General features: G+C 38.0%; 1 protein-coding gene and 1 non-coding gene across 2 annotated transcripts; one reads left to right on the top strand and one right to left on the bottom strand.

The window, feature by feature from the left end:
* Positions 1–25,170: 25,170 nt before the first annotated feature.
* METTL8 (methyltransferase 8, methylcytidine) lies at positions 25,171–68,567 on the bottom strand. The gene is made up of 9 exons (XM_052652949.1): positions 68,419–68,567; positions 49,942–50,033; positions 38,853–39,223; positions 37,509–37,558; positions 32,273–32,336; positions 30,599–30,738; positions 26,312–26,418; positions 26,112–26,177; positions 25,171–25,361 (listed from the first exon to the last, which is right to left on the bottom strand). Exons 1-9 carry the CDS (start codon positions 68,559–68,561, stop codon positions 25,171–25,173), a joined length of 1,224 nt encoding a protein of 407 aa, XP_052508909.1. The 5' UTR covers positions 68,562–68,567.
* TRNAD-AUC (transfer RNA aspartic acid (anticodon AUC)) lies at positions 35,981–36,052 on the top strand. The gene has a single exon. It is a non-coding gene; the product is annotated as a tRNA-Asp (tRNA).
* Positions 68,568–72,089: the final 3,522 nt, after the last annotated feature.

Genomic DNA, 72,089 nt, shown 5'->3' with positions numbered 1-72,089 from the left:
ATTCCCTTCTCCAAGGAATCTTCCCCACCCAGGGATCAAACTTCTGAGTCACCAGGGAAGCCCAGACTCCCTCTAGGAAAGCTCAGGAAGTTCGTATTTCCTATCTGAGAGACACTGCCAGTTCTTTGCCCTTTGAATAAAGGATATAACTTAAGGGACAATAAGGAATGGCCACGTCTTTCCTGCCTCAGCATACTTTATTGGATATTTTTGTAAAAGGAGAAAGATTTACACGACCTGAAGAGAAATCAAAGTATGATCATCAGATATTTTTGGAAGACTCACCTGACTCTCCAGAATTCACCAGCTTGTTTTCTAGCATAAAAATACCTCAGGGACTTCCTTGGTCTTCCAATGGCTAAGGCTCCATGCTCCCAATACAGGGGGCCTGGGTTCGAGCCCTGGTCAGGGAACTAGATCCCACATGCCACAAATAAGACAGAGTGCAACCAAATAAATAAAAATATATTTTACACATGTAACAATAACAAAATAGAGCTGCTCACCTTTCAAGCCTAGGGCCCCGTGCAATGTTCCTCTGATCCTGTTTGGTAATAAACACCCCACAGATCTCTGGGTGATTCCACAATGCTTAATAGCTGGTGAGGATTCTTAAGGATACCCAAACAATAATGAGAGAGGAAAGGAGGATAACTATTCTTAGATACTGAAAAAGAAGTATCCACTTAACTCAGACAAACATTCTGGCGCCTTTCTGTGTGAGCAGAGCTCTGTTGTCCAAGAGGTTGGAGAGCTATGGCTGTTTATACACCCTTTGTCTGCAGCAGTCAGAGGTATATATACTGTAGCCTTATTTTCCTTGTCTCCTCCTTAAGTCAACCATAAATCATTTTCAATACCGAGCTTTCCACAAAAATTCCCTGTGGTTTCTTTCGGTCACACACTCCAGCTATCACGTTGCGATTTCCATTGGCAATAATGTCAGCATCTGTTCTCCATACTGGCGCTATTTGCAAATACTTTGAGACCAAGTCCTTGATTACTACTCAAAAGATCAACTTCTGTCTTCTCAGAGCCAAAACACATACTGTATTATCCAGTTTAAATAGTTTACAATCCTCATTTGTGCAGTGGGCTTCTTCAGTTCCTCCCACTACTCATTTTACTCATTTTAAATTTCTCGTTATCCTTTTCTCTCAATTCATTCACTGTGTAGATGATTAACTTGGGTCTTAAACATGGCTAACTTTGCTCTTCTGAGCTCCCTACATCCCTTCTGAATTCCTTCCCTAAGGATTTCTTCTATCCATGCTGTTGTGGACTGAGTTCTCATACTCCCAAAGGCGATTTATTGATGCTGCCTTTTTGTTCTTCCTCTGAGTGGTCTATTTCAGATCTCAGTGTGCCAGGAATCAGGCAATGATTGTGCACGGAGAATCAATTACTCTTAAAGAGAAATTTCCATGGCTTACATCTGGCTATTTTCTCTGGCTTAAAACCTTCACAGTTTTATTTGTAATGTGCATGTATTTACATGGCTTGTTTTTGATTTTGGTTTTATAAGTGAGTGTATGTATGCAGTTTGATTTCACTTCTGGTTTTGTTTATCTGTTATTTTTCTAAATGACTTGGTTGAACAGTTCTTCAATTGAGCTGGGTGTGCCATTCTAAGCACTGTCTGCAATCAACATTTTTATGAGCTGCCCCTTTTGCACAGACACTGTGTCTGGATTTGTGAAAAAGATTATACTCATATGCCTGTGTGTGTACACATACACATGCAAAACTAATACAGAAATTAAAACAAGAAACAGGAAACTACCAAACCCAGCAGGCCAAAAAAAGTTACATCTATATTACATAAATAGGTGTCTCATTCATTTATCAAAGATAAGTATGCATTTATACAAGGACTAGAAAAATATTTTAATTTTTGATATAAAGAAAATCACTAATATCTATGAGATAACTAATATCAATGCTAGTACTAGCTCTAATTCTAACATTTTTTTTTGAAGGTCTTCCATGTATCAGGTACTATTCTATATGCTTTATATTTAGAAACCCATTTAATTCAACATCAACTCTATCAGTTCAGTTCAGTCACTCAGTCATGGCCGACTCTTTGCGACCCCATGAATCACAGCACACCAGGCCTCCCTGTCCAGCACCAACTCTGAGTTCACTCAGACTCATGTCCATCAACTCAGTGATGCCATCCAGCCATCTCATCCTCTGTCGTCCCCTTCTCCTCCTGCCCCCAATCCCTCCCAGCATCAGAGTCTTTTCCAATGAGTCAACTCTTTGCATGAGGTGGCCAAAGTACTGGAGTTTCAGCTTTAGCATCATTCCTTCCAAAGAAATCCCAGGGCTGATCTCCTTCAGAATGGACTGGTTGGATGTCCTTGCAGTCCAAGGGACTCTCAAGAGTCTTCTCCAACACCACAGTTCAAAAGCATCAGTTCTTCGGCGCTCAGCCTTCTTCACAGTCCAACTCTCACATCCATACATGACCACAGGAAAAACCATAGCCTTGACTAGATGGACCTTAGTCGGCAAAGTAATATCTCTGCTTTTGAATATGCTATCTAGGTTGATCATAGCTTTCCTTCCAAGGAGTAAGCGTCTCTTAATTTCATGGCTGCAGTAACCATCTGCAGTGGTTTTGGAGCCCCCAAAGATAAAGTCTGACACTGTTTCCGCTGTTTCCCCACCTATTTCCCATGAAGTGATGGGACCGGATGCCATGATCTTCGTTTTCTGAATGTTGAGCTTTAAGCCAACTTTTTCACTCTTCTCTTTCACTTTCATCAAGAGGCTTTTTAGTTCCTCTTCACTTTCTGCCATAAGGGTGGTGTCCTCTGTATATCTGAGGTTATTGATATTTCTTCCTGCAATCTTGATTCCAGCTTGTGCTTCCTCCAGCCCAGCATTTCTCATGATGTACGCTGCATATAAGTTAAATAAGCAGGGTGACAATATATAGCCTTGACGTACTCCTTTTCCTATTTGGAACCAGTCTGTTGTTCCATGTCCAGTTCTAACTGTTGCATCCTGACCTGCATACAGATTTCTCAAGAGGCAGGTCAGGTGGTCTGGTATTCCCATCTCTTGAAGAATTTTCCACAGTTTCTTGTGATCCACACAGTCAAAGGCTTTGGCATAGTCAATAAAGCAGAAGTAGATGTTTTTCTGGAACTCTCTTGCTTTTTCAATGATCCAGAGTATACTGGCAATTTGATCTCTGATTCCCCTGCCTTTTCTAAAACCAGCTTGAACATCAGGAAGTTCACGGTTCACGTATTGCTGAAGCCTGGCTTGGAGAATTTTGAGCATTACTTTACTAGCATGTGAGATGAGTGCAATTATGTGGTAGTTTGAGCATTCTTTGGCATTGCCTTTCTTAGGGATTGGAATGAAAACTGACCTTTTCCAGTCGTGTGGCCACTGCTGAGTTTTCCAAATTTGCTGGCATATTGAGTGCAGCACTTCCACAGCATCATCTTTCAGGATTTGAAATAGCTCTACTGGAATTCCATCACCTCCACTAGCTTTGTTCGTAGTGATGCTTTCTAAGGCCCATGTACTATTAATTATTATTCTGTCTACCAATAAGAAAACAGAGCCACAGAGAAGTTAAGTGACTCATCTACAGTTGCACAGCCAGATAAATGGAAAAAGGTACAATTAGACACTTCACAATTAGACCAGTAACCCTGAAGAAGATGAAGTTGAACGGGTCTATGAAGACCTACAAGACTTTCTAGAACTAACACCCAAAAAAGACATCCTTTTCATTATAGGGGACTGGAATGCAAAAGTAGGAAGTCAAGAAACACCTGGAGTAACAGGCAAATTTGGCCTTGGAGTACAGAATGAAGCAGGACAAAGGCTAATAGAGTTCTGCCAAGGGAACGCACTAGTCATAGCAAACACCCTCTTCCAACAACACAAGAAAAGACTCTACACATGGACATCACCAGATGGTCAACACCAAAATCAGATTGATTATATTCTTTGCAGCCAAAGATGGAGAAGTTCTATACAGCCAGCAAAAACAAGACTGGAAGCTGACTGTGGCTCAGATCATGAATTCCTTATTGCCAAATTCAGACTTAAATCGAAGAAAGTATGGAAAACCACTAGACCATTCATGTATGATCTAAATAAAATCCCTTATGACTATACAGTGAAGTGAGAAATAGATTTAAGGGACTAGATCTGATAGACAGAGTGCCTGATGAACTATGGATGGAGGTTCGTGACACTATACAGGAGACAGGAATGAAGACCATCCCTATGGAAAAGAAATGCAAAAAAGCAAAATGGCTGTCTGAGGAGGCCTTACAAATAGCTGTGAAGAGAAGAGAAGCGAAAAGCAAAGGAGAAAAGGAAAGATATAAGCATCTGAATGCAGAGTTCTAAAGAATAGCAAGAAGAGATAAGAAAGCCTTCCTCAGGGGTCAATGCAAATAAATAGAGAAAAGCAATAGAATGGGAAAGACTAGAGATCTCTTCAAGAAAATTAGACATACCAAGGGAACATTTCATGCAAAGATGGGCACAATAAAGGACAGAAATGGTATGGACCTAACAGAAGCAGAAGATATTAAGAAGAGGTGGCAAAAATACACAGAACTGTACAAAAAAAGATCTTCATGACCCAGATAATCACGATAGTGTGATCACTCACACTCACCTAGAGCCAGACATCCTGGAATGTGAAGTCAAGTGGGCCTTAGGAAGCATCACTACAAACAAAGCTAGTGGAGGTGATGGAATTCCAGTAGAGCTATTTCAAATCCTGAATGATGATGCTGTTAAACTGCTGTTCTCAATATGTCAGCAAATTTGGAAAACTCAGCAGTGGCCACACGACTGGAAAAGGTCAGTTTTCATTCCAATCCCAAAGAAAGGCAATGCCAAAGAATGCTCAAACTATTATACAGTTGCACTCATCTCACATGCTAGTAAAATAATGCTCAAAATTTTCCAAGCCAGGCTTCAGCAGTACATGAACTGTGAACTTCCAGATGTTCAAGCTGGTTTTAAAAAAGGCAGAGGAACCAGAGATCAAATTGCCAGTATACTCTGGATCATTGAAAAAGCAAGAGAGTTCCAGAAAAACATCTACTTCTGCTTTATTGATTAGGTCAAAGCTTTTGACTGTGTGGAGAACATTAAACTGTGGAAAATTCTGAAAGAGATGGGAATACTAGACCACCTGACTTGCCTCTTGAGAAATCTGTATGCAGCTCAGGAAGCAATAGTTAGAACTGGACATGGAACAACAGACTGGTTCCAAATAGGAAAAGGAGTACGTCAAGGCTGTATATTGTCACCCTGCTTATTTAACTTATATGCAGAGTACATCATGAGAAACGCTGGACTGGAAGAAGCACAAGCTGGAATCAAGATTGCCAGGAGAAATATCAATCACCTCAGATATACAGATGACACCACCCTTATGGCAGAAAGTGAAGAACTAAAGAGCCTCTTGATGAAAGTGAAAGAGAAGAGTGAAAAAGTTGGCTTAAAGCTCAACATTCAGAAAACGAAGATCATGGCATCCGGTCCCATCACTTCATGGGAAATAGGTGGGGAAATAGTGGAAACAGTGTCAGACTTTATTTTTTGGGGCTCCAAAATCACTGCAGATGGTTACTGCAGCCATAAAATTAAGAGACGCTTACTCCTTGGAAGGAAAGTTATGATAAACCTAGACAGCAGATTAAAAAGCAGACACATTACTTTGCCAACAAAGGCCCGTCTAGTCAAGGCTATGGTAGTCATGTATGGATGTGAGAGTTGGACTGTGAAGAAGGCTGAGCGCCGAAGAATTGATGCTTTTGAACTGTGGTGTTGGAGAAGACTCTTGAGAGTCCCTTGGACTGCAAGGACATCCAACCAGTCCATCCTAAAGGAGATCAGTCCTGGGTGTTCATTGGAAGGACTAATGCTGAAGCTGAAACTCCAATCCTGAGGCCACCTGATGCGAAAAGCTGACTTGTTTGAAAAGACCCTGATGCTGGGAAAGATTGAGGGCAGGAGGAAAAGGGGACAACAGAGGATGAGATGGTTGGATGGTTCACCAACTCAATGGACATGGGTTTGGGTGGACTCTGGGAGTTGGTGATGGACAGGGAGGCCTGGCATGATGCAGTTCATGGGGTCACAGAGAGTCGGTCATGAATGAGAGACTGAACTGAAGTAAACTGAGACGCTTCACAGAAGCTAAAACACAATCACAGATGGAAAAAGGTTCAAGATTGCCTGTAATCAAAGAAATGTACATTGACATTAAGTGTCATTTCATACCACATTTTGGTGAGACTTTGGTTAAACTGTCACTCTCAGGTAAGGAGGAAATAATATAAATCATTAAGGTTTTAGGAAAGCCACTTGTCATTGCTTATAAGCAATTGTAAAGAGACTCTCCTGAACTCAGTAATCACATCTCTAGAATTTATTCTTAGAAAATTATTCAAAAGAAGACTCATATGAATACAAAGTTTGCTGCAGCATTTATCAAACATTAAAAGCAATCTAAATTTACAAATATAGAAATACTTACACTATGGTACATTAATGAAATGGAATATTACATGGCCACTTAAACTATAATTGTGAGTGATAATATAATAATGTTAGATAATGTTGAGTAAGGTAAGTCAAATATAAAATTTTACCTATTTGCAATTGTATAAAAGTATGTATCCATATATTCAAAGACCAGAATGGAACATAAAATGAAAATACTTTCAAAGGTTGGGATAGCAGAATTTTTTTTCTGATTTTTAATTGTTTTTATTTCTGTTATTTTCTACATGATGCCAAAACCAGGAGCTGGGAAAGACAGAAGATGTTGTCTTTGCCTTTTGATAATATATACTTTAACTGAGAATTTATAGAATCATTGACATGTAGAGCTGAAAGGGACCTTATTGGACTCTTGGTTCAACTTCCTGATTTTACAAATAAATACTCTGAGGCAGAAAAAGATTGACTTGCTCAATTGTTCATATTTAATTAGGAGTTAGAAATTACAACTGCAAAATGACTTATTGTCATTTAGGGTACATTTGTTGCAGAGAAATTAAGTTGTTAGGACCATATCTTAAAATATATCATATCCATAGAAAATTACTATTTTACTAATTCTATTTTCTTATCTGCAATATCAACTGCCCTCTTTCCCCACCTGAAATAAGCTGTATGCCAAAGCAAGAGCTCTAATTCTCGACTGTATGATACACATCATGCATATTTCTGGCATTTCAAAGCATGTCAAAATATTTATCAAGATGATGAGTATTTCAATAACAATGGAGAAGCTGCTAGTCATTCTCCCCTGATGGTAACAGCAGGGATTCAATTAAGATTTGATAAATCAATTAAATTGAATTTCACTTTAAAGCATTTAAAATATGTTTTCTAACACTGATTTTTAAAAAATCTATTTAAATATCTTAAAACTAATTCCTGGGATAGGAATGAAGATTATAGGTGAATATATGTTTACACAGGCCTTGCAAAGAGGCCCCCATCTACTTACCCATGACCACAAAAGAAAAGCATATCTCCAGGAAAAGTAGACCCACCTGGCAGGTGAAGTTCTGTGCTCTTAAACCCATTTAGATGATGATCAATTTGGACTGGGCTCTCTGAAAGGACAAATAAAAATCAAAACACATGGGAAGAGGCTAAAGAAATTTTGGAAGCTGTAGGTTGGTGTGGTGATACTAAAGTTGTTTGTGTGTTTGTGTTGAATGGTTATGTTGAGCCCCCACAGCTGATTTGCAAGAAGTGTATATGAGGACATTTGAGGCCACAAGGTGTTCACTGCTGGGATTCTAGCATGCCTGAGCAGTGTGTATTAGTACAGTGAGTTTCTGGAGTATTCAAATAAATAGTACCAGCAGCCAAACTGATAGTGCTGGCTGCTCCCACCAGTACTTTGTACCTGAGCCCCTGACAGCAGCACCAGCTTTGGTCCCTGGGACAGGAGCATGGGCTTGGTGGAAAGCCCTGGATGCCATTTAATGCAAGAAAGCCCTTGAGACACTCTAATGAGAAGACAATGACATTCAAATAAGGAATAAGAGTGTGTGTGTGCTTAATTGTTCAGTCATGTTCAACTCTCTGCAGCCCAGTGGCCTGTGACCCCCCAGTCTCCTCTGTCCATGGAATTCTCCAGGCAAGAATACTGGAGTGAGTTGCCATTTCCTACTCCAGGGGATCTTCCCGACCCAGGAATAGAGCCCATGTCTCTTGTGTCTCCTGCATTGGCAAGTGGATTCTTTACCACTAGTGCCACTTGGGAAGCTCAGGAATAAGAGAGGAAGACTTTAAAAGTCGCTTATACACACAATCTCTAGTTTCAAGTTAATATTCATATATTTAGATTCAAAACCTATTTACACTTTACAGTCTGACTCTACTCTTTTGCATCTCCAAATCAGTTCAAAAGCATGGAATTCTCTGTGGTATTTTAAGTCATACTCTCAATGGTTCTCCACCCTGGCTAGGCATCAAAATCTCTGAGAATCGAAAATAAACACCAACGCTCATGGTCCCCATGGATAGAAAAATCAGAATAAAGTTGTAGGACCGAACGATCAATATGTTTTAAGAGCGCCCCAGGTGTTTCTAAGGCACAGCCAATGTGGAGATCCATTGCTCCAGTAGGAGCAAAGCCTCTAGAGGCTTTCTAGAACAGTTTTGGTTCTAATATCCATATGAATTACCTGGAGATCTTATTAAAATATAGATCCTGATTCAAAGCATCTGGGGTGGGGTCAGATTCTGTATTTCCAACAGACTCCTCTGGTGGGCAGATAGTAACAAAATAATATACATTTTTAATAAAAAAGGGCAAAACAGAAAGTGTATATGGCTTCATTTTATACGACCAAAACTTTTAACTTAGTCACCTAAATATTCTTTAAAGTCAAGAAGATACTGAATTTGATAGCATGTACATTCTATATTGCTTCCTACCTCCCAGGTGTGCCAGACACTCATTAGGACCAAGCCTTAGGGAGCACAGTTGAAAGAGATCTTTGGACTGAAATAGCAGGGAAGCCAAGGTAGCAGGTAAGAAGGTGAACATGAACTCTGGAGGGAGATGTAAGATCAGGAAAAGGGAAATGAACATTTTTGTCTGAAGGCAGGTGATGGAGAGCTGGAGTAGAGGCAGTGCCTAAAATTCTCATTAAGACCCTAAATGCTAGGGTGGCTCTTTCCTGTTGTGCTGGCACACAGGCAAAGTCAGTGCAACACCAGCACACAGGCAAAGTCAGTGCAACACCAGCACACAGGCAAAGTCAGTGCAACACCAGCACACAGGCAAAGTCAGTGCAACACCAGCACACAGGCAAAGTCAGTGCAACACCAGCACACAGGCAAAGTCAGTGCAACACCAGCACACAGGCAAAGTCAGTGCAACACCAGCACACAGGCAAAGTCAGTGCAACACCAGCACACAGGCAAAGTCAGTGCAACACCAGCACACAGGCAAAGTCAGTGCAACACCAGCACACAGGCAAAGTCAGTGCAACACCAGCACACAGGCAAAGTCAGTGCAACACCAGCACACAGGCAAAGTCAGTGCAACACCAGCACACAGGCAAAGTCAGTGCAACACCAGCACACAGGCAAAGTCAGTGCAACACCAGCACACAGGCAAAGTCAGTGCAACACCAGCACACAGGCAAAGTCAGTGCAACACCAGCACACAGGCAAAGTCAGTGCAACACCAGCACACAGGCAAAGTCAGTGCAACACCAGCACACAGGGAAAGTCAATGCAACACCTTTGCTTTAAGCACTCTCTATTTACCCATCACTTCCAGCCACAAGGGTTGGTGGAAGGTCTGAGATTTTTCCAGGTTTGCTTGGTGAAGGGTTTGATGATTCTAGAATATTCTTAGTGGTGGGCATTATGAGAAGGTTCTGTGGTGGTGGGAGCCCAGGATCTCTTGTACTTAACTCTTCTCTCCATGGAGTGGACGATGAGAGTGTGTGCAAGGTGCCAGGCTGAGTCCAAGTGGGCTGGGAATAGTGAACAACAGTGGTAGACAGGGTGATCTGTATGGAAACTGGGTGGGAAGAACAGAGCTAGCAACAAAAGACCGCCAATTCATGATTTGAGAAGACCAGGCTCAACACAAAGGCTGGTTTGTGTTTTTAACTGTGGTAAAAATACACATAAAATTTACCATCAACCATTTTTAGTGTACAGCTCAGTAGCATTATGTACATTCACACTGTATTACCATCAGCACCATCCATCTACACAACACTTGCATCTTGCAAAACTGAAGCCTTGGCAACTCTAGCCTACTTACTGTCTCTGTAAATTTGAATATGGTGTCATAGTCTAAGAAATCATTGCTGTATCCAGTCATGAAGCTTTTCTGTCTCTATGAATTACATGTATCTTTAAGTGGAATCATACCTTGTCCTCTTGTGACTGGCTTATTTCAGCTAGCATAATGTCCTCAAGGTTTATGTGGTAGCATGTGTCAGAATTTTCTTCCTTTTCAGTACTGAATAACATCCCTTTGTATGTATATACCATGTTTTGTTTACCCAGTCATTGCTGATGAATGCTTGGGTTGCTTCCACCTTTCGGTTATTATGAATAATGCTTCTATGAATATATACCACTTTGGGTCCCCACTTCTAATTCTTTTGGATATATACCCAGAAGTGGGGCTGCTGGCTTACACGGTAATTCTACCTTTAACTTTTTGAGGAACCACCATACTGTTTTCCATAGGTGGCTGCACTGTTTTTCTTTCCTACTAACAGGGCACAAGTGTTCCAATTTCTCCACATTCTTGCCAACACTTGTCATCTTCTGTTTTTTAATAGTGCCATCCTAATGGGAGTCAGTGAAAGAGGAGAGTGAAAAAGTTGGCTTAAAGCTCAACATTCAGAAAACGAAGATCATGGCATTTGGTCCCTTCAGTTCATGGGAAACAGATGGGGAAACAGTAGAAACAGTGTCAGACTTTATTTTTCGGGGCTCCAAAATCACTGCAGATGGTGATTGCAGCCATGAAATTAAAAGATGCTTACTCCTTGGAAGAAAAGTTATGACCAGCCTAGACAGCATATTGAAAAGCAGAGAGACATTACTTTGCCAACAAAGGTCCGTCTAGTCAAGGCTATGGTTTTTCAAGTGGTCATGTATGGATGTGAGAGTTGGACTGTGAAGAAAGCTGAGCACCGAAGGATTGGTGCTTTTGAACTGTGGTGTTGGAGAAGACTCTTGAGAGTCCCTTGGACTGCAAGGAGATCCAACCAGTCCATTCTAAAGGAGATCAGTCCTGGCTGTTCTTTGGAAGGAATGAGGCTAAAGCTGAAACTCCAATACTTTGGCCACCTCATGCGAAGAGTTTCTCATTGGAAAAGACTCTGATGCTGGGAGGGATTGGGGGCAGGAGGAGAAGGGGACGACAGAGGATGAGATGGCTGGATGGCATCACCGACTCAATGGACATGAGTCTGAGTGAACTCCAGGAGTTGGTGATGGACAGGGAGGCCTGGCATGCTGTGATTCATGGGGTCCAAAGCGTCGGACACGATTGAGCGACTGAACCGAACTGAATGGGTGTCAGGTGCTGTGCCATTGTGGTTTTGATTAGTAATGTTGAACACCTTTTCATATGCTAACTGGCCATTTTTCATACCTTCTATGGAGAAACGTCTATTTAATTCCTTTGTTCATTTTTTAAATTGATTTGGTGCTGTTGAGTTGTAGGAGTTCTTTCTATATTCTGGATATTAACCCCTTGTTAAATATAAGGTTTGCAGATACTTTCTCCTGTTCTGTGGGTTGCCTTTTCACTCTGTTGTGTCTTTTGATGTACAAAAGTCTTAAATTTTGATGTGTTCCACTTGAGCATTTTTCTATTATTGTTGCCTGTGATTTTTGGTGTCATATTACAAGAAATTATTACTAAATCCAACGTCTTGAAACTTTTCCCATATGTTTTCTTCTAAGAGTTTTATAGTTTTATGTTTTACATTTGGGGGTTTTTAAAAATTCATCTTGAATTAATTTTTCTATGTGATCTAAAGTTAGGGTCTAACAATTCTTTTGAGTGTGGAAATCCAGTCTTTCCAACATAATTTATTGGAAAGACTGTCCTTTCCCCACTGAATGATCATAACACCCTTTGGAAAAATCACTTAAGCATGTATGCAAGGGTTTATTTCTGGCCTCTGCAGAGGCTAGTTTTTGTTTTTTTTTTAATTTATGTGATCAGGTGATGACTATAGAGAGATGAGCCAAATGAGGTTCTTTGGTTGGATGATCAGCTCAGATGAATCATTTTTTATAGGGTGGGGTTTTGTAGCACTAACAGAGGCATACAGTTCTCTTGAAGGCAGCCTAGACCTCATCCAATTGTGACAGGTTGGATGGATTGAAGTAATGCAGGAATGGTACTGAGAGGTATTTAAGGGGAAGCCCTAAATGCTGTGGCAGGAGGAGATCTGTGTAGAGGTATAGGTAGCATTATTAAAAATGATTTGGAACTTCTCTAGAGATCTAGTTGCTAAGACTCCACTCTCCCAGTGCAGGGGGCCTGGGTTCAATCCATGGTCAGGGAACTAGATCCCACATGCTGCAGTTAAAAGATCCTGTATGCTGCAACGAAGATCGAAGGTCCCACGAGCTGCAATGGGAGACCTGACTTAGCCAAATAAATAAATAAATATTAAAAAATGTTTGTTTTAAAGGACTTGAACACCAGAGGGTATATGACACAGGGGCTACATCTTGAGGACTTGTTCTACATGCTGTTTGGTTTTTGCTGGGTAGCACATGACTAGATTTATTCATGGAGGGCTTTGAAAAGCGTCTGAAAAATTAGGATGCCAATTGATATTTGACTATGGTGGTCCAATGGTAGTGGCCAGCTAAAGCCAAGAGATTTTAAGTAGGAGACACCACATCTCAAACAGATGGGCATCCATCCTAAGTTGTGGGCATCTAAAGAGCAAGGGCCAAGTCTTATTCATTCCAGTATGCTGTGTCCACCAGTTTCTGGCACATGGTGGACAGATGCTTAATACATGCTTGAAATGAACTGAATGTAAGCCAAGGAGACAGCAATAATTTGAAGTAAGAAAACTCAACTCTTTACAGTTAGGAAAAGTTTCTTATGCCTAACTTACAATATTTATATTACACGAAGAGGACATTTCTCCTCCTTTCAAAAAGATAAAGATTTGATCACCATCCTTTGTTTTAAAAAAGTCTATTAATTGCCACTTACTAAGGAGCAACCTGACCTGCCTCTTGAGAAATCTGTATGCAGGTCAGGAAGCAACAGTTAGAACTTGACATGGAACAACAGACTGGTTCCAAATAGGAAAAGGAATATGTCAAGGCTGTATATTGTCACCCTGCTTATTTAACTTATATGCAGAGTACATCATGAGAAACGCTGGGCTGGAAGAGGCACAAGCTGGAATCAAGATTGCCAGGAGAAATATCAATCACCTCAGATATGTAGAGGACACCACCCTTATGGCAGAAAGTGAAGAGGAACTAAAAAGCCTCTTGATGAAAGTGAAAGAGAAGAGTGAAAAAGTTGGCTTAAAGCTCAACATTCAGAAAATGAAGATCATGACATCTGATCCCATCACTTCATGGGAAATAGATGGGGAAACAATGGAAACAGTGTCAGACTTTATTTTGGGGGGCTCCAAAATCACTGCAGATGGTGACTGCAGCCATGAAATTAAAAAACGTTTACTCCTTGGAAGGAAAGTTATGACCAACCTAGATAGCATATTCAAAAGCAGAGACATTACTTTGCCAACAAAGGTCCATCTAGTCAAGGCTATGGTTTTTCCAGTAGTCATGTATGGATGTGAGCGTTGACTGTGAAGAAAGCTGAGCGCCGAAGAACTGATGCTTTTGAACTGTGGTGTTGGAGAAGACTCTTGAAGAGTCCCTTGGACTGCAAGGAAATCCAACCAGTCCATTCTAAAGGAGATCAGTCCTGGGTGTTCATTGGAAGGACTGATGCTAAAGCTGAAACTCCAATACTTTGGCCACCTCATACGAAGAGCTGACTCATTGGAAAAGACCCTGATGCTGGGAGGGGTTGGGGGCAGGAGGAGAAGGGGCCGACAGAGGATGAGATGGTTGGATGGCATCACTGACTCGATGGACATGAGTTTGAGTGAACCCCGAGAGTTGGGGCCGGACAGGGAGGCCTGGCGTGCTGCGATTCATGGGGTCGCAGAGCCGGACACAACTGAGCGACTGAACTGAACTGAAGGGCCGATTATCTCCAGGCATCATGCCTTTACTTGATGTGCATTATATTTAGTCCTTGCAAGTCTTCAGGTATGCAATATGATCTCCGATTACTGAGGCTCAGAGTTGTTAAGTATCTTGTTTAAGGTTACACAACCAGCAGGAGCACAGCTAGCATTTATATCTAAACAGGTCCCATGTTTCTTCTCTGAGAACTCTTCTTTCTGTTTCTACCTGGGAGCTATCATTCTCATCTTCTAATGTGATATTCTTCCAGGGTTAATAAACACATTTTCTTTGGCCTCTCTAATCATGGCTCCTATTTAAAAAACTATTAATAATATTTTATCTGTCACTGGCCTTCCCCCAAGTTCTCCATGTTGAGTTTGGCATCAACCCAGCATTTAAATACGATTGAGTGGGGGGAAAATATCAGGTTTTGATTTCAACAAAAGAACTGAATCATCTCTCTTTCCATTTTACATCAGCATAGAAAGTACTTTGGACCGATTCACATAGTCACAAAAAAGTCAAGAGTTTAAAAAGTGAACCAATAAAAACCATATGTAAAATAGATAGCCAACAGGAATTTGCTGTATGGCTCAGGAAACTCAAACAGGGGCTCTGTATCAACCTAGAGGGGTGGGATGGGGAGGGAGATGGGAGGGAGGTTCAAAAGGGAGGAGATATATGTATACCTAGGGCTGATTCATGTCGAGGTTCGACAGAAAACAGCAAAATTCTGTAAAGCAATTATCCTTCAATAAAGAATAATAATAAAAAAAGAACCCTGGTGACAGCAGGGTGGTGAGGTGTGGTTTTGTTTACTTCACACAGACAACTTGATGAGAAGGATAGCAGCAAAAACACTGAGCATTGGACCAAACATTTCTAGGTGCAGGAGCCTAGGTCCTGGCACAGTACACTCTGAGGGAAAGAGAGACAACAGGGTTCAGGAGGCAAAGTCAGACAAATACTCTGACGTAGGTTTTTAGTCCCCCTGTGGCTTATTTATTTTTTTGGCCATGCCACACGGCATGTGGGATCTTAGTTCCCTGACTAGGGACTGAACCTGTGCCCCCTGCAGAGGAACCGTGGAGTCTTAACCGCTGGACCTCCAGGGAAGTCCCCTCGCTATGGTTTACAGCAGAGCAGGTCAAGGTGGGCGACTGTGACCTGGTGCTGGTGTTCCATTCCCGGTTCCTGATGGGGTCGGCAGAGAGACTGAGTAAATTTGTATCTGTGGTAGCTAATGAAAATCTTGGGCTTTCCTAACTTTACCTTTTCCTGTTCATCCCTTCATTCCCCATACCAAGAGGAATGCCTGACATATAACTGGTGCACATTGGCGGTAGTTGTTCTTGGTCATTCAGTCGCTAAGTCATGTCCAAGTCTTTGAGACCCTATGGAGTGCAGCCGGCCAGGCTCCTCTGTCCATGGGACTTTCCAGGCAAGAATACTGGAGTGGGCTGCCACTTCCTTCTCCAGGGGATCTTCCTGACCCAGAGATTGAACCTGCATCTCCTACATTGGCAGGTGGATTCTTCACCTAAGCTGGGAAGCCCCACACACTGACTGAATGGGCAGTAACAAGGAGATTGTGAGGAGAGGGCAGGAACCAGGAGACAATGCCAGGAACTGGAGTAATTTTTTTTTTTTCCTGTTAATTTACCGTTATTGTGTTTTATGAAACTATTAATCTGGGACATGTGGAAACTGGTAAAATAAAACAAAAAGCAACCAGTGGTTCTTCACCGCGAATAGTTTGAGAAGTGCTGGTATACAGTGAGTCAGTGTAGAAGTGCTGCTTGGCAGAGTTGCGAGACCTCCTGGCCATTTATTTAGTGACGTCTAGTAAAGATTTAAGTGTAGTGGGATTCCCAGAATAAGTCACTGGTTGTAACTTTGGAAATTCATTTTGTTTGCAGTTCCTAGTATTCTAACCATGTACAAGTGTCAGAGCATACTGTGCAGATTCTACCCATCACTAAGGCAGATGCTTACAGACCAGGTAAGCTGCCACAGGCTTACAGGTAATGCTGAGCAGATGACTCAGCAAGTGACAAAACAACGAAGTGGAGTCCACTCCACACTGTTCTTCTAGTCTCAGTAGATGTGGGCTATGTTTTAACCCTGTACTTATAAGACATTGGGGTAATTTCCACTCCTGTTGTTTCTTGCTATGTGGAGGGATAGCAAATGGTCTCTTGAGTCCTGTCTTCCTCATTCCTGGGAGAGGTGAAGTGACTTAGATGAAAAGTGAATCTGGGAAGTGAATTAGTCATGTTTAACCTAGTCCTTTTTCACTGTCTCTTGGACGCCAGGTACTCTGTAAAAGGTTGGGGGCATTCACTCATGGGTAGATTCTCCCAGCCCGGCTATCCAGCTGCAGGTTTTGATTCTAGGGTTCAGTACTAGGGGGACAACTGTTTTCATGCACCCTGAGCCTTTCTCTCCAATATCAGCTTCACGTTTTATTTTCATCTTTTGGCACCTTGGTCTTTCTCAGTTGGTTTAAAATGTGGGCAAGCAACACAGGGATACTCTGGGGGCCTCTTGAACTTCACCAGATGGGGGTGACTACATATTGTGGTATTGTATCACAGGCTATTCTGGCCTGTATTTACTTGCCCTCATTTCCTTGCAGAAGGCCAGCACATCTTAATCATTTGGTGACTCTATTATACTGATACCTAATATGTTCCCTTCTGCAAAGTAGGAGCTAGACTTTCCTATGTCACACTGGGAAATGAGGACAATCTGCTGGCTTGGCCAACATCCCCTTCTGCCTGCACCTTTCTGGGTATGTTTATCCTAAAACTGCACCCCATCTTTCCAGATTTATGGATATCAATAAACTCATACTTTGTGAAAACAAACACAAGGCTCTGAAATCAAAAGGAAGAATCAGATAAAAGCAAGTCTTTGCTCTTCTAAAACGTATTAAGAACAAAATGTCTTAATGGCCATTTCTGTGATATGATTCAGGTAAACAAAAACACAGCTCATGGCCTCTGAAGCCTTTGGTTCTTCCTGGGCCAGGCTAGGAGGCATTTAAGCTTGCATTCTAGTTCTCCGAATTTCAATTACAAGTCACTCTTGCCACAGTCTTCCCTGACCTTGCATTTTTCTTTGGGTCACTGGGACAGCATTTGGCCACTCTGCCTGTGAACACTGCCTACTTTCTCTAGGCCAGAGTGCCAGCTGCTTCTACTGGTAGCCTTCCACAGTGGTGACTGTCTGTATGTGCCTGACCCTACATTCCTTGTCACCATACTGACATGGTATGCTTCCTTAACTGGACCTTGTCTGTGCCAATAACTTTGTCTGTAACTCCCTCCCCATATGGTATTTTATTTGCCATATTATTTTCTATTATAGATTAAGTCCTTAAAGACAACACCCACCCAATGTAGTGAAGACCTTTATCAGTCAAGGTTTTCTATTTTTATCATTCAACTATCCTAGTTTAAACATCTTTTAATTTAAAAATGCATCAGTATATTTAAAGTATAGGCTACAGGTTTAGAAAGTTATTGACACCTCATAACAAACTATGGATAAATTCCCCATGGTAGAATGAATGAAGAGTAACTTATATTCATATATAACCATAACTCTAGTACAGATAAAGATGCACAACTAGAATCAAACTTAATGTAAATGTGCCAGGAGAAGAAAGCATGAGATTTGCAAAGCTTACATGAAACAAGGAAACGCAACTGGGTGATAACCAAGCCTTCGTTGACTCGGCAGTCTTGCGGACTGAGAAAGGGAGGTGGCTCAAGCCAGATTCTTTGGGTGTCCCAGCTTCTTCTTTCCCAGGCCAGGCAGCTGGGTATGGAACTGCATGCAGAAGGGGTAAACACTGCATGTGTTGTACATCATTTTCATTGTAGGTAAAAAACAGCAAACGGGGATTCTTCCTTCTTGAGAGTTTCCTTGTACCCATGATCAGCTTCTGAATGCACTTGGAGGAGAAACAATCCTATTAAAATGTCTCTCAAAAGCCAAAGCTAAATGACTAAACATCAAAACTTTGAGGAATGGAAAAAAAATGACCCACAGAGATGTTATGGGGAGGGAGGTGGGAGGGGGGTTCATGTTTGGGAACACATGTAAGAATTAAAGATTTTAAAATTAGAAAAATAAAATAAAAAAAAAAATAAATAAATAAAATTAAAAAAAAAAAAAAAAAAAAAAGTCTATGAGGAAAGCATCAGCTTGCTTATCCAGGGAATGAGTAGAATTTTAATTCTCATTCCAGCATGGGGCCGTTGGGCACCAAGCTCCTTTCACTCTGGGTAGAAAACAAATCCCCAGGTTGCTACTGAGCCAAACTTTAAAGGCCAGTCAGGAAATGAGCAGCACTGCCCCAAATGGGAAATCCTAGATCAGTGTTTTTTCTAAAGTAAACAAAAGATCTGCAGAAGTATTTCCTTGCACTATTTGGCAAGAGAAAGAAGCACCTGGAGAGTGAGTTAGGAAGAGAAAGCCTGTAAGACATGGAAGTAGAACAAGGATGGTTATAATGAAGCTTTGTCTCATTAATCTCCAGAGCCTGAGTGTTCTACTACGAAACAAAGCAGCAAATGAAGAGACGCTCAGAAAGACTGGTTGATTAAGAATACATTCATGACAAGATAAATAGAATAGATGCCTTTCTGGATCCTGAATTTCATCTTTCATTTGGATTTTTTAAAAACCTTTAAAAAATATCTTCCAGAGAGTCAAAGTGGAATATATACATTAAAATAAATGAGGGCTGTGAAGGAAGATGTATGAGCAAGGAGAAAAGCTATTATCCTCAGAGGCAGAAATTTCCTTGCTTCAATGCAGCATGAGACGCTGGCAATTTCAGCCATTCTCTTTCAGGCAATTTTCAGTGCAAGTTCCAATGCTGCTTAGGGGACACTGTCTCAGCTCACCTGAAGGAGGGGAGCATAACTAAAGATGTATGGAGAGCTATTACGTTCTGTTCAGCAGGACAGACTCAGGAGAAAGACAAGTTTCTCTCAAGAGGCTGGAGGTGAGAGAAATGAGGCAGCAACCATAGTTGCTTTTGTTAAGTACACAGCATTAAAACAAAACAAAACACAACTGAGTGACTGAACAGCAAACTAATGCAAGAGACGCAACAATATCTCATTAATGTCAGGAAGCTACACAGTTTTAGAGCTTTTTACCAATGATAAAGTCTTAAAAGACTTGAAAGGGTAATTGTCCTTCCCTAAAGTGTTCTGAAACAACCAACAATTGATATCTAAAGATTATTCAAGAAAAAAAAAAATTAACTTCTGCCTTTCCTGCAAAGAACTAGAAGTCTCATGTAAAGGAGCAATGGGTTGAAAACATTGCCAAAGAATCTGTGTTAAGGATACTAAAACTCATAGTTCTCTTGAGTAGGCCCAAGTAGGAAAGATGTTTGGGCCTTTTGTAGGAGGCAATCAAGAGCTCATCTAATTTGGCAGGTAACACCTGATAGAAAAGCATGTATTTTCTGGAGTCCAGGCTCTACTTAGTGCCTATCTGCTGAAAGAAAATCAAAGATAGGCACACAAATCACAGGGATGCCAAGGACACTGCTAACCAAACACTATGTATGACTATTTGACATCTATGTGCTCTTAAATATCCTTTTTTGCTCCTTATGTATCATTAACCTTATTTATCTCTTCACCCGCCTCTAGCTCTTCCTGACTGAAGGTTAAGTGATTGTGAAACCACATGCACCGTAGAATCCAAAGCACCTGTTTTAAACCGTTGGCTAGTGGTGGTGCCTTGTAGTGTGCTTTGACAAGCTCTGGGAGCAGCTTGATGGTGGGCTGCTTTGAGCCATCTGGAGGTTTTAATGTGCCCCATGCAGCTCATGCCAACCTGGCTTGCCAGAGTCAGGGTCACTGTGCCCTGAGACACTTCAGAATGGTGCTCAAGGGAGCTGTGCTCTGCCGCCACCTGGGCCCTCTTGCAGATGAACTTGCACTTTCAATTTGATGCTGTTTTTCTTACCCTCTGCAGACACTCACACGCAGAACTATTATTACTTGCTTGTTACTGCATGTTGCTGATTCATACGCAGAGGAAAATGTAATTTTGTCTTAACACCTCTTCCCTGTCATTTAAGGCATATGTTAATGAAAGACAGATTTTGGCATCCACTCTCTGCAGCTTTGAGGCCACAGTATATATTCATTATAAATGAAGATGCAACTGTGATTTTATTTCTATTTATATTTATAACTACACCAAAGCCATCTTGCAGGTACCTTTGTGCCTCTCAAATCCCAAACCATATTCCAAGAAATGCTCAACATTTCATGCTTGAATTGGCATTAATGTGGCATTCATGTACATACAATGTTTTAAATAAAGATGTTTTCACTCATATTTTATTATTGACACTCTCTGATCACGTATTTTAGATTATGCTGGAGCTGAGCCCTTGAGGACACTTTAAGAGTTTTTCTTTCCACTTGCAGTACAGACTGATTTTTTTTTTTTTTAAGTGAGGCGTATGCAAGTGATGGGTGCTCTGCTTGTTTGGAGGGGAGCCAAATAGAAGTCTGAAGCCCCAAGGGGGCGGGGCCAGAGCAGAAGTAAACATATGCAGAATGCTGAAAAGAGCTGACTGCAAGCTTCTGCTTTGTCATTCCTCTCCCTTCCCTTCCTTCCCCTCCTTCCCAGTGTGTAATGTGGATAAATGCTGCCTACTTATTTCATAGAATCACTGGATCTAGAAGGAGCTGTCTCCTTGAAGATCGTCTGATCCACACTCCCACCCACTGCAGTAATTCTCCACTTGATTCAGGAGCTCTTTTTCTTCTCCAGCAGCTTTCCCGAGCAGCACTGTAGCCTATCAGTTAAAAGTGGACTGGTGAGAGGCAGAGTTTTTGGAATCAAGACAGTTCTGGGTCCACACTGTGTTTCTGCCACTGACTCGTGGTGATGATATCCTAGGCAAATTACCCAATACCTCAGAGTTCTAGTCTTATCTGTTAAAAGGTTACAATAAAAACTAATTTGTAGGAGTTTGAGGATTAAATGAAGGAATAATGTGGTATATAAAAGTGTAGTATATAAAAGACTTAGCACTCAGAACTAAATTAAGAGCAGCTAAATAGTTCAATAGGAACCAGGACCCATGCTTCCTGTCTGACAGGCAATACTTTCCCACACATTTTACTGTCTTTCTCACAAGGTCTCATAAAACCATTGAAACGTTTCTGTAGCTGGAGTACTCTGTATGCTGCCTTGTAGACTGTAGATGCTGTTATTAGTAACAACATCTCACACATATTCAGCACTTTAGATTTTACAGTGCACTTTCACAAGCGGGGAGGTGAATAACCACGCCAACATGTCTACTGATGACTAATAGAGGCAGGAAGCAGAAGGAGCAGAGGCTCTGAAAGAAGTCTATTAATGATGCAAATGTGAAGTTATCTGCACTTGTGAGAAGCATAATAAACATTAACACCAACTGGAAGTAACAGTGCATGATATATTCTGGCTTCAGAACTTGGCTTTGACGAGTTAGAAAACCAGAGGAACACAGCATAGGAGTTTGAGGGCAAGAATTCAAGTTACCTGAAATTTAATGGTCTAAATGCTTCAGATGTCCAGGAGGGCAGCTCTTCACACATGGGTGAATAATTTTCACGTACAAATGAGTATAGCAATGATTTAGACTGCATAATGGTAGAAACCTCGATGTGTTCATAATTTAGAGACAAAGCATATGGAACTGAGACAAGCAAAACAAATAAGTTCTCAGAAGTCAGCATTAACTGGGTGTTTCAATACTACAAATGTGTCATACTGAAATGCAAAACTTTTAATAATAGAAACTGTTACCTTGGCTTTCTCACAACCTTCTGAAACAGTACTTCATATGCGTGAGAATTTTTACATTTGGAAAATGCTCAAAAGTGAATTTTTAGAAATGGAGGGTGCATTTTTAATATAGCATATTTCATTGTTTCTGTATTATAAAATGAATGGATACATCTTTTTGTTAGAAAGAAAATGGTCTTTTCGAAATTCAGCTCTCTCAGCAGATGAATTTTTAAATATCAAACTCTGCCTAACTAGTCCTACCTCTATGGATGAGGAAAAATGAGAATTTCATGCAGCTATCAATTATTTTTAAACTAATACCCAAGCAGATACATTTGTAACATTTCATGATTTCTTAATATCTATAGGCAATATTCCAAATCAGGTCTTTCTGTTTTTTTTTTTTCCTCTGCCAAAAATCTATATTTTGTCTGGTAGCAAATTCTAGATAGGGGGTTGATTCAGGTAGGCAAAGGGAGAGAAAGCAGAAGACACTGATAGAAATGGCCCGATGAACAGCCATGTGGAATAGGAGGTCTATGCTAGACAGAGCCCAAAAGAGCCCAGTTTGTGTCTCACAGTCCAAATTTGGTTTGATGTATTTTTGAAGTTTCTAAAGGTTAACTACATGCTGTAATACATTATAGAAAGACACGAAGCAGAATTTTACTGTGCCAGTCAAGAAGCTGGCTTGAATCTGCTATTTAGGACTGAGAGAGACAGTACAATTTACATGTGTGAGAATGTGGGAATAATTTTACCTTCTGTTGTTTTTAAAACCACCTTGGGCCATGATTTTTAAATTGAGACACAAGATCTGCAGGCGGGGAGGGGGGGTTCCCATAGCAACATTAACTTATCTAAGTGCCCTTGTTGTATGTAATACTTTCAATACTAGTTTGGCTTTAAAATACACACTTTAATTAGGAAAAACAACTGAGTTAAGAGTCTCAGGCAAATTTTTACTTTTACATTTACTGCATGTTTAAACGGAAACCTTGATATTGTACTTCTGAGGATTTGCTACCAAGGCAAATGTATGCAGATACCTTTCATGATTTTCCTTGCCCCCATCTCTGACCTCACTGCATTCCATTCTATTGACGACTCCTTGATCAATCTCTCTAAATATATTTAAAGCACCCTGTGGCTAGGATAAAACAGAAACAAACCAATCTTGAGTGGCTCCAGTCCAGAGGTGAGAACCCAACGCACCCTCTTATTTAAGGCTGTCTACAAGCTGATGCCCTCCCCATCTTTCCTCCACTATTCTGAACCATGAACAGCCCTATCAAACATACTTGTCTTCTCATCATCTTCTGAGAGCATACGTTCTAGGACTAGTCTGAGACCTACCTCCTCCCACAGCCCTAATTCTTTCCTTCCATCCCATAGCTAATCTTTCTCTCTCTTCAGAACATTATTACTATACCACGCAATGTCTGACTGGGCAGCATCCCTCTCCTCTTTTTTGATCACAGTGTCCTCATTTTCCTTTGAGGAACTTCCTCCATTCACTATGGTCTGGTGGAAGCATCGAATAACTCAGTCTGTCAATAGCAGAATCCATGACCCAGCTTGGATTAATCACATTCTGCCAGGAAGCTGAATTTTAAGTGAGTTCAAAAAGGAAAAATAGTTGGAATGATCATTCTAGGTCCTTTCAAGAGATTGTCCATGTCTTTCAGATTTCTGTGGCTCATAATCAAAGTCTGTTAGCTGAAAATCTCCCTATTTGAGTACTTGCTCACATATTATCTCGGTCATGATTTAGAGGCTTCGGATGCACACATTTTGCTTTGCCAGCTAGAGCCTACTTACGCTTTCAAAAGACAGGGCTGGGACTTTACTTATTTATTGTATTATTCCATATAATTCAGCACAAAGTAAGTACTCAGCATACATTGTGTAACAAATGAAAGACCAGTCTTAGAAACTCCATTTTTACTAAATGCAAGTTGCAAGCCAATTTATATCTTTTTTGAGGCAAAATGGTAAATACATTTTAATTTTTTTGGATGCACTGGGTCTTTGACGCAGCGCATGGGCACTTCATTGCTGTGCGAAGGCTTTCTCTTGCACTGAGCTGGGGCTGCTCTCTAGTTGTGGTGCCCGAGCTCACTGCAGTGGCTTCTTCTTGTGGAGCACAAGGGTGTGCAGGTCTAGTTGCCCCATGTCATATGGGATCTTAGTTCCTGGATCAGGGATTGAACTCATGTCCCCTGCATTGGTAGGCAGATTCTTAACTACTGGGCCACCAGAAAATAGTAAAAAATTTTTAATTGCTACAATTTAAGAATTTTCCTGGGTAAATAGTCTTCTTAAAGAAGGCTTCCAACTTGTACACCAAAGAATAGCCTGAAAATAATGTTAGCATTAGTCATACTTCCCCTATTTTAGGAAAGGAAAGATAAATTAAAATTCTGTTTCAGACATTAGTCTCTAAATTAAAAAAAAAAAAGGTTTGGGGATGGACAACAGACAATAACAAAACAAAAAAATAGGCCTTTGCCTTGGTCTTGTGACTTTCTTTGGAAACAAGGCAAGCTGATTCTGCTATCAGTTAACAATGGAGGAGACTTCAGCGGTGTTTAACTAATGTATAAAGGAGATGGTTTTTTTCACTTCTAAAAAATGGCAGGCTTTGGTTTCTCAGAATCATCTGACTTATATCAGTAATCTACCTAAATGCTTTTAAAACTCAGAGAACAAACCAAATGGTTAAGACATAATAAATCCAAACAAGCTTGAGCATATTAAGTTTTTTTTTCTTTTTCTCTTTTTTTTTAAATTTAATTTTTTTTAATTTTAAAATCTTTAATTCTTACATGTGTTCCCAAACATGAACCCCCCCTCCCACCTCCCTCCCCATAACATCTCTGTGGGTCCATATTAAGTTTTGAAAACACAGAATGTTGTGCTCTCTTCCAAGTCACTTCTGTGTGCTTAAAATGCACAAAACAGTCCATCCACGATAAACAGCAGGATACATAAATTCTCTTCTTCTGATTGTCTTTTCAAAAATGAAAGATTTACTGAAGACTCTGAATAGTGTAATCCTCTGGTTTGTACCTTAACATGATACATAGTTCAGCCATGAGAAAGGACTGAAAATACCAAGTTGGAGCTTTTTTGAGTCAAGTGTAATGGCTTCTGGAATTTGCCTTGAACCCACACTCGGTGCATTTTCACTTTTTTTTTCCTGTTAACTTGTAAGCGACGATCAACCAGGTTTTGCTTCTCATCTAACCCAGCCTTACAGAACATATTGTGCACTTCCCCTGTGAGACAAAAATAGCAATCAAATATATGACATGTGACTTGGGGGAGAGGGGCAGTCAGGAACAATGGAACATTAATGGAATGATTGACCATACGAATTTCATTTATACCAAGAAACATTTTCTAGTACAAATTGATGAAGGAAACCTATGACACCAAATAGGCTTCCCCTACTTCACACAAACACACCAAGTATAAACAGCTGAACACAGCAGGTATAAATAGATACACAACACTACTGGTTGCAGTTTTCAATATTTTGAGACATGCCCTAGGTCTGAATTCTTGCTGGTTTGCAGAGATCCAAAATGGCACATTATAAAAGTACTCATGTAAGTCTGGGGAAAGTACTTGAATGCAGAATTCATTTTAAATGCTTTTTTTTAAACGAGAAATTGATAAGGGATAAGTAATTTTCTATGGACTCAAAATCAAACTCCCTCTTTTGACTATGGCATGTCATCAATTTTTTTATATCTGGGCTAATGGTACCTCCAAAACAGAAACGTCATTTGGGCATGAGAATGAAACAAGCGATTCTTTAAAGCAGTGTCAATTGGAAAGAGATTAAAAGGCAAAAGGCCATTTTCAAGCTTTTACACACAACAGTTACAATAACTAAAGTGTAAAGACAGCTAATGTTTAATCAGCTCCTGAAGCCTCACTTTAGAGCTTTTGAGTTTCTCCCTGCAAATAATACCCAAGAAAAGTTTCTACAGCTAATTATTTCCTCTTATAGATATGCGTACCTTTTGTAAAGAAATATGCTCTGGTGCCATCTCCTCGAACATAAAAATTTTCAGATAAACAATGTCCTAAAAAAAATTGTGACAAGAGAAACTTAGTATTCCTTAAAAAAAACCACCACCCACAACAAAACTGACATGAAATGTAAACACAGCATTATTTAAAACACATGAAAACAATTCCAAACTGAATATATCATTACCCCTTTTAAAACGAAGCTGAGTCTTATCATATCTTCCATAGTCCCGAAATAACAGCATTCCCCCAGGTTTCAGTAACTTGGACAATCGGTTTATAACACTTTGCATCCTTTGAAGACAAAGCAGGAGACTGTGGAAGTCTTGTTTTCTACGCCACATTTAACATTCTTAATGACAAAATAAGCATAGCTTGATAAGGCCAAAGAAATCTAAGCCACAAACATAAGGACACCAAAAACAGAAGTATTTTGTATAGAAAGAAAAAGGATAGCAATTTGCTCAGTAATCAGATTCAAAAAGTCTAGAATATCAAGAAATCACCCAAATGACTACAGTGGTAACTTCACATAGCTTGATGTATGATGTCAAAACTGAACTGCAAAACCATACAGACATTCCTGATATTTACAGCAAATTCAGGTAGTTACAGGCAGAAAAAACCGAAGTCATCTCATTTTCCTTGCATGACAAAAAATATGCCAGAGCTGTCCCAAATTGGATATACCTAAACAGGGACATTTTTTCCTCCAAAACTAGTTGCTTTTCCTCCTGACTTCTTTAGTTCAAAGGTACCATCATTCACTGAAGTGTAACACCTCAGAAAAATCTTTGACCTCTTTTACCTTTCTCTTTCTCCATTATACTTTTCACAACTATTCAATCATCAAATTGTATGTCTTTTTATTATTGTTATTACATATTTGGTATTTCTCTCTTTTGTTTCCATTCAGTTCAATTTAGTCGCTCAGTCGTGTCTGACTCTTTGCGACCCCATGAATTGCAGCACTCCAGGCCTCCCTGTCCTGGAGAAGGCAATGGCACCCACTTCAGTACTCTTGCCTGGAAAATCCCATGGACAGAGGAGCCTGGTAGGCTGCAGTCCATGGGGTCGTGAAGAGTCAGACATGACTGAGCAACTTCACTTTCACTTTTCACTTTCATGCATTGGAGAAGGAAATGGGAACCCACTCCAGTGTTCTTGCCTAGAGAATCCCAGGGATGGGGAGACTGGTGGGCTGCCGTCTATGGGGTCGCACAGAGTCGGACACGACTGAAGTGACTTAGCAGCAGCAGCAGCAGCAGCAGGCCTCCCTGTCCATCACCAACTCCCAGAGTTCACTCAAACTCATGTCCAGCGAGTCGGTGATGCCATTCAGCCATCTTATGCTCTGTCGTCCCCTTCTCCTCCTGCCCCCAATCCCTCCCAGCATCAGAGTCTTAGTACTCCCTTAGTACAAACTCCAACATTTTCTGGCTGGAGAGAGAATTGGTTCTAACTAGCTTTATTATTTTCCCTGCCAATCCTTCCTGTATATCATTGATGAGTTATTCTGCTTAAAAAGATGGTTTTCTCAAATCATCCCTTTGCGCAAAATTTCATGACATTTTATCCATGGGATAAAAATCTTAGTTCTCTTAGCTTCTTAGTTGAATCCTTAAGATCACCTACAACTGGCCTCAATTAATCTTTCCAACATCTTTCCCACTGCTTCTTAATCTGAAGCATCGCTAGCCAAACTGTTACACGCTTCATTCCGAGCTGCCCATGCCTGTTCTTGCGTGGCTTCCCCTGAAAAAATTCTCTCCTCCTTACTCTCTGCCTATTTAAATTCTATTCACACTCTAAGCCCCAGCTCAATACTGGGAAGCCTTTCTTTCTTTTACTGTTTATTCTACCCATCTAGCTCCCAATCAGACATGACCTCTTGTGACTGCTCCTGATTTAATGTTTTTTGGTTAAGTGTTCAAAGCCTTACATGTGATTATGGTACAGAGATGGCAAAGATTTCAGATCTCATAACAAGCCAAGTGACTGACAGCGGCTGCCAACAGAGCTCTATTAAGAAGGACTCAAGACTTGCTGGGAATGACAGTCTACAAAATCAGTTATCAATGTCGGCCCTGGGCAGAGAATGGTAAATGGCAGCCTGTGTAGTAAGTCCTTTCTGTCTCTGCTTTATCCAAACTACTTAAAGCTTCTGAGCATTTCTTATTTTAAAAATGAAAGGTTTGGATCACATAATCTGTAAATTCCTTCCAATTTAAATATTGTTCAGTGGAATAATGAGGTGAAAGAGTATGTCACGTAATGAAGTAGGTAGTGAGAAACTGAAAGTAACCATGAAAATAAGAGACCAAAAAAAGTGGCATGACTAGGAGAATATCTCATTTAAACAAATTGGAACATAAGTGCATGGAAAAGAAAACTATTTTTCCTTGTTTATTTTATTACAGGTTATTTTCACACTGTGTGTATATCCTTAGGATCTGGCAATTAAAACCATATCTAAAGCTTAAAATATTCACTTTTAGGATAAATGGTTTATGTACAGAGAAAAATCTCTTTCTGCAATTATTAGCAAGACAAGCATGAAATGAAAACACAGAAAAGCAAAGAGTCAGATACTTCAAAATGTAGCCTCCTTTTGCAAACCCTTTGCTTCCAACTGTCCTTTAAAGTCTGCAATGTGGGTCAAGCCAAGGGGTGGGGAACTGCTTCTCTTATCAGTCCATCTTGGCTCACAGTGCAATTCCAGAGCCAGAAATGCAGGCAGGAGTGGGTTGGGGATGACAGGGACAAGACAAGAATGGGGAAAGCCTCTTTTCTCTTTAGATGAGAAAGAAAAGAAGAGATTTTTTAAAAAGTGTTTATCTACACAATCTCTGTGTAGATCTTTAGAAAAGATATTATATTTTTATTTCAATGATAAGAAGGACAGTTACTTCTTGTTTTGTAGCCTTCTATGGTTTACTCCCATTTAAGCTGGGACCCCCTAGACTCAACAGCTTGCTGAATTGCTTTTCCAAGCTGGCAAGAAGCCACTTTTCTAGAATTTTCCTGGGGCAAAATCTACTATCACAGTGCTAGATGACCTGAAAGATACTTCCTCACTTTTCACTTACTATTATCCAACATCTATTCACTTACCTCATTTTTAGATCATTTCCATGTAGGTAAGAAAGTAGCTATGTAATGTACTGACATGATACATCTGAATCTATTTTATTATAAACAAAATGAATATATGTACTATAAAAACAATCTTTTCAAGATATCTACTTCCCCTTCTCCTTTCCATTCAATTCAAATCATGAAGAAAACATATAAACTAATATAAATAGCCTTTTTGAGGGTTTATTTTGAATTGAAACATTTCCTGTTATACATGTTAGATAGAAAATCTTGTTCATTATCCACCTTCTCTATCCTTTTAGCTGTGAAACAAAATATAGATGACATCTTTATCCTAGTACCTAAATAATGCCAATAGCCTAAACAGGTTAGCAGAAGTAGGTTACAGAAACTGGGAGGAAGTAACTTCATGAAACTTGATAGATCTCATCAGGTGCAATTACATATTTCACTCATTATTTGGAAATCTAATTTTTTTTCCTACAAGTCATCAAAGTGAACATCTCTGAATGAGAAATAAACAGCCTGTAAAGGATCCTAGTGATCTTATAGCAAAGAAAGAAGTACACAATGCTTGATTTCTCTGGGAAAGAGTAACACTCACCAAAGTGGTCGATGCCAAGTCTGCACCTACTAACCAGAAGATCACAAAAAACCCAATTTTAAGACACATTCTGAAGGGACAATCCCAGACATTTAGCGCACATATGTCTTAATACATACAAAGTGGAAAAATTTTAAGAAAAGTGATCATTTTAATTGCTGTAATATCTCTTTGTGCTTCCTCTTTAGAGAAAAGCTATATTTATTATTTCAGAACACTATGTGAACAAAAATATTTAAGTCATAAATACTTAAATGATGGCACTAGACCAACCTTAGATTATAAAGGTCCAAGGTTAAAATGCAAAATCTTGATAAACCCTAATTCCCTAGTGGGCTTCCTTAAAACAAATATTTTAAAGACCTATGTGAAGCCAGATTCACAGCCCACCTCATTACAAACATTCAGCAAGAAGCTAAATCAAAGATGTTTGTTTCTGATCACCAAGTACAGTTTCCCTCTTGGGAGTCTATTAGGCTGTTCTGAATTTGTAATTTTCTTGAAGCACTGTCACTTTTAATAGGTATGTGTCTTGCCAGAAGATGCTCACTTCTTTCTGACAGTGACAGAAAGCTCACTAATGAAACAGTTTGGCCAGTTTCTTTCTAAAAGTCTGAAGAAAGGAAAAACTGCATTTAAAAGGCTGCATATTACATGTAATGTAGTTCACTAAATAATAAGTTCAAGAATTGTCATTTTTGCTTTGATAGATCTGAAAGCCACTCCTGATAAAGGGGCTGTGCATATTTGCTCTGCCCTTTCGTCATTTACCTGTCAGGATGAATAGAAGACAGCACAAAGACGAGGAGAATGACATCCAGGGTCCCATCCGGAAAAGGGTAGGGTAAGCTGTGGTCACAAACGTCATGAACAAAGGCACAGCACTGGGCTGCTCTGTACGATGCATGAGACTGTCACGATAAATGAAAAGACAAAGTTTTTAGCAGACTTCTAGTATTATTTTTTTTTCAAATCAAAAAGGGTAATTTAACTTCTCCCAAAGGCCTTTCTTCTATGAATTTGATTTTCTGATTAGGTACTCTGTTAGCTTATTTCAAGCTGCCATAAAAAATTAAGTCTAGCACTTGGACTTGGTAACAAATATTCTTTTGCAACCCTTCTTTAGCTTTAAAAGTGGAGTAGGGCAGTCTTTCTGGGTCAGCAGGCAGCAATGCTGGAAGCTCACCCTATGTTACTTGGCAGGCACTGAGATGGTCCTCTGCGCTCTCTCTCACTGCTTGTTCCATGCCTCCTTTGGCTTAATCAGTAAATATCCTATAGTATGTAATCAACATTAGGCAATGGTGATGACTGAACAACTCTGTAAATATACTGAAAAAAATCACTGGATTGTATACTTTTAAATGGTGAATTTTATGGTATATGAACTATATCTCACTAAAGATGCTATTTTAAAACTGCATTAGAGTACATACATACTATTTGCCTATAACAACAATACTAAAAGAATATATACCAAAATTCTGAGTCACTCTAGGACTCCAGAAAGCATGACTATAGGTAAATTTTATCTTTCCCTTTAGGCTTTTCAGTATTTTAGAAAATGTCTACATTGAAAAACTAGTAACCCTTATTACCAGAAATTATGTTCCATGTGTTTACCAAACATTTTTGTTAGCAGAATTTCCATTCCTTTTCAAGTTTCTAAAATTACCTCTTTTTGCTATGATAATGCTTACTAGAATTTGGGGATTGGTCAAATAAGACCAAGTGCCAACTGTTTTCCTTATAGTCAAGGACATTTTAGATTTGTGATAATGCCTTTTCAGACCTTTTCCTTTTTTGCAGAATTTTTAATTTAATGAGTGCCTACCATGTGCTAGGCTATGTATAAAGCTCTAGGGACATAAATATAAATATCACCCTGTAGGAGCCACTCCCCTGAATTCTAAGTTAAGTCCCAAACAACTTCAATTGTTTTGATGATATGATTTGCAAAATAGTAAAAGGTCAGTTAAAAATGGTCACAGATGTGCTTCCCTGGTGGTCCAGTGGTTGAGTCTGCCTTACAATCCGGGTTCAATCCCTGGTCATGGAAGATCCCACATGCCATGGGGCAGCGAAGCCCGTGCACCACAACTGCTGAACCTATGCTCTAGGGCCTGGGAGCCGCAACTACTGAGGCCTGCGTGGCCTAGAGCCTGTGCTCTGTAACAAGAGAAACCACCACAATAAGAAGCCCACGTGCTGCAGCTAGAGCGTATCCCCCGCTCTCCACAACTAGAGAAAGCCCATGTGCACAGCAACACAGGCCCCTGCAGCCAAAAAATAAACAAAAATATATAAAAAAATAAAATGACAAATCTCAAAAAAATGGTCACAGATAACATTTGATGCAGTTACATTAAAAAAAATCACTTCAACAGTAAATAAATTAAGATTCTTTTAAAATACAGCTCTCTTTAAAGAAGATACAAGGCATACCTTTACTAGCTCCACAGCTCCAGAAGCAAAATCACAACAATAAAGAAAGAACTCTGGCACATTCCTATGAAAAAGGAAGAAATATTTAAATCTAGAGTTCAGATAAGCTGAAGCAACACAAGAAAGAAACTGTAAGTTGGAACTTGTTAGTAAGTACCTCTTTACCAGAATTTTGCATGACACTTGGCTTGCTGTTTCTTTTTTTAAGGTACTATTCTCTATAGTGGCGTGTGAGTGCCTTCATGTTGTTTCTAAACCAACACTGTCTCAAAACACTTACCAATTACAGGGTAACTTTCAGGTTCCTGATCTAGTTTTAAGGCCCTCCCTTTCTTGGGCCTACTTGCCCTATATTCCAGCATACTCTCACATGAGAAACCTCCAAAGCCATCCATCAGCAGTGCTCAATTTTGCTCCTACCCCTTCCAGGCAGCCTTTCTTGTCTGCCTCCAGCTGGCATGGCCTATAATTCCTCTCAGCTTAGCCAAGTTTTCTTCTCTCCAAGGACCCTCAAGCCCCTGTCCATTGGCACCTCATTCCTTTTCCTGTGTGTACACTCATTTGTTCCTGGGTCTCTCACAGAGGCTCTGATGCTCCAATGATGATGTATACACATATGAAAAATATATATATATACATTTTAGCAGTTGTAGTTACATGCTATTAGATATGTTTATATTAATACCACGTACATACAACTTCTAAAAATAATACAACATTTGTATATTAATTTTTGTTACCTTTTAAAATGATTTTCAAACTTTTACTGAGCCCCATATATGGACCAAGCATTAAAATACAAAGTAGGAAATGAAACTGTCTAATAAAATAGTAAGAGTATGGGATTTGGGAGCCAATTGCACATCTTTTTAAATCCTGGATTTGTCACTTATTAACACGGAATTAACACAGAACCAGAGATCAAATTGCCAACATCTGCTGGATCATGGAAAAAGCAAGAGAGTTCCAGAAAAACATCTATTTCTGCTTTATTGACTATGCCAAAGCCTTTGACTGTGTGGATCACAAGAAACTGTGGAAAATTCTGAAAGAGATGGGAATACCAGACCACCTAACCTGCTTCTTGAGAACTCTGTATGCAGGTCAGGAAACAACAGTTAGAACTGGACACGCAACAACAGACTGGTTCCAAATAGGAAAAGGAGTACGTCAAGGCTGTATATTGTCACTCTGCTTATTTAACTTCTATGCAGAGTACATCAGGAGAAACGCTGGACTCGAAGAAGCACAAGCTGGAATCAAGATTGCCGGGAGAAATATCAATAACCTCAGAGATACAGATGACACCACCCTTATGGCAGAAAGTGAAGAGGAACTAAAAAGCCTCTTGATGAAAGTGAAAGAGGAGAGTGAAAAAGTTGGCTTAAAGCTCAACATTCAGAAAACGAAGATCATGGCATCTGGTCCCATCACTTCATGGGAAATAGATGGGGAAACAGTGGAAACAGTGGCTGACTTTATTTTTGGGGGGCTCCAGAATCACTGCAGATGGTGACTGCAGCCATGAAATTAAAAGACGCTTACTCCTTGGAAGGAAAGTTATGACCAACCTAGATAGTATATTCAAAAGCAGAGACATTACTTTGCCGACTAAGGTCCATCTAGTCAAGGCTATGGTTTTTCCTGTGGTCGTGTATGGATGTGAGAGTTGGACTGTGAAGAAGGCTGAGCGCCGAAGAATTGATGCATTTGAACTGTGGTGTTGGAGAAGACTCTTGAGAGTCCCTTTGACTGCAAGGAGATCCAACCAGTCCATTCTGAAGGAGATCAACCCTGGGATTTCTTTGGAGGGAATGATGCTAAAGCTGAAACTCCAGTACTTTGGCCACCTCATGCGAAGAGTTGACTCATTGGAAAAGACTCTGATGCTGGGAGGGGTTGGGGGCAGGAGGAGAAGGGGACGACCAAGGATGAGATGGCTGGATGGCATCACGGACTCGATGGACGTGAGTCTGAGTGAACTCCGGGAGATGGTGATGGACAGGGAGGCCTGGCATGCTGCGATTCATGGGGTCGCAAAGAGTCGGCCACGACTGAGCGACTGAACTGAACTGAACTGATATTTGAGTATAGTTGATTAAAAATGTTGTGTTAGTTTCAGGTGTACAGCAAGGTGATTCAGCTATACACATACACGTATATATTCTTTTTCAAATTCTTTCCCCATTTAGGTTGTTACAGAATATTGAGCAGAGTTCCTTGTGCTATACAGTAAGTCCTTGTTAGCTATTTTAAATATAGTAGTAGTACATATGTCTATCCCAAATTCCTAATAGAGATAAAATATGGCATCTAAGTTGGTTGTGAGGATAGAATGGACTCAGATAGGTAAAGTTTATAGAAAAATGCCTGACTCAGAGTAAGCACCAAATAAATGTTAAAAAAATGTCATTTTTATTATTCTTGCTATCATCATCACAATTATCATTATCAAAGGAATATCTGCCTCTGCCTTCCAGGAACTTAAAAACGTAAGAACTTAATATGCTTTTGCAAAAACTTCCATATAGCTCAAAATGCTTCTCTGGACACTGGCACATCTAGCTCATTATGAAAGGCATGCAGTCTACCCTTGTGCAGAAATTATTAAACAACCACAAGATACAGAATAGTCTAGTAGCTAAAGGAAAGCTTGTGCCATTTGCCATGTGTCCTACTAGACAGCAACATGACCTCTGAGACTGAATTCCCACTGTATCAGCAGCCCAAGTAGGTCTTGTGACCACTCAATGATTTTCCAGGGCTTTTCTTTAAAATCAGCTGACTGTCTTGGCCCTTCTCCCAGGAAACAGGTGTAAATATCACTACTACTACCACACCATCAAGTACTCTCTTGGCAAGAGGTTTAAGAATTAAATGATCCTTGGCGAATGATATGACCTCTTAATTCTGGAGGTCTAATTATGGTAAAATATTCTGAAAATGTAAAATATTAATTCTATGATCTCCAAAAGTAATAAAACATAATTTCTTTGGTGGGGAGAAAAGGTTTAATCCTCCCTTTGGAAGGCTAATCACTAGTTGCCTTTTAAAGATGAATTAATTGTCTCCGGTTATTGAGTTACAGTGATTTCTAAGATATGAATATGAGGCCAAAAAAAGACCCAGTCAAAAAGAAAGAGTCAGGGGGTGAGGAGGCAAGAGCTTGCAATTATTAGTCAGATGGAGAAGCACAGAAGGGGGAAAAAGTACAACTAACAAGTGGGGAATCAGAGATATTAACCAGTCAGTATGTACCAAGCTCTGTCTAACTATCTATATTACATTGTTAGGCTACCTGGAAAACCAAATTAGAATACATTATGCTCTCTACCCAGAGAAGGCAATGGCACCCCACTCCAGTACTCTTGCCTCGAAAATCCCATGGATGGAGGAGCTTGGTAGGCTGCAGTCCATGGGGTCGCTAAGAGTCGGACACGACTGAGCAACTTCACTTTCACTTTTCACTTTCATGCATTGGAGAAGGCAATGGCAACCCACTCCAGTGATTTTGCCTGGAGAATCCCAGGGACGGAGGAGCCTGGTGGGCTGCCGTCTATGGGGTCGCACAGAGTCGGACACGACTGAAGTGACTTAGCAGCAGTATACTCTCTACCTCAAGAAATATATAAACAGTAGCTGAAGAAAGAAGATATAAGGAAATGATATGCTAAATAATAATTTGAGATGAGTCATAGAGTAATATCTTCCCTGGTGGCTCAAATGGTAAAGCGTCTGCCTATCATGCAGGAGACCCAGGTTCGATCCTTGGGTTGGGAAGATCCTCTGGAGAAGGAAGTGGCAACCCACTTCACTACTCTTGCCTGGAAAATCCCATGGACAGAGGAGCGTGGAAGGCTACAGTCCATGGGGTCACAAAGAGCTGGACACGACTGAGCAACTTTGCTTTGCTTTTCACAAAGTAACACATAATCAACTACCAATGTAGTAGATTTACGTGTATTACAATCTCAGAGAACACCAGGATGAAGGAATCTGGCTATGTGGTATAAGAACAGGAAATTTTGGCCTAGAAATGGGAAAAGGAAAACAAAGAAAATAAATCCTGAAAGAAAAAGGCCATTCAGAACTGCAAATTGGCCAGTGTCACTTCTGGCCAGACACTTTAACTGGTAATTTGATGATATTATGGAATTACTTTTTATTATCTTAGGTTTATAATAACAATTAGGAATGTCTTGCTTTTTGGAGATCCATCATAAGTTCATAAAAATAATGTGTCATGATGTTGGCCTTACATAAGTAACTGCTGAAACAAGGTGGTAGCTATATGAGAATTTACTGTATTACTCAATTTTTTTGAATGCGTTTACATTTTCACAATGGAAAGTTAAAAAAAGACTAATAAATTTTAAAATATGCATAGTAAATTCTGTCAGCAGCTATGTTTTGATGTTTTGATGGTAGGAATAATGGGTGATTCTTTCCCACCCACTTTTCCTCTAATGGGAAAGTTCTACAATGTGCTTATATTAATTTTATAATGGAAAAATGATAATCAGAAAGCTATTGTGTAAACTTAAAAAAAAATAGGCACTTGACAGACCAGCCATAGGTAAAAAGAGTAAAAGTTTTGTAAGATGTGTCTTCTTCATCACTTACTAAAATACATTGGTGAGGTGGTGAACAGGAAGGGCAGGTCAGGAGAACATCTCTGCTCCTATCATGGACTTCTCCCTTTACGAATCTTAGGGTTAGGTGTTATAACTCCAAAAATTTCAACTCTAGAGAGTCATTTCAACTCTATAGGAAGGTTTTATCCTGGGTGTGACTCCAGAAGTGATGACAAAATAAAATGAGTTTAAAGCTTACACAAAATAAAGTGTAAGCTTTAAACTGAATTCTCTATGTGTAAAATGACACCTAAGTAACCTGGAGGGGTAAATAAATCTCGAAAGTTCAGCAATTCCCAGCTTAGCAGAAGGATCAAATCTCTTGCTCATTTCTTACTCTCTCATCTACATAAGCACAAGCTTAAAAAATTACTTCAACTCATGGTGGACTATCTATGTCTGTGAAATATTATTTCCAGAGTAATTCTCAGTTCACATGAAATTAGATACTAAGACCAAGCCACTTCTTTTGAAATTTGGTTTAGTCATTGTTTATATGGGAACAAGAACACTATTGGTATATATATGACAACATTTTCCAAGAATTTCTCAATATCCCATACATATGTAGAATTTTGTAAGGAGAAAATTCTAAAACTCACTGCAAAGTGTTCAGAATTGGAAAAACACTATTCCCAGCACCACAGCCAACCTAAAATCAAAGAATAAACAAGTATCATGAAAATAAAGTTAAATTTTCCTCACCAATGTCAGATTTTTACTTAAAAAAACTAAAAGAAATGTTCTGAATCTTTGTCTATAGGAGAGTTGTCTAAGCTCAAAATGGAATAAATCACAAAAATAATATGTACTGAGAAATGTAACTATTTAAAATTTTTACATACCAAACCCCCAAATGAACCAAATTAAAAGGTGACAAACACACTGTGAAAAAAAATTTGAATTAAATATGATAAAAGGGCAGAGCTCATTAAAAATACACAACTTAATAAATAAAGGAAATAAGTCGATGACAGAAGAACAAATGGTTTCTAAACATCTGAAGAACCATATGACCTATTTAACAATCAAAGGAATGTAAATTAAAATATAGCTTTTGTCTAACAATAATCTTAAAAATAAGATTATTCTAATCAATGAAGGTGTGACGAGATAGACCTACACTGCTGTAAACTGGTATTAGTACAACTTCTTAGAAAGCAATTTGGCAATATATCTTAACAATATTAAAAATTTTAATAAGTTATGAACAAGTCAATTGAACCCAAATAATAAAATACAGAAAAGTCTACACCTGAAGATACTTGCTGTACAAAACCTGAAAACAATTTAAAAGCCCAGTCAAGTAAAAACAGATAAGTAGAATCATAGTATTTTACTTAGTATTTCTCAGCCATGAAAATGCTTATGGAGAATTTTTAAAGATAGGGAAAACTGCTTATGTTATGTTAAATACAAAGAAAAACCCTAAAATGCAGATACAGTATAGCTCAACTACATAAAACAGTATAAACAAAAGGAGAAAAAAGTTAACAGTGGTTAAATCCTTTGCTTATGGGATTGTTTATTCTTTCTCTTTACCAAATCTCTGTAATCAGCATCTACTATGTTTATAATCAGAAGGAAAAGTTTTCTTTTTCTAAAATGGAAAATCAAGGTCTAACCAGATTATAGCAAATTACATACTTCACTTATTTCTATTTCACCAACAAGTGGGTAATAACAGAAAGAGATGGAAATTGAGGCCAAAACTTAACTGGTATTTAAAACTGCCTTCAAGCTAGAAATTAAAGCAGACAAACGTAAGAAAAGTTTTAAATTACAAACTTAAAACCTGACTGATTAAAGATATGAGTCTCTTACGTAATTTTTATGCACAAAAGTACACAAACAGTTATTTGATCATTTTTACTCTAAAGAATCTGGATCATTAATAAAGTAATATGTGATGTACATTAAAAAATTTTTCCCCTGTAGTACCATACCTCAAGGATTCTGAAAGTAGCATTGCTACCAGGAAACAATTCAGTCTTCAGAGGTCTTTCTCTGTATTCTTCAGAGTCCAGTTTAGAAAAGTCAGATCCTGCTTTGCTTTGACCATCTGATGAGCCAGAACTTTCTTTATAATGATTTTTTTCTTCAGGCATAGTAGGGCAGTGCATTTTTGAGAAAAAACTTTCAGCATTAATTTTTACATGATTCCATGATAATTCTTTCACCTTCTCTTCAGTTTTCTGACCAACTGGAAGAATTTCAGGAAATTCCCTCAATAGCCAATTACGATCTTTGAAAAACTTATTCTTATGAATCTTGTAAAACGTGTCCCAATATTTACTGGCTTCACGCTCATACTTAACTAAAATAAAGAGAAAAAAGATTTATTTTATTATGAATTATATGTATTATTAGTTATCATTTTAATAACTAAATATATTAAAGTCACTCAGTCGTGACTGACTCTTGGTGGCCCCATGGACTGTGACCCACCAGGCTCCTTTGTCTATGGAATTTTCCAAGCAAGAATAGTGGAGTGGGTTTCCCCAGGGGATCTTCCCGACCCAGGGATCGAACCCGCGTCTCTTGCATCTCCTGCACTGGCAGGTGGATTCTTTACCACTAGCGCCACGTGGGAAGCATTTAATAATTAAATACTATTGAATATATTACATATACTATTCATATAAAACAATTATATTTGCTATTGAATAATATTACAGTAATTTTTACTTATCTGATTTTTCTCAACCTCTTAAAGGTTAAAACTACAGAGTATTAATCCTCTCAAAATGTGTCAATGTGTGGGTTATTTGGGCTTTTCCTGGTAAATCTGCTTCTGTCTCAATTGTTTAGCTGATAAATTTTTGTGAGGAATATAATAATTGCAAACTACTTTCTAAAGTCTAATCTTGAAATCTTAATAATCACATTTTTACCAATAACCCTGTAAATCTCTTTATTTTCTTGGAGAAATGATAACCTTATTTTTTATGTCACTATAAATGTAGTTTTAACATAACAAATGTCTGTGCAAAATGGTAATCAAACAGGAAACTGTGGAATAATAAATGATGTAATCTTGAGCTAGAATGGTGTACTGAAATAATCTACTCCAACCTCCTTGTTTTACATTTGAAGTAAGGACACATAGAGAGATGAACCCACTTGTCCGGGTCCTGGAGCCCTGTCATAGTAGAAGCAGGACCACACATCCTGACTCCTGGGGTTGAGGGGCCATCCCACAACTCTATTCTTCACCCACCTCCAGAGGCATCTCTTCACATTGACATCTCCTAATATGAAGCCTTAAAGAGAATTTCTGATGCAATTTAAAAGGAGATATGCATTTGGTGATGTCATTACTTAGATTAAACCTGGGTCCCAGCATTAGGGTCAGGTCAACATTCTCAGACCTTCCAGCAATTCTTAGCTTTCTGCCTCTTTCTATCTGCATGTTAAATTAACATAATCACTAATTCACTTACTTTCTCACACACTCATTCAAGAAACATTTCTTGGATACTATTATATACCAGACCTAAACCCTGGCTTAAGAATTACTTTCAATCAGTGCAGCAGCCATGAAATTAAAAAATCCTTGCTCCTTGGAAGAAAAGCTATGACCAACCTAGACAGCATATTAAAAAGCAGAGACATTACTTTGCCAACAAAGGTCTGTCTAGTCAAGCTATGGTTTTTCTAGTAGTCGTGTATGGATGTGAGAGTTGGACCATAAAGAAAGCTGAGCACTGAAGAATTGATGCTTTTGAACTGTGGTATTGGAGAAGACTCTTGAGAGTCCCTTGGACTGCAAGGATATCAAACCAGTCAATACTAAAGGAAATAAGTCCTGAATATTCATTGGAAGGACTGATGCTGAAGCAGAAACTCCAATCCTTTGGCCACCTGACACAAAGAACTGACTCACTGGAAAAGACCCTGATGCTGGTAAAGATTGAAGGCAGGAGGAGAAGGGGACAACAGAGGATGAGATGGTTGGATGGCATCACCAACTCAATGGACATGAGTTTGAGCAAGCTCCGGGAGTTGGTGATGGTCAGGGAAGCCTGGTGTGCTGCAGTCCACGGTGTTGCAGAGTTGGACACGACTGAGCAACTGAACTGAACTGGGACACATGACATTTTTTAAGTACTTTCAAAAATTTTAAAAAATGTTCCGCTGTTATAGAATAATTTCCAAGACTTAATGTTATGCGAGAGAGCAAAATATAGAACAGTATGTATATGATGCTATTTTTTAGGGAAAAAAACTATTTTTTAGGAATAAAAAGGAGGAAAAACACATGTGTTACATGAACAGAAGTCTTTGGGCAGGATAATCACATAATTAGTCATACTGGTTGCCTCTCAAGAGTAGAACTGAGTGGTTGGGGACCAGGATTTCAGAAAGAATTTTCATTTGAATTTTGATCCATGTAAATTTTGATTATCTATTCCCAACACCCCAAAAAAATTAAACTAAAACTAAAAACAACAGACTCTTTTCTTTCATAACTTTAAAGAAGCTCCTATCCTGAGAACAAGCAGTTGCCTACAGTCAGTTTTGTCTTTGTTACCGAACCCTGTCCTGAAACCCTTATAGTTTTCCTTTTCTTTCCACTTTTATCTTTATGGCCTTGTACCATGGATCTCCACCCATTTAGCCACAAGACTTCCTTCCCATCAAGGCTGAATTGTATCTGGCAGCAGGACTGCTTGAAAGACAGAAACTCCCATCTTTATTTAAGGTCTGAGAAATGAAAGTAGATCTCTGTAACAAAAGAATTATGTGATGTTGAAGTCCAAAACATGCTCACTCACATCTGTACTAATGGGTGGTGGTGGTGGTTTAGTCGCTAAGTTGTGTCCAAAATAATGGGAGGAAGGCTATTTATGGTTAATCTAAAAATGCTGTATATTTTTAAAATAGTTCTATCTCAACTCAAAAAAATTGGGAGTGTGCCTGATATACTGTGTAAGAAAACAAAACAACATTCTGAAAATCAGACTCAGGAGGAATTAGGAAACTGTCAAATTTCCCCAGTCTTCTCATACCTTCTCTTCTTCCTTTTATCTTAAAAACTCTCTTTGTAACTCACTCTGTACTGGTAAAAGATTCTTCTGTTTAATAAAAAGCGACCCACCTAAGAAGACCTATATTTAGTCAAATCTCTAGTATCTGAGTTTCCAATACCAAGCTACTTTTGAAGTGAGTTTGAACCTAACTATATGGTTTTTCCTGTGGTCATGTATGGATGTGAGAGTTGGACTGTGAAGAAAGCTGAGTGCCAAAGAATTGATGCTTTTGAACTGTAGTGTTGGAGAAGACTCCTGAGAGTCCCTTGGACTGCAAGGAGATCCAACCAGTCCACTCTAAAGGAGATCAGCCCTGGGATTTCTTTGGAAGGAATGATGCTAAAGCTGAAACTCCAGTACTTTGGCCACCTCATGCGAAGAGTTGACTCATTGGAAAAGACTCTGATGCTGGGAGGGACTGGGGGGGAGGAGGAGAAGGGGATGACAGAGGATGAGATGGCTGGATGGCATCACTGACTCGATGGACCTGAGTCTCAGTGAACTCCGGGAGTTGGTGATGGACAGGGAGGCCTGGCGTGCTGTGATTTGTGGGGTTGCAAAGAGTCGGACACGACTGAGCGACTGAACCGAACTGATTAGTAACTAGAATATTAACACTACAAGTGATTAATTTGTGGCACTATCCCCCTAGAATTAACTGGCAGAGGAAGAGATAGACAGCAGGCGAGTAACTTGAAAGAAAAGATGTTCCTAGCAGTATTGCTTATTACAAGAAAAAAATGGGAAATAACTCAAACAGCCTCAACTTTGGAATGATCAAGCAAACCATGCATGTCAAAACAGAGTAATCTTATGCAGCAACTAAAATTTAAAGGATAATAATATTAAGAGAAAAACTTCACACAGAATGGTCCTCACCTTTAAAACTGCACTGACTACAACTTTAAATTTATATTCATTTATAACCATCAGATGGAAATCTGGAGTGTTAAATTGTTGAAATAATTTAACAATTATTAGGTAGTTCTTTGGCAAAGGTGGGGTTTTTTTTGGCTTTTTAAATTGGAGTATAGTTGCTTTACACTGCTGTGTCAGTTTCTGTTGTACAGCAAAGCGAATCAGCCATATGTATACATATATCCCCTCTCTTTTGGATTTCCTTTCCATTTAGGTCACTACAGAACACTGAGTAGAGTTCCCTGTGCTATACAGTGGGTTTTCATTCATTATCTATTTTATGCATAATGGTATATATACATCAATCCCAACTTCTCAGTTCATCCCATGCCCCCAGCCCTTTCCTGCATGGTATCCATATGTCTGTTCCCTATGTCTGTTTCTCCATTTCTGCTTTGCAAGTAAAATTATGTATACCATTTTCTAGATTCCACATATATGCATTAATATATTATATTTTTCTCTTTTTGACTTACTTCACTGTGTATGTTGGTCTCTAGGTATATCCATGTCTCTACAAATGACACAATTTCATTCCTTTTTATAGCTGAGTATTATCTGCGAAGTTTTATCTGCATCTTATACAAAGATAAGGAATCTTGGTTGAATTCTTCATTCTACTTTCCTAAAGGATATCTCTATGTTCAAGTTCTAAAAAGTCTATGTACTTTCCTATTAAATCCCATGAATTTATGGAGAACATTAACAAATGGCACCCCACTCCAGTATTCTTGCCTGGAGAATCCCATGGACAGAGGAGCCTGAGGGGGCTACAGGCTGTGGGGTCACACAGAGTTGGACATGACTTAGCGACTAAACAGCAAACATTATGGTTCTACAAACTGCAAAATCTTGGATCAGACTGCTGTCAAAAATATGAGCTTGTACTACTGTTTAATTTCTACAGTGTATCATGAAAATAAACCTGCAGTGAGGTGACTAGAATCTGGTTCAGATACCCAATATATCAAGCACCTAAATTCAACCCGAGCTTATCCAATCTTTAAAAAGGATCTGATTACTATTAAAAGATGATGGTCACGGTCTGCTAATATATACTTTCAAGCTTTTCAAGTATTTCCCACTCAGGAATTAGGAGAAAACAAACAAACAATCACATAAATCATTGTACCAATAACAGCAGCATTAAAAATAACAACGATAGTATATACTGAGTGTTTATTTTGTGCCAGGTACTATGTCAAATGCCTTACGTGGATTTTTTTCCCCATTTAATCCTAACAATACCTCTCAGACATACATATTATTATAGACAAAGAAGTTCAAGGTTAGAGGGGATAAAAAATTTGCCCAAGGTCATCTACCAGAGCTAGGACCTGAACTAAGTCTATCAGACTTTATGCTGTTAACCATTATATTGCCTTCTAACACAAAATCAAGATTAACCTCCTCCAAAATACCTCTGAAAATAATCTGTTTTCCTGATTTTGTACTTTCCTCTTATTATGAAACATCAAGTTGAAATTAAAACCTCAGTATGACTTACAATCAGTATAACAGAACAGTAAAAATAATGCTGATTGGAGTGAACCTAGATGAAGGCAGATCAGAAATACAGAATTAATTAAACTCCATTTGAATTATATAAACAATAAACTATGCAAGGTTGCATGATGAAATTATGATGAGCAATGGGAACATAAAATGTTCTATGAGAATAGATGGGTCTGTGGGACAGCAACAAAACAGATACAAAACAGAATGGGCTGGGATAAAGGCTAATGGACTAGAACTGGGTTTTGGGGTGTTTTTTTTTTTTTTTTTTTTGCTTTTTCAAGTTTGTGCTTTCAGCAGTACCTTCAATCAATGCTGACAATCTCACAGTTCCCAGCAAAGTATAACAGCTTCTGAGACCCCAAGGAAGTTCAATCAGACTCATAATTATGGCTGTGAGACAGGTAAACACCTCCAACGTTTAATTTAATTTTGTGAACTGCAAGAGTATCTGTGATATCAGGGGAACTGGATGAGCGACTTTTCTGACCATGAGAGAAAAGTTTAGTTTAAACCTCTGTTTCACTCACAGTCAATCCAATAATGATAAAAGAATACAATGTGGAGAAATCAGCCCTGTCTTTAACTTGTCCAGCTAACTTTCTAAACAGGTATATCAATTTTTCCTGGAGGAGAAAAATCTCCTTTTACTTTCCTAGGTTACCAACTCAGAGTTAATTCCTCTATGCCAACGGCGATAAAAGGGGTGTAGTGATCTGTTTAACCACAGTCAGATGAAACAACTTCTCAATTATTCATTTATTAAATTCAATACTGCTAAGGGGAACAAAGACTATGACACACTAACCATACTTAAATATGCAGAATTCACTCTGAATCACACTGAATATCACAACTAAAAAAAACTGAATTAAACCACCTATGTATCTGACATATTAGTACAAATTATGAAAATTTATTCTAAGTTGCAATGTAACAAAAGTCATTTTAAAGCTGTTTTTGTACATCAATTACACAAACACCTAAGCTCTCAAAGTTGGAAATTTCCACATGTTATTGATAAAGTTAATTGTCTAATAAAATAAAACTCTTAAAAGTTATAAAATTTAAAGTCTGAGCACAGTATGAAATTAACAACCAAAGCTGACCTATAAACAAGTACTCTAAATTTATCAGCACACGAAACTTTAAGCTACTTTATTTTTTCTCGCACAGAACACTCTCAAGTGGCAAAGGTATTCACAAAGGAAGGTATAGTGGGATTCTTTTACTATTTTTCTTGACATAGGTAACTCACCCTAGGTAGATAGTTATTTACAAGGGTATTTTAAAGTAAAAATAGCAGCTGCATTTGTTATTAAGTTTAAAAAACCCATTACATTTGCTTAATTACCAGCTGAGATATAACACACTGGAAATGTTTTTAGGAAATTAAAAATATAATCATATTAACTCAAAAACTGCCAAATGTGTCTTTCTCATTTCTCTGAATTAATCTGCTTTTAAAAGAAGTCTGAGCCATTATAAAATTTAAAATAAATTACCAAAAGGAAATGTGGAATCACAAATCATTAATCTGAGCATCTAATTGAAAGAAATATTGCTAATGATAGCCTAGATGCTTTACATTTTAATCACAGGAATGAAGACGTCAGCCACTGTACAGCAAAAGACTGTCTTACTTGTGACAGATAAGTTCTTATTTTCAGAATTGTGAGGGTGTTTCCGGACTTCAGTTCTCGCCAACAGCTGAGACAATAGATGAGAAATGGGAATTGGGAGTGACAGGAGAGACTGACACACAAAGAGACCACAAGGAAGGTGCCAGAGAGCTGGTCAGCATGGGAGAACAACCAGTACCTCCTCCTGGTGGCATTACAATAAGGAAGATAAAATCAGTAAACAAGGCTCATGCTATATACTATTCTGTAAGTGGAATACTTTGCGATGAGAAAAAATTGGCTTTTTTAAAGATTTAGGACCCTCCTGGATAAGAAGAGATAGTAGGGACTTCCCTGGTGGTCCAGTAGCTAAGACTCTTGTGCTCCCAATGCAGGGGGCCTGGGTTTGATCTCTGGTTGGGGAATAAGATCCCACATGCCACAACTATGAACCTGTGCAGCCAAACAAATAAATATATATAAAAAAGAGAGAGCCAGTGGTTAACAGGGGCAGTGGGAGAAGAACCGGGTCACAGCTTCCTTTGGGTTTTCACAACCTTTGGGAATAGAGCTTTTAAATGGATCTCTTCACCTTGACCTATATTCATCAGAGACATTAAATATCCAATTAGGAGCCTCACCAAGGGCTTCTGCAGATCTGAAGGTTGATGATTCCTGGTGGAGACTGGAGTGGGTGGCTGGGTATGTATCTGGTCTCACTGTAATGTCCTGTCACTCAACATGGTTCCTCAGGACAGAAGTTTTCTTTCTTTCTTCGCCACGCTCAGCAGTTGCCGTGGTTGCTGCTCTGTGCAACCTTGCTTAAGTGTGATGTAATGGTCACCCTCACTGTGGGTTCCTCTCCTTGAAGCGGTTCTCTGACATGTATAAAGTCCACTGCACTGAGTACTGTTAGGGGGGTAGGGACCCAACAGAAGCCTCGATCACTGGGAGGCATTTTTAAATGAATTCTTTTGTTCTGTGTCTCCACAGCAGCCAGAAAACTTGCTCAGAAAGAGACTGGACATATTAATAAGCAAACCAAATGCTTCAAAGGAGTATCATCAGTCCTCTCCAGCTTACTTTTCCTGCTTCTATAGAGAAAGGCCAGTCACCACCTTTCTATTTCAGTCACATTACGGTTCTGTGGGAACTGTCATTTTCCTTTACTGCGGTTTCCAAGGCCTGAAAATAACCTCCTCATTAGCTTCACTCAAGTTCATTGTTAACATAAATAGGCCAAAACAGGCAGCCACATATAGAGCACTTTAAGGGAACATTATCAGCACTGCTCATCTATTTATGTTCTAAACAGAAATACTCATAAGAGCATGAAAAAAAAATCCTTGGTTTTTCATATTCTCAGGAAATAAACTATGGATAATTTTTAACTTCCTGGAAAAGAATTAAGATGACTGATATCTTTTAATTCTGTTTAGGCTTGATTCTCTCTGTCATATCCAGGTGGCCACTAGCAGAAGCTTGAGTAATGTGGAAAATATGTCTGTGCAGCTGCTGGCAAAGAAGCAAAATTATACTTCCTCAGAAACAGTGTGACAGAGTTCCTGCAAAGGAATGCAATGTTGGCTGATTTGTAAGCAGAACTGCCACTGGTATGCACTCTCAAATCCAACCCCAACACTCCCTGGCCACATCCCATTCTGGGACTGCATGGCTGGAGCTCATAAAAATAGAATGGTTCCACTGTGGATCAGGTGCTCTTCTTTCCTGTTCATCCTTCAGGACACATTCATGCTTATGGTCAGGAAGGAAAACTAGCTCTGAGGGACAGCAAATGATACCAGGGGAATAAGATAGGGCCACACTGCCCCCTTGACTGGTAAAGGGCAGTTAATGAGGGCTGTTTCACTAGCTCAGTTTCAACAGCACCTTTTGCTTCAAACTTTAGCCTCAAGTGTAGACTAAAGTCACCAGAACAATAGTTAACTACCAGTGGGGTTAGTGATTTTTACTATACTTGGCTTTAACAGAGGAGGAATGCAAACATTTCTTCCTGGGGAGTTTTAGGACAGCTGATCAATGTGGAAACAAAATTCTGTCTCAGGGGTTGGCAAACTTTTTCTGTAAAGGGCCAGATAATAAGTAGTCTGTGTGAGCTATATAGAGTCTTTTGCAACTATTCAACTCTTTAGATACACCTCTAAAGCAGCCATGGGCAACGTTAACAAATGAGTATGTGCTCCAATAAAACTTTATTTATAAAAACAGGCAGTGGGCTGGATTTGGCCCATGGCCACAGTTTGCTGCCTCTTGTTCTAGCTAACAAGTACACTGATATTGCTACATGCGTGACTGAGAAATGATGATGACCAGAACCAAGCTGTTCTGGAAAAACTAATTTATGGTATTAGTAGCCAGAATAGTGGGTGCTCTATGGGGAGTCTTAGGGGTTTAGGAAAGTAATTGGGACACAACATGAGGAAGTTTCTGGATTACTGATCATTTTCTGTTTCTGAATAAGGGTATTGGGAAAATTCACTGAGTTTTGTGAAAACTCATTTATAAATTATGTTAATTTCTGTGGGTATTTGGTATACCAATAAACTGTATTTTTTTTAAGAAAACAAAACAAAACAACTTGTTTTAAAGGAGAAATCATTTTAAAAAAACAAGGCAGAAAATCCTCTCTAGAAGAGTGTAAGGGTTGGGCCAACTGTCTGTGGATTCCCAGCTACTCAGTGAGTAGGACAGAGGTGAAATTTTCTTAGTGTCTTAAAAAAAAAAAAAGTGGTTAAAAAAAACACATAACATTCACCATCCTAACCATTTTTAAGTGAACAGTCCAGCAGTGTTAAGTGTATTTACATTGCTGTGAAACAGATGCCCATAACTTTTTCACTGCAGATCCAAAACTCTATACTCACTAAACAACAACTCTGTTTCCCATTCTTCTAAGCCCTTGCTAACCACCATGCAACTTTCTGTTTCTATGAATCTGACTACTTTAGATACCTCATATTAGTGGACTCATATAGTATTTGCCTTTTTTGTGACTAGCTTATTTCACCTAACATAGTGTCCCTCAAAGTTCATCCAGATTATATGGCATGTGACAGGGATTCCATTTATTTTTATGGCTGAATAATATTCCATATGAATAGACCACATTTTGTTTATCAGTTTACCTGCTGGACATTTGGGCTATTTCTACCTTTTGCCTACTGTGAATAGTGTTGCTATGAACAAAGGTATGCAAATATTCCTTCAAGACCTTTTGGTATCTCTTTCAATTCTTTTGGCTATATATCCAGAGGTGGGGCTGCCAGAGTAGAGGTTGTACCATTTTATAATTACACCAGTAGTGCACAAGGGTTTCATTTCTCCACATCTTCACCCATACTTATTATTTTCTGGCTTGGTGATTACACAATAGGGCAACATTTTAGAGACCATTTTTGAAGGTTGGCAAGGCCTTACCTAAATTAAACTCTAAATATCAAAGGCCTCTAAGAAAAATAGCTTAAATCGTTATTGAAACTTTGTGTTCATCTTAAAAGACCAACAACATTTTGATATGACGTTACCTTCTTTGCTCAAAGTTTCTGAATTCATTGACTATTCCCAGTAGTTGAAATGCACAATAGCATACTAAAAGATGCATAACAACCAGGAAATTTTTTAAATTGTGTTTTCCTATCTTGCTTGAAATGCCACCTTTACCTATCTCCCAAAGAAAGCAATAATATGACTATTAAAAGAGCAAGTACGTATAGGGTGAGTACATAATTTATTTCATTAACTTTGGTTTCACTACACTGGAATGACTGGGAATTCTCCTAAGGGAACAAGTAAATTAGCATAGGCAGAAGCTAAGAACTCTCTAAAATGGTGACACAATTAGGAGGAAAAGAGACTAAGGTGTGAACTGAATCAGTGGGAGGTCAAACAGAAAAGCCAGGCTCCAGGAGCTACATATAGCTGCTTACCTTGCTCTTTCAAATGGACTCGCACAGCTGAGTTTTCCTCTACTTTTTTTCTGGCTTCTTCTTCTTCTTCTTTTGACCATTGCATGTGATCCCTTTCAAAAAAATAAAGATTATAAAACATGTTTTATAACTAAAGAAGGCAGAAAAAGAGTGCCAAGGGATACATCTTTCATTCTAGATTAGTCAAAGACAAAGGATACAAACAAATCCCATATCAAATGAATATATTTTGTGTCAGATGTTCCTTCTGATAGTGCTGGTATAATCCTGTAACTCCTACAGTTCTTCTGTTTAAATTTGGTTGTGTTGCAAGCCCCAGCCACCTTTTGGAAATGATTGCTAAAGTAATGTCCAAGGAGCACTATGGTGCCTATTTATCTGGGAGCTGGTATGGTTTCCGGTGTTTTATTCTAAAGATTAATCTTTTTGTTAATTTATGAACAGGGCATTCTTTAAAAGTTTTTTTTAATATTCCTTTTACACTTTTCTTATTAGCTGCCTTAATTTCTGTGTATGGATTTACTTATGCTTAAATGATAGACTACTTGACACAGCATATTAGAAGGTCATCCTTCTAAGATCTGGGACTTAAGTATTTTCAGGTTCATAATTTACTCTATATGAGAGAATATTATTTTCTGCTACCAAAATACCTTTCTTGAAATATAAGTAACTTTATACAAAAAAGGTGATTTTTTGTTTTGTTTTTACAAAATCTGCATTTCTTTTTTTTTTTAATAGGTAAGACTGTAAGTAGTAAGTGATGCAGTTTCCTGGAATAAACCACTTTTCTAAACAATAAAATTACATATGCAAAATTCAAGTCTGTGGCAGTGGTATAGGAGTAATGAGTAATAAGGTGGCGGCAATGGAAAACAGAAAGAAAGAGTAGAGGGAGTTGATCTGGAGATTAACTAGTACTGAGGGAAGAGAAGACTGAGAGTCAGGAATGATTCTACAGTATTAAAACTGAGTACTGAGGACAGTGGGGGCAACAATGACAGAATAAGGGGTTGCTTTGGGTGGAATGATGACAAGCTTGGTACTATTTTAAGTCATGCTTATGCAATCAGATATGACAGGGTATATTCTAGTGACCTGGTTATAAATACACCAGTGAAAGGTGAGAAATTACTTATTAGATGAATCAGAACCAATATACTGAAGTTCCTAGGAAAAGTATATGATAATGTAAAAATCAGAGTTTCACAGATGTTATTTAAAAAACTCAATTATTTACAAATCAAATAATGACTAAACAGCTTTATCACTTGCTTTAATGAATGAGATTGAAACACATTTTTCCTTTAACTTATTTTAACATATGTGAGCAATCACATATATAACTTGGAGTTGATAAATACGTTTTATATTCTGTACATAAAATTACAGAGAATATTATTAGATTATAGTTATGACATTAAAGGCAAGAAATCATTTGTTGAAAAAATAGTATTATTAAAGCTGGGGATAAGTTTCTCATCTATAAATTTCTAAAAAAAATAAGAAGGAAAATAGAACAGTCCATTTTCCTGTTAAAAAAATCAAGCTCTGAGACAAAAAGAGTATATGTGGTTTTTAGCTTTACACATTTGTTTTAAGTTGTAAAACTTGCTTCTTTCTGAGTATCTAATAGATTCAGTTATTTCTTAAATTTCTCTAACTTCCTTACACTGTTTTTTATGTTGCTTCATTTTCTTAACTGCTAAGTGAGGAGAATATTATACCCTAAGCCCCAACAGAACAGATTTTCCACTATATAGTTACAGAATCCCCTCAGAAACCTATAAAATGTTTCTACTGTATTTATGGGGACTTCCTCCAGACCTGCTGCTTTATGGCTGTTCTTATATTAGAAGAGTCTGATTCATGTATGCCCAAGCCCAACAGACAGCAATAAAAATCATTCAGGTTTATAATAAATACAATTGTAATAGAATTTAAGCATAGAGACAGCTAACTAACAAACAAACTGAAAACAATCAGGTATTTAACAACCACCACCACCACAACTAAAGGAAGAAAATGGTTTATACTGTTTGACTTGCAAATTATACTTCTGGGAATTTACTGTAATGAAGCCAATAAAACAGAAAAGTACCTGTACAATAGTATTCACTGGAATACCAAATATAATAGCAAAAAATTGTAAACAACCTCAGTGATAGGATAATGGAAAAATTATTGCAACTCAAAGGAATATTATGTAGACATTTAAAACGATACATATGAAGGTTATTTAAAAATATGGAAAAGTGTATATGAAATAGCATGAGGTTAAAATGCAGGTCCCCAAACTGTATATGTATTATAAGCACAACTATACACACACACACACACACTGGATAAAATAAAAACAATTATAGCAGAATTATGGAATTAAGAGCAACTGCCTTATAGCCTAGATGGGAGGAGAGTTTGGGGGAGAATGGATGTATGTATACGTATGGCTGAGTTTCTTCACTGTTCACCTGAAACTATCACAACATTGTTAATTGGTTACATCCCAATACAAAATAAAAAGTTAAAAAAAAGAGTAACTGCCTTAAAATTTCCTTAATATTTTAAAGCTGCTTCAATTAGAGATAATTTTAAAAATATTTATAAAAAAAACTATACTGTATGTTTAAGATACGTAACAATGGTCATTAAAACTTTACATTATCCTTTGGGAGAAAACCCAGCAATCTTTATAATAAAAAAGAATATATATTTTCCTAAATAAGAGAATTGAGAAGAAAATATAAAATGTATTGAGTATTTCTCCTGAAAACGTGAATTTGAGAAAAAAAAATCTTAAAAAGACAGGATTTTTAAAAAGAAAATTTTCACAACAGGGCTAGTAGAATAAAATCATAATTTTGGAGTAGTCGTAAAGTCCTGTGAGTTCAGTTCATATGTGTCCGTGTGTGTGCAATTTTATATTCCTTCTATATACACAGTACAAAGCCTTTGACTATGTGGATCACAACAAACTGCAGAAAATTCTTAAAGAGATGGGAATACCAGACCACCTGATCTGCCTCCTGGGAAATCTGTATGCAGGTCAAGAAGAAACAGTTAGAACTGGACATGGAACAATGGATTGGTTCCAAATCGGGAAAGGAGTATGTCAAGCCTGTATACTGTCACTCTGCTTATTTAACTTATATGCAGAATGAATCATGCAAAATGCCAGACTGGATGAAGCACAAGCTGGAATCAAGATTGCTGGGAGAAATATCAATAACCTCAGATACACAGATGATACCATTCTTATGGCAGAAAGTGAAGAAGAACTAAAGAGCCTCTTGATGAAAGTGAAAAAGGAGAGTGAAAAAGTTGGCTTAAAACTCAACATTCAGAAAACTAAGATCATGGCGTCTGGTCCCATCACTTCATGGCAAATAGATGGAGAAACTATGGAAACAGTGACAGACTACTTTCTTGGGCTCTAAAATCACTGCAGATGGTGACTGCAGCCATGAAATTAAAAGATGCTTGCTCCTTGGAAGAAAAGCAATGACCAACCTAGACAGCATATTAAAAAGCAGAGACATTACTTTGCTGACAAAGGTCCATCTTTTCAAAGCTATGGTTTTTCCAGTAGTCATGTATGGATGTGAGAGTTGGACTATAAAGAAAGCTGAGCACCGAAGAATTGATGCTTTTGAACTGTGGTGTTGGAGAAGACGCTTGAGAGTCCCTTGGACTGCAAGGAGATTAAACCAGTCAATCCTAAAGGAAATCAACCTTGAATATTCATTGGAAGGACTGATGCTGAAGCAGAAACTCCAATACTTTGGCCACCTGATGTGAAGAACCACTCACTGGAAAAGACCCTGATGCTGGAAAAGATTGAAGGTGGGAAGAGAAGGGGACGACAGAAGATGAGATGGTTGGATGGTCGGACTGACTCAATGGCCATGAGTCTGAGTAAGCTCCCTAAGTTGGTGATGGACAGGGAAGACTGGCATGCTGCAGTCCATCCGGTTGCAAAGAGCTGGACACGACTAACCGGGTGAACTGAACTGATACATAGTATCAGTGAATGATGGATCCTTGCTTAGCTTTAAGTTGATGGCAATAACAATCTAATCGTGCATTTGGTTTGGTTTCAAAAAGTTAACACACACACACGCTCTCCACAGTCACTTAGCTTAGGTACTAATGTTTCTGAGGATCCTACTTATAGAAAACTCTGCTGAATGTGGTGCCACTTCCTATAATAATTTTTAATAATCAGTTAGATATAAAACAAAGTACCCAGTGTAAGCTATGCATATAAAATGTTTTTGTCTTTGTCATTTACTGTGCATGTAAAAGTGTTATTACAGAATAGAATTTAAAGATAAATTTAAGGAATGTATTAGGTGCCTAGTGAAATTAAAAATAAAATATTCTAAAGTAAAAGGAAGAAATAAAGTTAAATAGTTTTAGCCTAAAACTATTTCAATAATCTTTAATTCCATAACAAAGTCATTTTTATTACTTAGTCACAATTATAGTAACAGAAAAATCTGAAGTCTGACCTTTTGTTTAAATATCCTAATCAATTAACAATTCTTAATTTTTCAAGTTCCCTTCCTGTATGTTTGGGTACACACACACAAACACTTTTCTATAGAGCTACAAAATCTTCATAATTATTAATAGGACTTAAAACTGTTGTATAGGATCTGTGATTTGGACCATGACAGAGTACCTAGAAACAGGCTTATCTTTCTGCCATAAACTATAATAAATCTGGATAAAACAGTATATGAAGCAACTCTTTTTAGGCACTGGACTACACTTCAGACAGCAGAGGACTGTGATCCTTAAAAGAAGAGAAACACAAAAGGTGTTTATCCTGGCTTTCTGTCTAGTTCATGTTCTAGACTGTGGTATAGAGGGGAGTCCAAGAAGAGCCTGGCTGTCTCACTGAGTGACAGCTTTGTGAGTTAAGAAGGCAGAAATCAGGGTTCAGAGCCACTGAGATGGTGGGGCTTTGTGTGGCGGAATACTGAAGGAGAGAGGGCTGGACAAAGAGGAGGGCCACTGAAGTCTGCACAGATTGTGCAGTGCAGTGCTTGGAGATGCTAGAGTTCTGGCTAAGCCAGAGACCATTCTGAACACCTTAGGTATTCAGTTAAGACCCCCAAAAATGCCATGCTATAGAAATAAGAAACACACTAGATTCAGAACAGATTTAGAAAACAAACTTTTATGGTTACTGGGGGGCGGGGTGGGGGGCGGGGCAGGGGCAAAGGGAGAAGGGATAAACTGGGAGACTGACACATCCACACCACTGTATATAAAATAGATACCTAATAAGGACCTGTTGTCACCTGCTTATTTAACTTCTATGTACAGTACATCATGAGAAACGTTGGGCTGGAAGAAGCACAAGCTGGAATCAAGATTGCTGGGAGAAATATCAATTATCTCAGATATGCAGATGACACCACCCTTATGGCAGAAAGTGAAGAAGAACTAAAAAGCCTCTCGATGAAAGTGAAAGTGTAGAGTGAAAATGTTGGCTTAAAGTTCAACATTCAGAAAAGGAAGATCATGGCATCTGGTCCCATCACTTCATGGGAAATAGACAGGGAAACAGTGGAAACAGTGTCAGACTTTATTTTTGGGGCTCAAAAATCAGTGCAGATGGTGACTGCAGGCATGAAAATTAAAAGACACTTACTTCTTGGAAGAAAAGTTATGACCAACCTAGACAGCATATTCAAAAGCAGAAACAACAAAGGTCCGTCTAGTCAAGGCTATGGTTTTTCCAGTAGTCATATATGGATGTGAGAGTTGGACTGTGAAGAAGGCTGAGCACCGAAGAATTGATGCTTTTAAACTGTGGTGTTGGAGAAGACTCTTGAGAGTCCCATGGACTGCAAAGAGATCCAACCAGTCCATTCTGAAGGAGATCAGCCCTGGGATTTCTTTGGAAGGAATGATGCTGAAGCTGAAACTCCAGTACTTTGGCCACCTCATGTGAAGAGTTGACTCATTGGAAAAGACTCGGATGCTGAGAGGGATTGTGGGCAGGAGGAGAAGGGGACGACAGAGGATGAGATGGCTGGATGGCATCATGGACTCAATGGACGTGAGTCTGAGTGAACTCCGGGAGTTGGTGATGGACAGGGAGGCCTGGCGTGCTGCAATTCATGGGGTCGCAAAGAGTCGGACACGACTGAGCGACTGAACTGAACTGATACAGTACAGGGAACTCTATTCAATACTCTGTAATGACCTATATGGGAAAAGAACCTGAAAAAGAGTGGATATATGTATATGTATAACTGATCACTTTGCTGTATACCTGAAGCGAGCACAAAACTGTAAACCAATTATACTCCAATAAAAGTTAAAAAAAGAAAAAAATCTGTCAACCTTGGCTTCTATATGCAGTGAGGATATCTTTCAAAATTTAAAAACAGAGATATCTTCAGGTATATAAAACTTGAGAGAATTTGTTAGCAGCAGAATCTACGTGACAAGAAATTTTTTCAGACTAAAGGAGAATGGTACCACATAGACACTGAGGTAGACTAAAGAGACCACAAGTGATAAATATGTGACTAAATATAAAAGACAATATTTTAAAAAATTCTTTCTTAATAACTCTTAAAAATTACTAACTATATACAGCAAAAATAATGAATTACAAAGTTTATAACATGTATAGAAGTAAAAGTATGTGTTAGTTGCTCAGCTGTGTCTGATTCTTTGCAACCCCATGGACTGTAGCCCCCCAGGCTCCTCTGTCCATGAGATTCCTTCCCCAGGCAAGAATACAGAAGTGGGTTTCCATTCCCTTCTCTAGGGGATCTTCCTGACCCAGGGATTGAACCCACATTTCTTGCATGGCAGGCAGATTCTTTACTGTCTGAGCCACTAGAGGGCTATAGAAGTAAACTATATAACCACAATAAAGCAAACACTGCATGACTAAGTAGAATCACACTGTTGTAAGGTTTTTACATTTTACTGACATACAATGTTGTAAAAACATTAATTCTAAGTGGGCTTGTATGAAGTTGAGGAAGCACACAGCAATGTCTGGAATTGTGGTTCTCCAAGTGTGACCCATTTTCAGGTAGTTCATTAAGTCGAAACTATTTTCATAATAATACTGTCATTTGCATTTTTCACTGTGTAACATTTGCACTGATGGTGTAAGAGCAATAATGGGTAAAACTGCAACTGCCCAAGTATGAAACGAGGCAGTAGCACCAAAGTGTATAGATGATCTCTGATTTATGATGGTTCAATTTGTGATTTTTCGACTTTATGATGGTGCAAAAGTGATATGCATTTAGTAGACATCGTACTTGGAATCGTGATCTTTTTCTGGGCTAATCATGGTGGTATAATACTGTCTCATGATGCTAGGCACTGGCAGTGACCTACAGCTCCCAGTCAGCCATGTGATCACAAAGATAAACAATCAATTCACTTACTACCATTCTGTATGAATACAACCTTCTGTTTTTCACTTTCAGTACAGCCTTCGATATATTACACAAGATACTCAACAATTTATTAAAAATATGTGTGGTATTAGATGATATTGCCCAATTGTAGGATAATGTAAATGTGCTGAGCATGTTTAAGGTAGGACAGGCTAAATTGTGTTTGGTAGGCTAGACATATTAATTGCATTTTTGACTTACAATATTTTCAACTTATTTGTACATAACCCCATTGTAAGTCAAGGAAGATCTGTACTAGCAGTCATCAATTCTATACCACCAGCCAGGGGATGATAAAGAATGTGCCAGTTTTTGTTTTAAAAAATTCAATTCACTGGAGAATGTGTTGGGAAGCATGCAAAAAGCTGCACACTGAAGACAGATGACTGACTTGTAGAAAAGCACTTGTACGACTGTTTGCATTGTGAACTGAATTAGGTGCTTTTTCCATGGAATGCTATTTTTACTTGAAAGAGCAACTGTAGACAAACTACAGCTATTCAGACTTGAGTATTTGGCATCTTAAAAGTAAATGAAATGAGCCTATCTATCACTTTAAGGAAAAAAAAACCAGTATTTGCTGTCAAAGATAAATGTTGTGCTTTCAAACAAAAATTTGAATCTTGGAAAAACTGTGTCTACCACCATGAGTTTGATAGCTTTCAATACTTAAAGAGATTTTTCCTGATGGGAATAATGGTGTATTAATAAATGTGATTTCTGATTATTAATGAAATGTGTCATTTGGATCTACAAAAAACAGGGTACTAAACTTTCCAAATTATCCATGTGTGATATTATAAAATGATACCTAGGTTTAAAAAAAGATTCCTTCAAAGTATAAGGTACAACAATGGTTTATAATATAGCAGAATATCAAAAGTTCACTGATAGGGTTTCATATTCTATATTTGCAACTAAAAAACTGCTACTAAACTTATAAACTTATCATGCTTATAAATTTATCATAAAAGGCTATTATAAAACTCTTCTCCTTTACAATACGTATTTGTGTGAGACCAAATTTTCTTTATATAATTCAACTTAAACAGCATGACATAACAGATTGAATGAAGAAGCAGATATAAGAATCCAGGTTTTTCCATTGTCAGATATTAAAGAGACTCTCAAATATTTAAAACAATGCCATTCCTTGACCTATATTTTTTGGGAGCACACAGATATTTTCATTAAAATATGTAATTTATATGAACATAGAATGGATTTATTATTGTTTTAAAATTAATACTTTTAATGTTCAGTTTCAATCTCTAATATGGAACATATCAATATATACAGTCCACGTAAATAAAAAGTTTTGGGGTCCTCAATAATTTACTGTGCACAGGGGTCCTAAGACCACAATGTTTGAAACTGTTGCTCTAAAATAACATCTAAAAAATAATTTTAAGATGTATAATCAAAAAGTTAGTAGAGAAAAATAAAAGAACAGATGAGTCAAAAAATAAACAGAAATATAACCAGATTGTATTAACTTACAAAGCTACCAAGATTGGGTGTTACCTTAAATTTCTCACTCTTTTTCTTTCATTTTTGGCATTACTTTAGTAGATCTAAAAAGATACCAAATTGTTTTGATTTGTATTTCTTTTACTGTTGTATATTTTCCCATATGTTCATATGTACTTCTTTCTGGGTCAACTTTCTATTTCTGTTGCCAATTTATCCACATAACAAAAGGTTTTCATGCTTTTCTAACAATATAACAAATACTCAAATGTTAATCTTGATATATGGCAGTGGAAAGTAATTTAGATTTTCTGTGTCTCTCAGTTTTAATATTAGTAAAATAAGTGTAATAGTTCTCAAAAGAGTATACAACTAAGATTATGTACTTTGAAATTATAATTATCCTATTTCATCAAATCTAAGATAGCATTATTTTCTGTACCAGTAGGAAAGAAAAAACACTTCCAATTACAGTGGCAAGATGCTATCAATTTTAAGAAATATCCTGATTTTAGAGATGTTAATTGGTGAAAAAATGTCTTGGGTGGATAAAATATAGCTGTTATAGATGTATCAGACAATAACTGAATTAACTTCAATTAAATCTTTTCTACTATTGACACTAATTTATAATTCTGACTCCTGGATTTCCACTTATCTTTTTGGCTGTAATAAACATTTAAATTGATTGTTTTTATTAATAGGTCAGTTTCTCACTTAGGAAGGTATGACTTACAAAGGAATCAATGCATTCCCATTTCTGCATAAAATGTAATAGAGCTCACAGCTGCTGGAAAAAAAAATTCACTTCTCTCATTAAACATTTACTAACAACCTATATCTATTATTTGAAGATGAAGATTTGGTATAACTCAGAATTGTCACGATGAGGAGCTGTAATAGATTATTTAAGAACAAAGACTATAAGATAGTAAGATGGGAACAGGTATACGGGGGGCATTCTTTTTTTTAAATTTTATTAATTTTTATATTTACTTTATTTTACTTTATAATACTGTATTGGTTTTGCCATACATTGACATGAATCCACCATGGGTGTACATGAGTTCCCAATCCTGAACCCCCCTCCCACCTCCCACCCCATATCATCTCTCTGGATCATCCCCGTGCACCAGCCCCAAGCATCCTGTATCCTGCATCAAACATATACTGGCGATTCATTTCTTACATGATAGTATACATGTTTCAATGCCATTCTCCCAAATCATCCCACCCTCTCCCTCTCCCTCAGAGTCCAAAAGTCCGCTCTACACATCTGTGTCTCCTTTGCTGTCTCGCATACAGGGTCATCATTACCATCTTTAAAAATCAAAATGCAAATAATACTAATGCTTATAAAGTTTCACCTCTACCCTATCTCTTATCCCCATGCCCATCCCTGAGATAAACACCATTATCAGTAAGATGGGGACCTTTTCAGACATTTCTCTGAGTATATAAAAACAAAGATCTGAATATATATGTAGTACACATATTGAAATTCCTTAATAAAAATGAGGCCATACTAGAGATACCTTTCTGCAATTTATTCCTGTTTAATGACATATCATAGCCAACTCTTGATATCAATACACATGGATCTTTCTTATTTTTATTAACTGTGACATTATTTTCCAATGTATGGATATAAACCATATTTTTAAAGGCCTTATTGAGATACAATTGACATACAGCATATATTTAAAGTGTACGATTTGATAAGTTTGACAAATGTAATCTTCATGAAACCATCACCACAACCTAGATAATGACCTTTATCCATCACCCTCAAAAGTTTCCTTGTGCCCTTTTGTAACTCCTCCCTTCCACGCTTCTCCCTCTCATCACACCCGCCTCCTGCTTCACCAACAACCACTGATCTGTCATCTGCCTCTACAGATTAGTTTGCATTTTCCAGTCTAGTAAAAGTTAAGTACACATTCTTTATTTCTAGCTTCTTCCACTCAATGCCCTCCTCCAGGGGATCTTCCCAACCCAGAGATCAAACCCAGGTCTCTCACGTTGCAGGCGATTCTTTACCGTCTATTACAATTTGTTTATCCATTTACTTATTGATGGATATTTGCATTGTTTCCAAATTCGGTTATTACAAATAAAGCTGCTATGAACAATCATGTAAAAGTATCTGTATAGATATATGCTTTCTTTTCTCTTGGATAAATATCTAGGAATGGAATGGCTAAATCATACACAGGGTACCTGTTTAATTTTTAAAGAAGCCGCCAAGCTGTTTTCCATAGTGATTATATTGTTTTATGTTCCCACAGCAGTGTATGAAAATTCCAGTTCCTCTACACCTTTACCAACAGTATTGGTACAGTATTTTGAATTTTAGCTATTCTAATAAAAATGTAGTAGTATTTCACTGTGATTTTAATTTGCACTTCCCTAATGACTAATGGTGTTTGAATATCTTTTCATATGCTTGTTACCTGTGTGTGTTCTTAGGTACAGTGTCTGTTCAATATTTTGCCCATTTTTATAAGGTTGTTTGTTTACTGAATTTTGAGAGCTTTTTATATATTCTGATTTTATTAGCCATAAAATGAACAAACTATTGATATATGCAACAACGTGTATAAATCTACAACCATTATCCCTAGTAAAAGAGGCCAGACAAAAAAAAAAAGAGCATATATTGTGATTCCCTCTACATAAAATACTGGAAAATGCAAACTAATCCATAATGCATGCTATGTTCTTTCTCCTTCATTCCTTCTTTCCTTTCTGTTTTGTTGGCAGATAAATTCTTTTATCTTTCTCAGTAAGCTTCAGTTTGAAGGCTGGGTATTACGTATGTTCTGTACTTTTCTGGTAATCTGAGGGTGTCAGAGGTGGGGGAGAAGGGGAAACTCTACTGAGTAGTGGGCAGACTTTATGAGGGTCTGGGTCTGCTTTTTTCTTTTTTGAGATTAAGTCCTCTGCTAGGTTTCACTTACCTAGTTAAGATGTGCCCTATTCCTAAGGGGGTTTCCCCTGGGCTTTGGACAGTTCCCTCAATTCAGCATGGAACTCTGGAAAATGGTGAGCCCCTCGATTTTCCCTGCTCTGCTATGACCTCAAATTCTTCTCTAATAGGTAAGAATATTTATTTTCAAGGATTTTTTCTCAACTTTTGCCAGGGTTGCCTAGTGAGTATTAGTAATGATTTCTCAGCTGATCTTTCCGTAGTATCACTTCTGAGGGATACAGGTAGGGTTAGGAGCCACTCTGAGCCAAATATGAATCTACAGTTTCCTTCCTTGGTCACTAATTGTCCATGTTCCTGAACTCTTATAGTTGCTGTTGGTATAGTTTTTGCTTGTTTTCACTATTTCTTATTCATTTTGTTGGAGGATAAATACTTTGGTTTTCAAATTCAACCGATTTCCTCTCCTGGAGGACTCAGGCTTATTCATGAAACAGACTAGAGCTCCTTTAGAGCAGTGATCATCGCCTTCTCCTCTCCTGAGTACTCCTTAGAATCTAGCCCAGTGATGGGAACATGTGAATATTAAAAAAGTGGGGAAGAAAGATACCACTTCATGTTTTATAACAGTAACTCTAAGTGTCCTGAACAACAGAGCTTGATTTAGTCTCATAAAATACTTCTTTTGTCACACCATTTACCCAGTTTCAAAATGTGAAACCTCTCTTCCAAGTGGGGTGGTCTATTTTTTGCTTTGAAAAACACCTTGTGTACAAGACAGATCTTTGCTCGTGCTAATGTCTAGAACAAAAGGATTTTCATTGTTTAAATCTTCCTCCTTTAGTGCCCAGGGTAAATCCTACCTACTCTAAGAGGTCTTATTGACTTCTGTATATCCCCATCTCAAAAATCTCTCCCAGTTCTTAAGACTATCCGTAGGATCTTTACTGTCTTCACTATATGACCTTGCATAGTCCTCTATACTGTTTATGTCTTCATTGATACATATCTCAATTCTTATAATCATATCAAGAACGATGCCTTTAGTGAGCACTTACTCCTGCTAAGTGTTTTATATATTTATTTCCTTTAACACTCACAACACTTCATGAAAAAACACTTGCTCAAATTCCGATAGCTGGAAAGGGGTAGATTCAGGACTTAAATTGAGATTTTTTTTTATTCTAAAGCCCATGTTTAGCTACAAAATTAACTCTCAGACTAGCTGTAAACTTCAAGTAGACATGAACTGAATCTCCTATTTCTCTACATTGATTCACTTATTCAAATATACTTATTAAGCACCTATAATATAGAGAACATCCCAATGGGACAGATAGAAGCTAAGATCTTCTCTGAAGAGCCATATAATCTAATAATGAAGATGAAACAAACGTATAAGTAACTAAAGTGAATGTTAGGAAACAGTAATAACAATAATATAGCTAATTTTTATGTGCTGCTTACTTGTTATACAACTACATACTAGATTCAATCCTCACAATGACTCTATGAGGTAAATATTACTATTATTATCCCATTTTAGAGATGAGAAAACTGAGGCACAGATTGAGTAACTTCCTAAAGTTAGACATGCAGACTGTCTCTTTTAACATGTAGATTGCCTCTCATGATAAATTACTGTATAAGGAAAATTCAGACAATATAATAAGAATTTTTGATATCTAAACTCTACAGGGATTCCAGAAACAGTCAATTATTTAAATGAGTTTTAAAATAGAAATTCATGTTGCAAGATATAGATCCTACCTTGGACCTATAGAGAATTATTTAGTTCAGCATTTTAAACTAAAGGTCATGACACTTGTAGTCAGTCATGAAACCAATTTAATCTACCTACATTTAAAAAGAGAAATAAACAGAAATGGAGTAGAAAAGAATAAATGGAAACTATAAGTACATGGTAAAACTGTAAAGGAAACTTCTGTTCCTGTTTCACCTATGTGCATGTGTTATATGTACATGTACTGGCCCATGATGTAAACTGTTCTCCTTACACTGGATCATGCCAGAAACCTTGAAAGCTGCTGGCCTAGCTGATTTAGTTAGGTGACAATACAAGTGCTTACTGCTTCCTTATAAATTTTAGGGACCCCCTGAAAAGTTCTTACACCCTTAAACCAGGAATAGCATGGAATAAGAAATGATTTTTCCAAGTAACTATAAGTTGCTCAGTATAGACAGATGTCTGAGCCAAGCCTCACGAGCAATCTGAATATAGTTTTATGTCAGTGGCTCCCAAATGGATAAATGTAATAAATATAATTAAAAGACTATAAGCAGAATATAAAATGGTTTAGTCACTGTGGAAGTTTGGCCGTTCCTCAAAATTTAAACACATACTTACCACATAACCCCACAATTCCATTCCTAGGTATTTATCCCTACGACTTGAAAACAAAGACTCAAACAAGTACATGTACACACATGTTCACAGCAGCTCTATTCACAAAAGCCAAAAGGTAGAAACAACTTAAATGCCCATCAGTAAATGAATGGATAAACCAATTGTGGTGTATGTAGAATATTATTCTGTCATAAAAAGGAATGAGGTACTAACACATGCTACAATAGGGATGAACCTCCAAGACTTATGCTAAGGGAAAGAAGCTGGACCCAAAAGACCACTTGTTATATGATCTCACTTATACAAAATATCCAGAAGAGGTAATTCCGTAGAGACAAAACACAGATTGGTGGTTGCCAGGGGCTGGGAACTGTAGTTTAAGTATAAGCTGCTTAATGAATAAGGAATTTTACTTTAGAGTAATGGAAATGTTTTGGAACTAGATAGAGATGCTGGTTGCACAAAATCGTGAATGTAATTTATGCCACTGAACTGTTCCCTTTAAAATGGTTAACTTTGTGTTATGTGAAATTCACTTAACTAAACTATTAATAATTAAGAACCTATAGGCAGATGTAAATACTAGTTATACAAATTCTAGAATCTGGAGGCAAATATTACTCAGGATATAGAAACTGAAGAAAATAAGGGTTATTTTCATTTTGTCTCAAAAAATTTTTTAAAAGAGGTTCATATATAGAGTAAATAGTTCTTATTAACTAAATCAGAAGCTAGAGGAAAAAATAAACTGTACACAATTTTGAGCAATATCTCTGAGAGAAAATTGACATGTATTTTTTAAGGAAAATCTTAAAAGGACTTCCCTGGTAGTCCAGTGGCTAAAACTCCAAGCTCCCAGTACAGAGGGGCCTGGGTTTGATCCCTGGTTGGGGAACTATATCCCACATGCTGCAACTAAGACCTGGCACAGCCAAACAAATACATTCTCAAAAAATCTTAAAAAAATAAAAATTCAGCATGAGGAAACATTATTCTTAAATATAAAGCAGGAAATAAGGAAGGAAGTGAGAACTTTTAGACAGAACTTTGTACTTGAAATAAGGAGAAAGTAAACCAGTCTTCTGGTTTCAGTTTAATTTACGTTATCTTCTCTTCAAGCAAAAAAAGGTGGGGGGCTCAGGGACATGTGGGGAGATGTTGTGAAGCCAGTATTTCCCTCTTCCCTTGGAGGAAATTATTATTATTTTTTTTATTACAGTACATATCTGTCTTTGGAGAGAGTTCACTAGAGGTATCCTGGCACAGGCAGGATAACCTCTTTGGGGGGTATGCTATGGAGGAGGATGGCTGTAGAGACCAGGTCAAGGTTTTTCAAACTTTCTCTAGGCTGCTAGAGTGAGGGAGAGGTGGGAGAGCTAAGGGGAGATGGAACTGTTGATGTCCCAAGCCTCTATGCCCACTTCACTCAGAAGAGGTTTGTTTTTTACCTTTTAAATACTGGGATTTTACATTAAGATTTCACTTGGAAAAAAAAATTCTGCTGCTAAAGAAATATTTGAAAACCACTGGACTGGATCAAGGATTCCTAAACCTGGTAGTTCAAAAGAATGACTAAAAGAGCTTTTTCAAATTGCAAATTTTGGGGCCATACCCACAGACCTAGTGAAATAACTCCCAAGGGGTACTTGTGCAGTTGTCCAAAGCTAGCCCATAGTGTTTGAGAGGCACGGAACCAGATGACCTTTGCTCCCTGAGAGCCTATGACAAAACAGAACTTAAGTGGGCAGGCAGGAATCTTGGGCAAAAGAGCTGATGGTAGCAAACAGAAAATGAGATGTAGACAACTAAATAACTAGAGTCTATTGACAAACACAAACAAATACAAACAACCAAAAACATTTGGCAAACAAAGAGCTTGCCTAGGACCAGAAGTTCCTCTGGAGGTTTAACTGCTTGGCAATTATCTCATAGCCTATTATAACTGTCCAAATTGGTGATGACAGTCAAAATGGTTTAACTCAGCAACAAGAAAGTATACTGTCAGCCAAATATATAATTTAAAATTTTCTTGCAGCCATATTAAAAAAAGTGAAAAGAAATGAAATTAACATAAATAATATACTTTAGCTCAATATATCCAAAATAATATCATTTTAACATTTAATTAAGTACAAAATTACTAATGACATATTTCACAATTTATTTGTATTCAGTCTTCAAAATGTTACAGCACATCTCAATTCAGACTAACTAGGTTTCAAATGCTCAACCACATGTGGGTAGCAGCCACCATATTGTATAATGCAGGACTAATTAGTAAAAAGTCAATCTATTTCTTTTTAAAATTGATATTCTGTTTCAATATAGAAAGTCCATTAATTACTTTCCCAGCCCTAGAGGTCCTGCACCCAAGGCAGAGGTAACAATTCTGTCTGTGGATGTTATACCCAGCCTCTTATCTTCAGACCTGACCCCTCTCTCTCCTAGCAGAGGAATCTGTGTTCTGGACATTTTTCTCAGAATGTCTGGCTCCCCAAACCTATTCAAAATATCTAAAACTAAATGCAACATCTTTATTCCAAAATAAAAAATCAATTTACTATTATTTTGTCAAATTCCTGTATCTGTTATGAGTATTCATACGTGGACTTGTTTTCCGTTATTCTGGTAAATACCTGGGAGTGGATGGAACTGCTGTGTCATGTTTGATATGGAGAACAAACTAGTGTTCTAGTGGGGGAGTGGTTACCAGGGGGGAGACAGAAGGAGGGGGAGGATTAAGAGGAACAAACTATTATGTATAAAGTAAGCTACAAGGATATATTGTACAACACAGAATACAGCTAATATTTTATAACTATAAATGGAGGATAACCTTTAAAAACTGTGAATCGCTATATTTTATACCTGTAACTTATATAATATTGTACATCAACTATACTTCAATTTAAAAAAAGAAAATAGACCACTTGTTTTCTTCTATTAAATATATATTTTTTAAAATCAATTTACCTCTTGATTTTCCTATTTCTGTTAGTCATTTGGGATCAAACCTTCAGAGTCAAATGTTTCCTTTTCCTTTATTACAAAAGCACCAAGTTTTACTTTTTCTTTCCTTACAATCTCTCATTGGCCCTTTCCTGCTTCTAGTTATACCTGCTGATCTCTGTTATATGTAACAGTATATACTGTTAACCAAATACTTAATATACCATGTATAATGGATGCCATTTCTCTTCAGTGACTCTGTCATACCTTTCACTTCAGGTGTGAATTTAAGATCACACAATCTTCCTCCCACCCCTACATCTGGTCTATTATCATTCCAACTTTATCATTTTCCAGTCTCCTAAAACAGCCTTTACTTTAGGCAAACTATCCTGTTCTCCTAATTAGGCCTTACACTTCCTCATCTAGGTAGGTATTGCTTTCCACCCACCTGGAATGCCCTTACTCCAGCTTTACGTTGTCATTATTCCACAAATATTTATGTGTCTGGCACTGTACTGGGTACTGGAGAAACAACAAATATCTCAGTTTCTCCAATTAAACCTTCCTTAATATGTCAATTATACCTCGATAAAGCTTAAACTGAAAAAAAAAAATTTCCTGACTATTCCAAAACAGAAGTGATTCTGCACTGCTGAGTTGTTCTTATAGGGAACTAGGCCTTGTAAGAATACACTGAGCCCTTATAATTTGCTGCTTTGTATTCCCAATTATCAATTTTTTCTATAAATATCAGTCTATCATCACAAATAGAGTGGATTTCCTAAAAGCACAAATTAAGGTCAAATCAGCATGTTCTCCCTGGTGCTTAGCTGTGAAAGAGACAAGTGGAGGGCTCTACATAGAAAAGAAGACCCTTCAGTGATATGCTGCAAAATCAGGATCATAAGTGAGGAGGGAGGGCCCAGAGAAATTCAGAACTGGCAACACTTAAGTAAGGATCCAGATCCTTACTTGCACTAGTGGTACAAGAACCCAACTGACAATGCAGGAGATGCAGGTTCAATCCCTGAGTCGGGAAGAACCCCTGGAGGAGGGCCTGGCAACCCACTCCAGTATTCTTGCCTGGAAAATCCCACAGAGAGAGGAGCCTGGCAGGCTGCTGTCCATAGAGTCGCAAAGAGTCTGATACAACTGAAATGACTTGGCACACATACAAGTAAGGATGAATTACCCTGGCTTTTAGACTTCAACAACATAGGGTTGTGTTGTAAAAATCTTTTCCTGGCACTAAATGAAAATAATATGTACGTACATTAATGTACATACATTATATCACACCTAAAAAGATAACTTACCACATGTTATGTTCAAAAACTTTTGTTCGATCAGTTAAAATCCTTGATCCCAGAGGGGCCCCTGGGTGACAACCACTTTGGTATCTGTGAGGTACTTTTCTTATCCTTGGACAGGAAATATAATTTCTCCAAATCACATTCATCCTAATCAGTACCTGGAAAGTTTCAAACAATTAATTAGTCAATATGGATTAAACAATGTATTATTTACCTAAGAGCCAAAAACTGGTATAAAGGAACAACAAACTGAGAAAGGATGTGAAAACTAACCACTTTTAAATGAAAGATGGTCATGGTAGCTTCTCTCCTGAAGTATATAGACTCAAGAGAAAGGAAAAGAGTATCTGGAGTGTGCAACACTCACAATCTTGACGAACTTCGCTTTGCTCGGTATTTGCTTATATAATTCTTAGCACATGGCCAAAGCATGAAAGCCCAAAATCTGGATTTTGTATATTAAAAAGTTTTTTAACATTATTATTTGGCTTTGGGAATTCTATGCAAATGTATTTCTGGGAAATATTTGATAACCACTAAACCAAAAACTCAAGTAGAGGAGCAAAATAAGAAAACAAACTTATTAATCTCATTCTCTGGGTTGAGCTGAATAATATAAATACTGGTAAAATAAACAAGTGAATACTATGTTAAGATCCCATCAGTTAATTCTAACCATCATAACACATACATACATTTTTAAAGAATAATCAATCCATCTGCAAAACAGATTTCCCTGTACAAAAAGCATGCTTAAATCCCAGGTCAAAAGGAGAATAATCATTTGATTAGCCAAATCTATCTCCATTTCTGGAGAATAACTTAAAACATTGAAAAAGTATGTTATTTTAATTATGTACCAGCATATATGTCAGCTTAAATCTTTATGGAAAAGTATTAAAATAAGCTCTAGAGAGCTTATTTTGTCTAGTAAGAATCCACTGTAATACTGCTTGGCATTTCACCCTCATTCAGTTGTTCATTACAATATTCAGCCTAATGCTGTAAGCTGTCAGGTAGAAACAGATGCTAAAAGGTGTGTATATATAATATGCATTAGACACTATCCAAAGTGCTATTAGGCATAAAAATGACATGTATTGTACACCCTTTACCACCTTATGAAAGTCAATAGGTTTTAAGACTGTGAATTCCAAAACAAACTGCAGAATGTCAAAAACATCTCATAGTGCTTTTAAACATAAAATTCAAGATATTCTTTCCAGAAAAAAAAGGCTTAGTTATACACACCAAAAAGACTGCAATGATTCCATTTAAATGTGACTAATAGTGATGAGAAATGAAACATTCAATAGCTAGTCCAGATTTTCTGTTATTTGTTTTTCCTTCTCTAAATACAAGCTCTTCGGTGGAGGCAAATGAAATCAAATGCCCCGCCCACCACTACCTTTCCTCTGCTGTGCCTTTGTTCTTTTTCTCCTGCCACTGCTCTACAGAAGACTAACAAAACCCTACCAGCACAATTATTTTTAGAGCTCTCTTTCTGCACTGAATATTATTCATAAAATCTTCCATATGCTGAAGGGTAGAAATGGATTACACCTAGAAAAAGAGGCAATTCATGTTCAAAAGTGTAAAATGATGTAAATGTTTTCTGCCCAGGAAAGCAAAATCAAAATGAAATTTCAATCCTTCAAATAATCATGTGATACTTATCTGTATCTACTATATATAGAAAAGGAAGAGAGGGGGGAAAAAAGATATGAGTTTCTCTCACTATAAATGACCAGGAACCTCTATAGACAGCTGGAGACAAAAAGCCATAACCAGATTGGGTATTAGGCAATTCAGGAAAATGTCAGAGAAGCGTGTGCCTTGCAGACTGCTAGTCCAAAGAAAAAATATGATGTGGCCAGCGCCTAAACATGTGGCAATTTGTGCTGCTTAGGCAGCTGCTTCTCTAATTAACCCCACAAACATCTACTTCATTTATACATTATCTGCAACAAGCTTGCATTGCTCTTTATCATATAAATATACAGTGCAAGCACGTGCATGCTGTCATTTCAGTCGTGTCTGACTCCTTGTGACTTGATGGGCCACAGCCCGCCAGGTTCCTCTGTCCAGGGGATTCTCCTATCTCCCGAGGATACTGGAGAGTATTGTCATACCCTCCTCCAGGGGATCTTTTCAACCCAGTGATCAAACCTGTGTCTCTTCCTTCTCCTGCACTGGGAGGCGGGTTCTTTACCACTAGAGCCACCTAAGAAGCCCTGAGCGATTGAACTGAACTGATAAGAAGCCCTAAATATACAGTAAATTTATATAATAAATATAAATACATAATAAAATTATATAAATGCTTTCTCAACTAAATTGCAAACTTCTAAGGCTGGTATCAAGCTGCTCACAAATTACTTGTTTGATTACACAAAATTGATGCTTGTCTGACACAAATTTATTTGGAAGAAAGTTACTTCATATTTCTCAAGGTGGCTCCTTATATCCTAAGAGGAGGAAGAAGGAAGTGACTGAAGAGTGTGATGGAATACAGGCTATACTCCAGTTAGAGTCACTGCAGTGATAAATAAATCTGTACTTTATGTCTTGACTATTATGTTAGCTTAACATTTACTGGATCATGGTTCCATTTTGTGATGGAAAAGAAGGGCAGGGTCAGTTTCTAAAAGAATTATGGTAGAGAACCTTGGTTTCTGCCACCAGAGAGTCCCACTCTCATTATGTACCCTCTATTAAATCTCTTTTGGCATAGCCTAAACTGAATACAAGTTTAACTAAGATATTACATGCATAATGAAATTATACGGATAAGTGGTGTTTTATTTGAAATAGCACAAAGAAGCACAGCTAAAAATATTCTATCACCCAAAAGAAGTCAGGAAAGGAAGGAGAAACTAAAGATCTAAAGATGGAATGATTAAAAAAACAAATAGCAAGATGCCATATTTAAATCCAACCATATCTGTAATTATATTAACTGTAAATGGACTCCAGTTAAAAGACAAAGGTTGTTCACTTGTATAAAAAAGCAAGACTCAACCATATACAGGTTTCCTCCACTATCCAAAAGTGGAGCTTTCCTGTGAAATCTTTTGTAAGCCAAAATGGCGTAAAGCAAAAAAACAGTTAGCACACATCTTGCTAACAGATGCACAAAATAAATCAAGGTAAAGCAAGGTGCTCAAAGTTATGGTGGCTTGATGCTGAGTGTATTTCCCAGGGAAGGAGCTCAGAGGTGCCACTCTCGATGGTTAGAGTTTACACTACCTCTCTATAACAGCTCACTGCAAAACAAACACTGAAAGCTATTTCCAATTTTCACCTCTTTTTGTAAAAGTGAAAATCCTCTTCAGATTTCTTTCATTAGTGAAAACAGGTACCAATATAGGTATTTCATCAAAGTGAAGTAGGTAAAGCAAACTTTCAAAAAGCAGGGCATACCTGTACTGTCTCTAAGAGAAGCACTTTAAAGATACAAATAAATTACAATTAAGAAACAGATACCATGCAAACACTGCATGAAGAATACCAGTGGAGGTATAACAGCAGACAAAGTAGACTTAAAAAAAGATTAGTACACTTGATAATGATGAGCCAATTCATCAAGACATAACAATCCTAAATGCGCATGTACCTGATAACAGAGCTTCAGAATACATGAAGCAAAAATAGAAATTTTTAAAGGAAAAATG

The sequence above is a fragment of the Budorcas taxicolor genome, chromosome 2, assembly GCF_023091745.1.
Source record: "Budorcas taxicolor isolate Tak-1 chromosome 2, Takin1.1, whole genome shotgun sequence".
NCBI classification, from domain to species: domain Eukaryota; kingdom Metazoa; phylum Chordata; class Mammalia; order Artiodactyla; family Bovidae; genus Budorcas; species Budorcas taxicolor.
This window is presented reverse-complemented; position numbering and strand designations above follow the sequence as displayed.

Excerpts from the sequence above, each read along its gene's own strand:
- METTL8 (XM_052652949.1), bottom strand. The coding sequence starts at position 68,561 with ATGAATGTGATTTGGAGAAATTATATTTCCTGTCCAAGGATAAGAAAA. Across the intron at positions 50,034-68,418 it reads GTTTTTGAACATAACATGTG|GGATCACATGCAATGGTCAA; the intron begins GTAAGTTATCTT and ends TTTTTTTGAAAG. Across the intron at positions 32,337-37,508 it reads CCAATTCTGAACACTTTGCA|GAATGTGCCAGAGTTCTTTC; the intron begins GTGAGTTTTAGA and ends CCTTTTTCATAG.